At 38.2% G+C, this 72,089-nt stretch overlaps 1 protein-coding gene across 2 annotated transcripts; it reads left to right on the top strand.

Annotated features, from left to right (window-relative positions):
• Positions 1 to 42,515: 42,515 nt before the first annotated feature.
• Positions 42,516 to 62,429, top strand: ZRANB2 (zinc finger RANBP2-type containing 2). 2 transcript variants are annotated; one of them, XM_049879573.1, is made up of 11 exons: positions 42,518 to 42,840; positions 45,229 to 45,281; positions 45,375 to 45,483; positions 47,012 to 47,094; positions 51,170 to 51,246; positions 51,470 to 51,604; positions 52,680 to 52,849; positions 54,364 to 54,450; positions 58,727 to 58,885; positions 59,955 to 60,029; positions 60,578 to 62,429. In XM_049879573.1, exons 1-10 carry the CDS (start codon positions 42,785 to 42,787, stop codon positions 59,986 to 59,988), a joined length of 963 nt encoding a protein of 320 aa, XP_049735530.1. In that variant the 5' UTR covers positions 42,518 to 42,784; the 3' UTR covers positions 59,989 to 60,029; positions 60,578 to 62,429. The 2 variants fall into 2 exon arrangements, with proteins under 2 accessions (XP_049735529.1, XP_049735530.1); XM_049879572.1 differs by lacking the exon at positions 59,955 to 60,029 and having other exon boundaries at positions 42,516 to 42,840.
• The last annotated feature ends 9,660 nt before the right edge of the window (positions 62,430 to 72,089 follow it).

The raw sequence follows: 72,089 nt of genomic DNA, 5'->3' as shown, positions 1-72,089 counted from the left end.
TTTTTTTTTAATTCTTTCTTTACTATCCTCTTGGTAAGCAGCTTAGCCTTCCTTCTTTATCATAACCCTTTTTTACACTTTAGTAAGAGCAACCTAGTAATTACGGAAGCTCTTTAGCAATTTTATAAATTCCATCAATTCCTGGCTAGACATTTTGTTTTCCATCTAGATTTTGTCCTATGCTTCCCTTTTTCTTACTCTGGAGCAGTCTCTCTTAGGAGAAATTTACTCCTGTTTTCCTTAACAAACCTCACCTCATATACTCAATCTATCCTAAATTACTTTAAAAGATTTTGGAAACTGCTTTGAGGGTAATGTTGTATAAAACATAAAAGTCTTTGTCAGAATGAATTCACTTTCATTAACTTCTGGGAATATTAACCAAAAACCCAAGCCCATTGCTGTTGAGTGGATCCCGACTCATAGCTACCCTATAGAACAGAGTAGAACTGCCTCATAGAGTTTCCAAGGAGTGCCTGGTAGATTAAAACTACTGACCTTTTAGTTAGCAGCCATAGCACCTAACCACTATACCACCAGGGTTTTCTCTGGGAATATTTGGAGTATTAATTTACGTAAGTGCTTATTTATCACTATACCAATCAGAATAAAGTTCTTTTAGGAATATTATAATCTAGGGGTAGGAGGTTATTACATTTTCAAGAACCTATCTTCTGCACCTTGTAAAGAATCTTTTAGAGATATGATTTAGAATCATTTTTGTCCTTTTTTCTTTTTTTTTTAGATTTTGTTATACCAACCAAAATAAATAATCTGTCCTTTTTTAGTGCACTTTTCAATTAGACCAATTTATATCAATGTTTCTTAGAGTAGCTACTGAAAGCCCAAATCATAAGACAGACACAAGAAGCAGTTTTTCTTGGGAGAGAAAAGAAATGAGACTTAAGACAGCCTCATGAAAAAGCTGGCAACTGTCAGCCATAGAGTCCAACCTGATACAAGACAGAAGCTCAGACAAAACACTCTAGGTCAGAGGGAAGCCCTCAACAAAACGAGACAGTAAAATCACATATACTCACAAGTTTGTGAGGCCAGCTAAAAAAAAAAAAAAAAAAACAGGCTTAAACACCCAACAGAAAACAAAGCACATAGGGAACCCAGTTCCTCAACAGAAAAATAACTTCTAGATGAAGATTGTTAACTTGTCAGAGTCACAGTTGGAGTGATCTCAGACCCTTTGGCAAAAACGGAGTACCAAACAAAAGTTCCCCCAAAAGGAAAGAAAAGACAATACAAATGGAAACTCATTTCCCCAAAGTGATCACTGAAATTCCAAATTATTTTGAACATGAATCCCAAACTGGCATCCTAGTAGAGGGGAACTCCAAGTTTATTTCTCTTAGATGTTAAGGATCCTATTCCGTTACATTGAAACTTTGGTTTCCTGGAGCCGAATCAGACCTTAGCAGGGAGTCTGCCATGGGGTTTGGTTGGTGTTCCTCTTTACAGTGTATCTCCATTGCACGAGAGTTTTCTTGTGGCTGGTGGGCAGCCTAATGCTCTGGCCCATCTCATGACCCAACTTATCCTGACAGAAGTGTCTTTCTGTTGGTAGTGAGCAAACTAGGGCTCTTAAAGTGCTCAGCTTTGCCCACACATTTTTGCAGCTTAAAAAATTCTGGGATTCTTTTGTAACAACCATATGAAACCTAGTTTCATTCTTTCTGAACCCAGTGCATTCTTTCTGAACCTAATTCATCCTGTCAGCTAAAAACCCAGTCTCTTACAACTGGCAATCAATTTCAACTAAGTAGACTAGCTGCAATGAAACATGGAGCTCAAGACCTAAGAGTTCTTACTACACCCCCAAAGAGACTGGAGAAAAGCAGAAGCAAAAAGGAATACTCTATGGTACGGGCCCAGTTCCTGATTTCCTTCAAGGATTTAGGGACACGGGAAGATGTTTTCAGGGTCCCTTTTTTGTAAAGCAAAAGTTTCACTAAAGAGCTTAAGGTTACTTTCGGTCAGTTTTGAAATAGTGTCTTTCAAAGAGGCTATTTTAGGATGCTGAATATATATGGCAACCTAAGGATACCAATCAAAATAAGCAGCCCATTGCAGTTGTCTGGTTTGGGTGGCATGGTTTACTAATTTAAGCCTTAAACACTCCATAGAGGTCACTGATGTGACAAACTGTCATTAGTGAGTTTAAACCATAAATCCAACTACAAACAAGACCTAGACCCATAGTTCTTGGCCATATAGAGAGTAGGATTTCTGCTAGGAAAATCTGCTGCTTCCTTGGATTTGGCACAATTTTTTTTAGAGCCTGCACAATTTGAGTTCAAAAAACAACTCTGTCACTGTCATGGATTGAATTTCATCCCCTAAAAATATGTGTATCAATTTCACTGGACCACAATTCCCAGTATCACCTGATTGTCCACCATTTTGCCATCTGATGTGATTTCCCTTTGTGTTGGAAATCCTATCTCTATGCTGTTGACGAGATGAGATTAGCGGCAGTTATGTTGATAAGATCTACAAGATTACTTTGTGTTTTGGGCCAATCTTTTTTGAGATATAAAAGAGAGACAGGGGAACCTCATACCACCAAGAAAGAAGCACCAGGAACACAGTGCATCCTCTGGACCTGGGGTCCCTGCTCTGAGAAGCATCTCAACCAGGGAAAGATTAATGACAAGGACCTTCCTCCAGAGCCAACAGAGAGAGAAAGCCTTCCCCTGGAGCTGATGCCCTGAATTCGGACTTCTAGCCTACTAGACTGTGAGAGAATAAACTTCTCTTTGTTAAAGCCATCCACTTGTGGTATTTCTGTTATAGCAGTATAGATGACTAAGACATAGTGCATTCCCTATTTTGATTTAAACCAGTTTGAATTGCATGTTATATCCCTCGCAACAGCAAAATTCATAACTGATGTAGAATTGTGTCGTAAATTGAATTGTGTCCCCCAAAAATATGTGTATCAATTTGGCTAGGCCATGATTCCAGTATTGTATGATTGTCCACCATTTTGCCATCTGATGTGATTTTCCTGTGTTGTAAATCCTATCCCTATGATGTTAATGAGATGCAATTAATGGAGTTCTGATAATGAGGCAGGACTCAATTTATAAGATTAGGTTTTGTCTTAAGTCAATCTCTTTTGAGACATGAAAGAGAGAAGCAAGCAGAGACGGGGACCTCATATCACCAAAGAAGAAGCAGAAGTACCAGAAGCATAGCACATATTTTGAACCCAGGGTCCCTGGGCAAAGAAGCTCCTAGTCCAGGGACAGATTGATTAAAGAACCTTCCTCCAAAGCCAACAGAGAGAGAAAATCTTCCCCTGGAGCTGACACCCTGAATTTGGACTTCTAGGCTATTAAAATGTGAGAAACTAAATGTCTCTTTGTTAAAGCCATTTACTTGTGATGTTTCTATTACAGCAGTGCTAGATGACTGAGATAGAATTTGGTACCGGGAGTGGGGCACTGCTCTAACAGATATCTAAAATGTGGAAGCGCTTGCTTTGAAGAGACTGTTGGTGGAATTATGGACACCAAACAATTATGATGAGAACTCAGAAGGAAGTGAAAAAAGAACCAGCAACAGCAGAGAAAGGGCAGCAGCAGAACCAGAAGACCAGCATGAGAGAGTGTTTGAGCTGACCCATGAAGAGAGAGACCTGAGTGTCCTTGGCAGGGGGCTCCCTGGCAGAGTGAGGTACCTCCAGGCACTTATCGGTGGAGCTAGGCTTGCTGATCCACAGAGCAAGAGCTGAGTGCCTTCTGGCTGAAGTTTACTGGTGGAGTAGGGTGCCTCCAGGCACTTATCAGTGGAGCTACGGTACTTTGGAACACTTGCCCAAGCAGGGTAGATGCAGGCAGTGAGGCCCAAGAGGCCCAGAGGCTATGGAACCTGGAACCAGAAGCTGAAGTGACAAGGAACACAGAAAACAGAGCTGCCTCAGTCTCAAAGGATATGACCATGATTTCTGGGGTCTCAAAGGGTGGAGTCACCCCTCTGATGGACTAGGAGAATGGGACATCCCAAAGCAGAGGGAGCACAGTTGCTGTTCCAGTGGGCCTGGAAGGCGGAGCTGAAGCTCAGGGCTGAGGTGCCTCATTCCAGAATCCGGAGATTGTGGCCAATGCCTAGAGCCTGGAGGACAGGGCTACTGTGTGAATGGTCTCAGAGAACAGAGGATTATTTTCAAGCCTTGAGGGCTAATGTAATGTAGTCTGCTGACTTGCTTGGTGCCTGTTCCACCATTGTACTTTGGAAAGAGATAACTGGTATTCTAGATTTCACAGATGAAGGCAAATTTTTGTATTTGAGGCTTGAAGCTGATTTAAGACTTTTGCTATGATGTGATGGGGTGAATGTGTTTTACATGTGGCAAGGACATGAATTTTGGGGGGCCAAAGGGTAGAATGTCATAGATTGAATTGTGTCCCCCAAAAACATGTGTATCAATTTGGCTATGCCATGATTCCAGTATTGTGTGATTGTCCACCATTTTTCCATCTGATGTGATTTTCCTATCCTGTAAATCCTATCTCTATGATGTTAATGAGATGGGATTAATGGCTGATGGAAACCCTGGTGGTGTAGTGGTTAAGTGCTACAGCTGCTAGCCAATAGGTCGGTGCTTCAAATCCACCAGGCACTCCTTGGAAACTGTGTGGCAGTTCTACTCTGTCTTACAGGGTCACTATGAGTAGGAATCAACTCGACGGCAACAGGTTTGGTTTTTTTGTTTTATGTTAATGAGGCAGGACTCAATCTATGAGATAGATTGTGTTTTAAACTAATCTCTTTTGAGATATAAAAAAAGAGAAGCAAGCAGAGAAACGGGACCTCATACACCAAGAAAGAAGCACCAGAAGCATACCGCATCCTTTGGACTCGGGGTCCCTAGGCACAGAAGCTCCCTGTCCAGGGGAAGATTGAGAATGAGGACCTTCCTCCAGAGCCAACCAAGAAAGAAAGACTTCTCCTAGAGCTGACACTCTGAATTTGGACTTGTAGCCTCCTAGGCTGTGAAAGAATAAATTTATCTTTGTTAGAGCCATTTACTTGTGATGTTTCTGTTATAGCAGCTGTTGTAGGGGAAAAAACATCACAAAGTTTAGTAAAGCAAAAAGAAAGTTTTATTTGGCATATACTCAAAATGACAAAAGTGGGAAACAGACGAGCATACTGCCAGAGCTAATGTCTGCCTGAATCCAAAGATGGTTACAGGATCATCAGTATATATTAGCATCACAAAAATGGGTAGAACTATCGAAAGCTTCACCTTTTCACAGATTGGCTAGAAACTGTGGTCTTACATTTTGAATTGCCTTTCTTAATAATCATTTCGTATAGGTTTCAATAACCCAACAGTCAGGAGGGTCTTCGTTGGTATAGGTTTCAGTAACCTGACACTCAGTGGGTCTTCACTGGTCCAACAAATTTCTATTCACTGAATGTTAATAGAAAAAGATAGGAGGGGAAAGTCTTTTGTGTTCTGTTTGATTAGCTTTAGGTGAAAAGTTCCCTAAAAAATATTTTTCTTCCCTAAAAGATAATTTATAAGATTGTCCCATCTATTGTCTTTATCTCAGGGCCCAGCTGATGTGTCATTGTGAGTCCCTGTGGGTCCAGCTTCAGCTGGGTCACATTCTCTTTGCTTAAGAACAGGGAATAATAATTCCAATATTATATTCTAAATCACAGCACTAGACAAAGATTAAGCACTAGACAATGACAAAGACCCTGGTGGCATAGTGGTTAAGAGCCACAGCTGCTAACCAAAAGGTTGGTAGTTCAAATCCACCAGACGCTCCTTGGAAACCCTCTGGGTCAGTTCTGCTCTGTCCTACAGGGTCGCTATGAGTTGGAATCGACTCAACAGCTGTGGGTTTGGTAATGACTAAGACAAATTGATACCGGAAGTATTGTGCTTTAAGTGAAAGATACTAGAATGTGGAAGTTGGCTGAGTCCAGGTTAAGGGGTAAGGGAGAAGCACTAAATAGAAAATTGAGAGTCCCTGGAACATGGCAGTGTAACATCTGGCTAAATTGTTGCTGTTGTGTCTTGAAGCTTAGACCATGTCCTCACTAAGGAAGATTTGTAAGGCTCGGTAGGAAAAAAAAGATAATAATTTGAATGTACCATCTACATCTTATGTCTTTTATTAAGCTTCTGCAACAAAGACAGACTCAGGCTGGAACTAGTATATCTGAAAACAAAGACAGAAGAAAATATAGCTTTACAAAAACAAGGCCCTTTTGACTAAAGCCTGCTATCCAAGATGACCATGAGTTCCCTTAACCTGAGCCTAGTTATTGTTTGTTGTTAGGTGCCGTCGAGTTGGCTCCAAATCATAGTGACCCTATAGAACAGAGTAGAACTGCTCCATACGGCTTCTAAGGAGCGGCTGGTGGATTCGAACTGCCGAACTTAGGGAGTCCCGCTGGCACAGTGGTTATAAGCTCAACTGCTAAACCAAAAGGTTGGCAGTTTGAATTCACCAGCCACTCCTTGGAAACGCTATGGGGCAGCTCTACTCTGTCCTTTGGGGTTGCTATGAGTCGGAATCCAGGCAATGGGGTTGAGTCTAGTAGGAATGTAAAATTGTATGCTATGCCCCCAAGCTAGGTTTAAAACAAGTGAAGGCAGGAAAAAGAGAACCATAGCAGGACATTACACTGAGCCTGGAAAACCTGTCATTACTCCTCAAACACCTCCCAAGCTCCTGCTGTTATGAATTCCTTATCTGACAAAGGTACAATCACTCCCATTGTGATGATGAAGCTGGAATGCAGCCTTGGGAAGGGGGCTCCACACCCCCCACCCCCACGCTATTATTTCAAAGTGTCTCTTTGCAGAAGTTGAAAAACTGTCTCAGCCAGACTGTTGAAAACTGTTACTAGTCCAAGATTCAAACACTATACCTTGACTAGTTCGCTTCTCATGACTCTCATCATGGAATTTAACAGGAAAAAAAAAGAGAGAGAGAGAGAGCACACTAAAATTCTCAAATAATTATATTTGGAAAAAAAAAAAAAAAAAACCTGCCTGAAATGGCTGTCAACTGTTAATCCACATGCAATTTCAGTCTTTCAAACTCTCACTAACAAGGAGTAGTTCCTAATGAGATACGGTGCTTCTAGAATGGACAAACTCTCTAATGTCCATCTCAGAAGTAGTCAGAAAGAAATGAGGGAAAAACTCCTGAAAGGACAAACAGATGAATTGATTAAAGAATTCTACTGTTAGAGCGGGTGTCCTACATACTCCTGTCCAGTAGAATATGGTACAGCCCAGTGAGTCCAACTCCAGAGCACGGGGGAGAAGGGAGGAATAAAGCGGGTTTTCCGTAGATGGAAGCTGTAAATCTGTTTTCTTGCTACTATTGTATATTTTGTATTCGAGTATGATTAAACCTATTATTTAATCAGTTTTCTGAATGATGAGGGCTATATCTGGACTTGATGGATTGTTGTGGTCTTTGTGAGGTGGCATCGAGTTAGTTCCAACTCATAGCAACCCAATGTTCAACAGAATAAAACACTGCCCAGCCCCACACCACCCTCACAATCATTGTTATGGTTGAGCTCATTGTTGCAGCCACCGTGTCAATCCATCTCGTTGAAGATCTTCCTCTTTTTCAATGGCCCTCTACTTTACCAAGCATGATGTCCTTCTCCAGGCCTTGATCCCTCCTGATAACTTGTCCAAAGTATGTGAGACACAGTCTCACCATCCTTACTTCTAAGGAGCATTCTGGCCGTAATTCTTTCAAGACAGATTTGTTTGTTCTTTTGGCAGTCCATGGTATATTCAATATTCTTCTCCAACACCATAATTCAAAGGCATCAATTCTTCCTCAGTCTTCCTTATTCATTACCCAGCTTCACATGCATATGAGGCAACTGAAAACACTATGGCTTGGGTCAGGCACACCTTAGTCTTCAAGGTGACATTTTTGCTTTTTAACACTTTAAAGAGGTCTTTTGCAGCAGATTTGCCCAATGCGATGTGTCTTTTTGATTTCTTGATGGCTGCTTCCATGAGTGTTGATTGTGGATCCAAGTAAAATGAAATCCCTGACAACTCCAATCTTTTCTCCATTTATCATGATGCCTTTTGGTCCACTCGTGAAGATTTTTGCTTTCTTTATGTTGAGGCATAATCCATACCGAAGGCTGTGATCTTTGATCTTCATCGGTAAGTGCTTCAAGTCCTCACTTTCAGCAAACAATGTTGTGTCATCTGCATATCACAGGTTGTTACTGAGTCTTCCTCCAATCCCAATGCCACGTTCCCATAGTGTCCAGCTTCTCGGATTACTTGCTCAGCATACAGATTGAATAAATAAGGTGAAAAGGTTCATCTCCCTGACTTTAAACTATGCAGTATCCTCTTGTTCTGTTTGAACAACTGCCTTTTGATCTCTGTACAGGTTCCTCATAAGTACAATTAAATGCTCTGGAATTCCCATTCCTCAAAATATTATCCGTAATTTGTTATGATTCACACAGTTGAATGCCTTTGCATAGTCAATAAAACACAAGTAAACATTTTTCTGGTATTGTCTGCTTTCAGCCAGGATCCATCCAGAATATCAGCAATGATGTTCCTGGTTTTAACGTCCTTTTCTAAATCTGGCTTGAATTTCTAACAGTTCCCTGTCAATGTACTGGTGCAACCACTTTTGAATGATCTTCAGCAAAATTTTACTTGCGTGTGATATTGATGATATTGTTTGATAATTTCCTCACTCCATTGGATCCCCTTTCTTGGGAATAGGCATAAACACGGATCTCTTCCAGTCAGTTGGCCAAGTAGCTGTCTTCCAAATTTCTTGGCAAAGATGAGTGAGCACTTATAGCCCTGCATCCGTTTGTTGAAACATCTTAATTGGTATTCAGTCAATTCCTGGAGCCTTGTTTTTCACCAGTGCCTTCAGTGCAGCTTGGACCTCTTCCTTTCGTACCACACATACGCAGAAATCTTTGACTTGTATACGTATACCATAACTGGATGAAATATTGGGTTATCTTATTTGGGGGAGAATGTCAATGCATTTTATCTAAGCACTGGCATTTTTAAAAACTGTAGCATGAAAAGAGGGGTGTTTGTGAACTTGGGGTAGCAAAGGGGTGGATTGTAGCCTATGTTTGTCATTTATCTTTCTGGTACCCCTAGTGTTTCCCCTTCTTTTTTTTTTTTTTTCTGGCAATAGTAACCATAATTTCCAATTGGACATTCAGGTTTCCTCTGTGCTCAGGATTGGGTTTTAGGATGGTTCCCCCCTCCACCTTAACAAGTAGTGGTCCTGATTAGCTTAAGTTAATTGACCTATCCCACCTAGTTGACCTAACTGAAGCCATTGATATGTGAGGAGATGTAAGCTAGGGCTTCTGAGAAAAAGCAAAATGGATTTAATGGTATAAAAACATAATATTTGAGACCAAGGAAAGGGAGCCAGGGGAAACAGGCACGTAACTGATCCTAGTATTGTTTTTTAAGTCAAGGTGTATCAACATCTTTCAAAATATTTTAATTATTTGGGGAAGAACTTCCAAGAAAATTAAAAAGCCCCCAATTTTAACTTATATTAGATAATACTGCAACTTTTAAAACTTCAAAAATTTCAAGAGTTAGGATAATATGTCCTTTACATTAGCTTCAGTAATTTCTCTTAAATGTAACCTCAGTAGTCTTGTCTATAGAATTGTAAAATTTGTAGTATTTACTTGTTTATAAGTGCTCCTAGTCCTAGGGTTTTATAACCACGAAGTTTATTATTAAAAAGTTTTAATTTACCTCAAATACTTTCTATACTATTTGGAAAGGGTATCTAGGAGAAAAATTCACGTAACAAAAGCAAACTCAATTCAACAGAAAGCATGAAAAATTGTTGATGAAGCACTTTGTGTGTGTGTGTGTGTGTGTGCATGTGTGTGTTCGGTCCAAAGGAAGCATCGGACTGGCTACACAAGTAGGACAAAGAGTGAAAAGATGCAATATCTCCTCCTCTATCTGCTTGTATTGGGTAAATGGATCATTTTATTGTCAGGTCGGTTGAGACTGAATGTCAACATTATACTAGAACATCCCAAAGGTATGCAGCAAAGGGAATGCTATTCCAGTTTCCTTCACTTGATGCTATTAAAGGAGCTCACGGTCTAAGATAAAAGTTAGATAAATTGAAGGGCAATAAGTACTTTGTTTTATAGCAGTAGTTTAACTTCAAACTCCTCATAAGTTTATATGTATTTCTATGGAAGGACTGCATCTAAAACAATACTCTAACAAATGAGACTTACCAGAGAAAACAAGTCCTGCGAATTGTTGTACTGATTGGTGGCTTTTTTCTCCCTTTCAATAGCAATAGCACAGCAGTCAATTAGAATGTGTGAACCCTCTAAGCCCTAGCAGATGGTCTATTGAATTTGAAACATCAGAAATACATGCTATGTTTATTTAGAAAAAAATTTTGCTGCATTACACTAAGAAACATTCATCCATTCAATCCACAAAAATTTATTGATTACCTACTATGTGCCAGGAAACCATGTTTCCTACCTTTGTAATCTGTCTAGCATATAAGAAAGCTTTGTTGCTCTAAAAGTTTGTGATGATCATCTGTTAAATGGGAACCACACCTCAAGAGGAATGTGTTACGTATTGAGTTGTGTCCCCTCCCAAATATGTGCTGAAATCCTGTAACTATGACCCTGTTTGGAAATAGGGGTTCTCTTTTGTTATATTAATGAGGTCATACCAGAGTAGGGTGGATTCTAAACCTCATCACTTCTGAGTTACAAAAAAAAACAGATTAGACACTGGACACACATGAGGAAAAGAAGCCATATGAAGAGAGACACACAAGGCAGATGAATCTACAGGTCCAGAAACTCCAAGGATTGATGGTTACTAGAAGTTGAAATAGATAAAGAAGGAGCTCCCCATATAGTCGTGCCCTGAATTTGGACTTCTAGACACTCGCAGTATGTGAAAATAGGTTTCTGTTCTTTAAAACTGCACACTTGTGATTTTTTCTGTTACGGCAGCACTAGGTAACTAAGACAGGTTGTAATAAAAATAATAATCATTTTTAAATAGTGACACAATTTCCAAAGCAGTTTCACATATATATGTGTGTGTGTATGTGTATGTGTGTGTACATGTATATATGTAAATATACATGCATAACCTATTGCCACCAAGTTGATTCCAACTCATAGGAACCCTATACAGGGCAGAGTAGAACTGCCCAGAGAGTTTCCAAGGAGCAGTTGGTGGATTTGAACTGCTGACCTTTTGGTTAGCAGCAGAGCTTTTAACCACTGCACCACCAGGGCTCGTACATATATATATATGCACATAAGTATATATACATATACACATATGTATATGTACTAAATCTAGGGAAGTATTCAACATATTTATGAACTGGAACAGCACCAAAAAATTCCCAAACCAAACCAGTTGCCATCTGAGTCGATTTTGACTCTTGGTGATGCCATGTGTGTCAGAGTACAGTTGTCCTTCATAAGGCTTTCAGAGGCTGATTTTTTAGAAGCAAATCACCAGGCCTTTCTTTCAAGGCACCTCTGGGTGGACTCAAACCTCCAAACTATCAGTTAACAGCTGAGAATGTTAACCATTTGCACCACTCAGGGACATCACCAAAAAAAATGCAGTTACTATTGAGTTGATTCTGACTCATGGCAACCCCACATGTGTGCAGAGTAGAACTCCTCAATAGGGTTTTCAAGTCTGTGATGTTTCAGAAGCAGATCACCAAGTCTTTTTTCCAAGGTGCCTCTGAGTGGATTCAAACTGTCAGCTTTTTGGTTAGTAGTCAAGAGCTTAGCCTTTTGTGGCACCCAAGGATTCCGGAGAAAACACAGGCCCAAACAAATAAAAATGTAAATGGAATGATTTTGAAATAAATTTATGGAGTACAGAATCTCGGTCATTATGTCCATTTGTATGTGTGGTTTAGCAAGTTCCAACTAAGCCGGGGCAGGACCTTAAAAAAATCAAGTTTGTCCCAAAAAGAGATCCTGAGATGGACACGTAGAAATTGGTCATTAATATATATTTATGGCATACATACTAAGCGTCAGAAACTGTGTTTGGCATTCAATCAAGTCTTAAGTTTCAGGCTACCAACGAGTAAAGATACAAATAAGGAAGTATAAGTGGGGTTACAGTGAGAGGATTTTGAAAGCGGAGGAAGTAAGGCTGAGGAAATTTTTAGGATAGAGGAGATTTTTGCATATTTTAACCTGAAGAGAAAGAGTTATGGAGAGAGCTTGACTGAAGAAGCAAGTGAGAAAGGGCATAATTACTAGAGCAAGAACTTGCAGGAGATAGAAATTTTGAGGTCAAGAGCACAGGTGAAGGAAAAGAGGAAGAATAACCCTTTGTGCCAGGAGAGAAGAAGATAAGGAAGGATGAGATATGTAAATCAATTCAGAAGCATACAAGAAGTAAAATAAGTCCAAAGAGGATGAGAGGAACTGAGAAAGAAAGGAAGGGCATGATCTAAAATGAGAAAGCAGGAATAAACTTCAGGAAAGCACGTGAAGGAGGGTTTTTCACAGCTATAACAGCTATTTTCTCTGTGAAGTAGGAAAGGTAATCTGCTAAGGGTAAAGCAGCATTAGGTAGAAAGCTTGAAAAGAGTGGTAAAATATTACCATCATAGGGAATGTGTAAGAATCCATAAAGACTTGTTGGGCAATATTGAGAGTTCAACAGAGGCTGGAAATTATAAATTTATAAGACCGACAACCAACATGGTTACATGCTTTACTCCAGTATTATTCAATGCCTGGCTCTAGGATCAGAGAAAACAGATGGTTAGATTATTCTAGAATTGAGGATTAGGATAATGGTAAGAGAAGAAGGTCATGAGAGTGCTGAAAATTAAGAGTGTTGGTGAAAGAGAGGTTTAATTGAATGATCAGAGCAGAGTAGGATGGAAGAAGTGAAGCCAAATGAGACTTATTGACCAAGAACATACAAAACCGATGAAGTATTAGAAGAATCAATGTGCGTGAAGAGCAGTCACTCCCCTACATAAAACCTTTCCAAGGGCTTTCCGGACCCTGAAAGAGAAAGTGCAGTCTACTTCTTAGATAAAGGCTTTCCAAATTTTGCCATGGTTCATTTCTTAAATGACAAGGCTCATTTCTGGTTCCTTCCCCAAAATGCCTCCAGGCATTCTATGTTTTCTGGAATGTTGAACAACTATGCTGCTTTCTGCCTTCATGTTATTGCTGTTTTTTCTAAAGGGCTCCTCTTTCTCTCTTAAGTCCCCATTCTTCTGATGAACTTCTCAGCCTTCATGACTCATCTCAGGCATTTCTTGCTTTTTAAAGTCTCCTTTGGTGACCTGTCTACAAAATAAATACTAAACAATAATAATGGTTGCCAGAATATCCTCCCATCCCTGTATCCTCACACTAGTCCTTTTACCAAAAGCCCTTGGTTCTACAGCATAGTAGAATGCTGTAGACTTAACATAGTGCCATTCCTGAGCTTAACCCAGGTTCCATGGTATATGGAAGTTCAGGCTATCCTGCCTGGAGCATCAGATACCATGCAAAAAGAAAGTCCACAGAGAGAAGAACCTAGATGCACCAGTCAAGAGACAGCACCTATTCTCCAGGCTTGCGAGTAAACCTTTTTTGGACATTCCTGCCCATTCCAGCAACAACCTGCTTAATGCAGGTGGAGTCCAGTCAACCCACAGGATTTGGGGAAGTTGCTATTATAAGTCACTAAATTTGGGGGGTTTGTTATGCAGCAATATGTAACAGATACATCTCCCCCTTTTCAACTCAAGTACAACTGCACAAACTTTCCACTTATCATGCTACTGCACCTAGAATTACCTCTATTATTTTACTTATCACACTGGGATTACAATTTTTTTTTTTTTTTTTTTTTAGATATCTTCCTATTCTGTGAGATTCTTGAGATCAGGGAAAATGTCTCAGTGTGTGTGTGCGTGTGTGTGTGTGTCTGTGTGTGTGCACATGCACACAGCAGATATTCAATAAATAATTTGAACGAAACTGAACATGAATTAGTTGAAGAGAGGAAGAGTAGGAGATGTTATGCTCGGTCATTGCAATTTCAGGGTTAAATATTTCACAAGTGGAGCAATTCTGGTGTCAACATGAAAATGTGTTGGAGGTGAAGTTGGCTGGAGAATAGTCTCAGAATTGAGATGAGAGTGGATGAGTCTTTAAAGATTTGGAGTTGGCACCCTAAATTTGGACTTCTAGCCGCCTAGACTATGAGAAAATAAATTTCTCTTTGTTAAATCCATCCACTTGTGGTATTTCTGTTATAACAGCACTAGATGACTAAGACAGACGATATACAAACCTGTCACACTACAGTACAGTTGTTAATTTACTTGTCTATCTTCCCAGCTAAAATCTGAGCTCCTCCTCAGAGATAGAGTTAATAAAATATTTATTCTTGCTATACCTGTCCCTTACATAATTCCTGGGACATGCTGGTACATGTGAAGTGCTAGGTAAATGTCCATTGAGAGAATAAATCAATGCATGAACGAATGATGAAACATGAAACCTGGATGGTGCTTGCTACATATTATTTAAACATTAATTAAATCCAAATATTTGGGGTATATTAAAAAATACTTTAAAGTAGGTATTTATTTGAAACAGACTATCTCCAAATATTTTTTCCCAGTTCTAAAATTCTATGATCACATTGGGGCTAACACTTTTATTCAGGCACATAGGATTAGAATCTTGTCTGGGATGGGCTTAAATCTGTAGAATAGGATCTATTGGGTTGTTTGAGGGTGTATTTCCAATTAATTCTATCATATTAATGCTAATAAATGGTATTTGTGAATTTTTTATACTTTTCAATTAAACAAAATTGAATTATGTGTACTAGCTAATCTATCAAAATGGCAACACAGTGAAGAAAGTGTTTTTTTTTTCCTAAAACCTTGTCAGCTTGAGTGACATGTGAGTACCCATCACTAAGCATCTGTTAGGGAAATCTTATTACTCTGTGTCTGTCACTAGAAAATTGGAACAAATGTTGCAAGACCTACACACTTAAAATGTTATGATGTGTTTTTAAAACGGCTTTCCACAGAAGGCCCTTTATTTTATTAGAAAATTATAAGCAAACAAGCCTTGTTTAATGGCTTTCAAAGTATAAGCACATTTCATGTCAAAATTGTATCACTCTCAATTGCTTACTTCTGTGAGAAATCTGTCAGGCCCTGGTGCCCAAGAAAATAGGCTACCACGACTGAAGATTTCTTGCTGAAGGATATAACGCATGCTCAATTAAACCAAAACTGTGTGTGTAATGGTCTGATTCCGTCTTAGGAAGAACCGTCAGCTCTCTGCTTGGGCAACAGAGTTTTCCTAATGCCTGGACTTTTTGATAAATCCCATGTAGCAAGTCCCGCAGTCTTTGAGTTTAAGTCTCAGGGAAGGTTTAATTCTTGTTTCTTCTTCTTTTAACTTTGACAAGTTCTTGGAAATTATACCTTCTCTTTCTTATATCACCTGTGTATCTTTGCTCATTTTCCTTACCTCTTTCAGGGTGTTAAATATTTTAACAAGCAAATAAAGAAAATATCCATAAAATATTAAAATTACAGCCAGATTTTCAGAGGAGCCAATTGTTGTTATATTAGTTGAGAACCATTTCCAAGTTCTTTCTCTCTTCAAATATCAAAAAATGTCTATATGTGCTTCAAAAAGAATGAGATGGTAACAAAATCTGGTGGAAAATCTCTGTAGCAGCCCAATGTCCATCTTATACTCTGTGTTATTGGACAAGTTTATAATAATTCTGCTTCTCTAAGCCAGTAGAGATCAAGTGCAGAAGTGATAAATACTAACTTTTCCCCATAAAAGATGACAATACAGTTATCACTTTTAAAATACATATTTTCCTATATATTCTAGGAAAAGATAACTTCTAAACATGAATTTGCCACCATATAAAATAATATTGTGTGTTACTAAACTGCCACCTACTGTACTAGTTCGCCCAGGACACAGTATCATCTTGTATAGGCTTGCCTTTTCCAATGATACATGATTCTTTTTCAGCTGTTTCGTGACATTATTTCCTTCCCTTATTCTAGCAATACATGCTCCGAGAGACCAGGAAAAAAAAATTGTTTCTACTAATTATAGTTCTACCAAAGCCTTTCACATCATTTAAGACTTAGATTGATTATTCACAGTGCCATGAAGATGTGTCAGTTTGAGACAAGAAGAGGTTTAGAGAGGTTTCCACTTTGCAGAGTGCCACCTGTCTCCAAAGGGCATGTTCATTAAAAAGCTACAGGTGCAAGTTGTGGGAGCAAAACAGCATAATGAAGTCCTTTGCCTCTTTGTGCACCTTTTGATTAATAACACCCTCCTTCGGTTCCAGCAGATTGTACACCGATGTTCACTGTAATAAACCTGAAATACCAACCTAACTTTCTATCCTTCTCTGAAAAGAGTAAGTCACCATTTATCTGTAACCCAAACCAAAAAATATATACAAAAATGGGATCTTTCTGGCACAACCTACTTTTGTAAGAAAAGAACAGCTAATAAGGAAGCAGAATGATATTTACTCAATAAACAATGTTTAATATATATCATTGGTCAAATTCTACCTCATCTTCTTTGCCCTATATCCACATAAGTGGAAGTTCAATTGATATGTATACTGATAATTTGAAAGCACTGCAAAATTCTGAGTTGTCAACCTAATTATAAAAATGAAAAAGAAAACTTGTATTCATCACATACACACTATTTTCTGGACATTTTTGCTGGCATATTGTCCACAAAATAGCTCGGTGAGTTAGATATCATTATCCTTATTTTCACTATTAAATGTGACTGAGGCTCAGAGTGACAATAAGAGCTTGCATTTGTATACTGCTTGCAATTTTCTTGGCTTTTGTGCTTAGTGCTTTACAAGCATTGCCTCAATTAATCCAAAAACCACATTATTGAGTAGACACTACTATTTTATTTTAGTAGAGGTGACTCTGAGAAGTTAAATAACTTGCCCAAGATCACACAAATAATATGTGGTGGAGCCTGGATTTCAACAAGGCAGACTGGTTCCAATATCCCAACTTTATTCTATTTATAGGAGTCCCTGGGTGGTGAAAATGGTTAACACACTAAGCCGCTAACCAAAAAGTCAGAGGTTAGCACTCCAAAGTACCTCAGAAGAAAGTCCTGGCAATCTACTGTTGGAAAACCATACAGAGCACAGTTCTATTCTGACACACATGGGATTGCCATGAGTCAGAATCAACTCCACAGCGAATTGTACAAGTAAATTAATTGAAAGCTACCATGTGTGCTAAATGCACATTACCAATTTTCAAAAACTAAATAATAGTACAGAGCCCTGGTGGTGCAGTGGTTAAGAGCTTGGCTGCTAACCCCACGAAGTCGGCAGTTTGAGTCCACCAGCTGCTTCTTGGAAACCCTACAGAGCAGTTCTACTCTCTTCTATGGGATCACTAGGAACCAGAATTGACTCAACGGCAATGGTTTTAAATAATAACATAATATATTTAACATTTAAGTACACACACAACTCATAAATAGTATGCCAGTATCATTACCTGGCAACCCACTTCTGAAAAACCAGACCTACTCTTTAAAACATGGCGTTGCCATGAGCCAGAATCAGCCCAATGGCAACTGGTAATATTTATTGTATATTTACTCCCAGGCATTTTACGTGCATTATTGCACTTGAAATTCACACACATACACAATATTACTATCCCCATTTTACAACAATAAAACTGAGGTTTAGAGAAAAACAATAATAAGGATAAGAAAGAGAATAATAAGAATAATTGTACATCAAATCAAAGACTTACATGGCACTTACTATATGCTAGGCACTCTTCTAAGAGTTTTAAGTATAGTACTTATTTAATACTGACAACAACAGTATGATGTAAGTAGTATTATTCCTACTATGCAGATGAGAAAACTGAGAGGTAACACCTCCACTGAGGTTGCACTGTCAACAGGCAGTGGAGAAGGGATTCTATTCAAAAAGCCTTTGATTTTTAACTACTACTTTAAGCTGTGGAATAATTTTATTCACTCCTTGTTTATTGCATCAGATGTTAGCAACATGCCTTAGCTATAATAACATTATCCTAATCAAATATTTTGTTGCACACCAAGTAATAAAATTATGCATGTTAGGTAAAAAAAAAAAATGGGGAGAGAATCAAGGCTGTACAATTTCACATTGGTCAAGCTAGTGCACAGTTACAACGATGGTAAAAATAAAAACCTTCCCTTCATTTATTCAACAAACATCGAGCTCTAACTCTTTTCCAGGTGCTGGCATTAAGGAAATATATAAGATTTGTTCCCTATCTATGAGGAACTGGAGATATATAAAATAAATAGGTAATTACAAATAAAGGGATAATTGCTAAAATGCAGTTTTGTTCTCTAAGCCAAACCCAAACCTACAAAAAACTATGTGTTACATGGTCACACAGTCCTAAAAGAACTCACACCCAGGGTGAGGCAGGCAAAAGAAGAAGACAGAAGAACATAAGGTAAAGTGGCCAAAAAATATTGTTGTAATAGTTGTGATCTTATTTAAAATTCCTGTAATGCTGATGTATAGAGATAGACGTTAAAAATAGTATTATAATATGCATTTTTGTCTATCATCAGATTTTTTTTTTAATTTTTATTGCGCTGAAAGTGAAAGATTACAAACCAGGTCAGTCTCTCACACAAAAATTTATATACACCTTGCTGCATACTCCCAATTGCTCTCCCCCTGAGACAGCCTGCTCCCTCTCTCCACTATCTCTTTTTGTGTCCATTTTGCCAGCTTCTAACCCCTTCTACCCTCTCATCTCCCCTCCAGGGAGGAGATGTCAACATAGGCTCAAGTGTCTACCTGATCCAAGAAGCTCGCTCCTCACCAGCATCCCTCTCCAACACATTGTCCAGTCAAATCCCTGTCTGAAGAGTTGGCTTTGGGAAGGGCTCCTGTCCTGGGCCAACAGAAGGACTGGGGACCATGACCACCAGCATCCTTCTAGTTTCAGTCAGACCATTAAGTTCTTTTTACAAGAATTTGGGGTCTGCATCTCACTGCTCTCCTGCGCCCTCAGGGGTTCTCTGTTATGTTCCCTGTCAGGGCAGCCATTACTTGTAGCCAGGCACCATCTAGCTCTTCTGGTCTCAGGCTGATGTAGTCTCTGGTTTATGCGGCCCTTTCTGTCTCTTGGGCTTGTAATTACCTTGTGTCCTTGGTGTTCTTCATTCTCCTTTGATCCAGGTGGATTGAGACCAAATGATGCATCTTAGATGGCCACTTGCTAGGTTTTAAGACCCCAGATGCCACTCTCCCAGGCGGGATGCAGAATGTTTTCTTAATAAATTTTATTATGCCAATTGACTTAGATGTCCCCTGAAACCATGGTCCCCAAGCCCCCGCCCCTGCTACACTGGCCTTCAAAACATTCAGTTTATTCTGGAAACTTCTTTGCTTTTGGTTTAGCCCACTTGTGCTGACCTCGTCTGTATTGTGTGTTGCCTTTCCCGTCACCTAAAGTAGTTCTTATCCAATATCTAATTAGTGAATACCACTCTCCCACCCTACCTCCCTCCCCCTTCTCGTAACCGTCAAAGGATATTTTCTCCCCTGTTTAAACTATTTCTTGAGTTCTTATAATAGTGGTCTTATACAATATTTGTCCTTTTGCAACTAATTTCACTCAGCATGCCTTCCAGTTTCCTCCATGTTATGAAATGTCTCACAGATTCATCACTGTTCTTTATTGATGCGTAGTATTCCATTGTGTGAATATACCATAATTTATTTACCCATTCATCTGTTGATGGGCACCTTGATTGCTTCCATCTTTTTGCTGTTATAAACAATGCTGCAATAAACATGGGTGTGCATATGTCTGTTTGTGTAAAGGCTCTTATTTCTCTAGGATATATTCCAAGGAGTGGGATTGCTGGATCATATGGTGATTCTATTTGTAGCTTTTAAGAAAGCGCCAAATGGATTTCCAAAGTGGTTGTACCATTTGACATTCCCACCAGCAGTGTATAAGTGTTCCAAACTCTCCACAGCCTCTTCAGCATTTAATGTTTTGTATTTTTTGGATTAGTGCCAGCCTTGTTGGAGTGAGATGAAATCTCATTGTAGTTTTGATTTGCAATTCTCTAATGGCTAATGATTGTGAGCATTTCCACATGTATCTCTTAGCTACCTGACTGTCTTCTTTAGTGAAGTGTCTGTTCATATATTTTGCCCATTTTTTAATTGGGTTATTTGTCTTTTTGTAGTTGAGTTTTTGCAGTATCATGTAGATTTTAGAGATCAGGCGCTGATAAGAAATGTCATAGCTAAAAACTTTTTCCCAATCTGTAAGTAATCTTTTTACTCTTTTGGTGAAGTCTTTGAATGAGCATAGGTGTTTGATTTTTAGAAACTCCCAGTTATCTAGTTTTTCTTCTGCACTGTTAGTAATGTTTCATACACTGTCAATGCCATGTATTAGGGCTCCTAAAGTTGTCCCTATTTTTTCTTCCATGATCTTTATCGTTTTAGATTTTATATTTAGGTCTTTGATCCATTTTGAGCTTGTTTTAGTGCATGGAGTGAGGTACGGGTCTTGTTTCATTTTTTTGCAGGTGGATATCCAGTTACGCCAGCATCATTTGTTAAACAGACTGTCTTTTCCCCATTTAACTGTTTTGAGGCCTTTGTCAAATACCAACTGCTCCTATGTGGGTGGATTTATGTCTGGATTCTCAATTCTGTTCCACTGGTTTACGTATCTGTTGTTGTACCACCACCAGGCTGTTTTGACTACTGTGGCAGTATAATAGGTTCTAAAATGAGGTAGATAGACTAAGGCCTCCCATTTTGTTCTTCTTTTTCAGTAATGCTTTACTTATCCAGGGTCTCTTTTCCTTCCATATGAAGTTAGAGATTTCTTCCTCCATCTCATTAAAAAATGTCTTTGGACGTGGGATCGGATATGCATTAAATGTATGGATCGCTTTTGGTAGAACAGATATTTTTATAATGTTAGGCCTCCCTATCCGTGAGCAAGGTATATTTTTCCACTTATGTAGGTCTCTTTTGGTTTCTTGCAGAAGTGTATTCTAGTTTTCTTTGTATAAGTCTTTTACATCTCTGGTAAGATTTATTCCTAAGTATTTTATCTTCTTGGGGGATACTGTAAATGGTATTGATTTGGTGATTTCCTCTTCAATGTTCTTTTTGTTGGTTTAGAGGAATTCAACTGATTTTTGTATGTTTGTCTTGTATCCTGAAACTCTGCTAAACTCTTCTATTAGTTTCAGTAGTTTTCTTGAGGATTCCATAGGGTTTTCTGTGTATAAGATCATGTCATCTGCAAATAGAGATAATTTGACTTCTTCCTTGCCAATTTGGATCCCCTTTATTTCTTTAACTAGCCTAATTGCTCTGGCTAGGACTTCCAGCACAATGTTGAATACGAGCAGTGATAAAGAACATCCTTGTCTGGTTCCTGTTCTCAAGGGAAATGCTTTCAGGCTCTCTCCATTTAAGGTGATGTTGGCTGTTGGCTTTGTATAAATGTTCCTTATTATGTTGAAGAATTTTCCTTCTATTCCTATTTTCCTGAGCGTTTTTATCATGAATGGGTGTTGAACTTTGTCAAATGCTTTTTCTGCATCAATTGATAAAATCATGTGATTCTTGTCTTTTGTTTTATTTATGTGGTGGATTACATGAATTGTTTTTCTAATGTTGAACCATCCCTGCATACCTACTATGAATCCCACTTGGTCGTGGTGAATTATTTTTTTGATATGTTGTTGAATTCTATTGGCTAGAATTTTGTTGAGGATTTTTGCATCTATATTTTTTATTATTCATGAGAGATATAGGTCTGTAATTTTCTTTTTTCGTGGTGTCTTTACCTTTTTTTTGGGGGGGGGGATATGCTGGCATCATAGAATGTGATTGGTAGTATTCCGCCCTTTTCTAAGCTCTGAAATACCTTTAGTAGTAGTGGTGTTAACTCTTCTCTGAAAGTTTGGTAGAACTCTGCAGTGAAGCCATCAAGACCAGGGTTTTTTTTTTTGTTGGGAGTTTTTTGATTACCTTTTCAATCTCTTCTTTTGTTATGGGTCTATTTAGTTGTTCTACCTCTGTTTGTGTTAGTTTAGGTAGGTAGTGTGTTTCTAGGAATTCCTCCCTTTCTTCTAGGTTTTCAAATTGGTTAGAATACAATTTTTCATAGTAATCTGATATGATTCTTTTCATTTCAGTTGGGTCTGTTGTAATATTGCCCCTCTCATTTCTTATTCAGGTTATTTGCTTTCTCTCCTGTTTTTCTTTTGTCAATTTGGCCAATTACTTATTAATTTTGTTGATTTCTTTAAAGAGCCAGCTTTTGGTCTTGTTAATTCTTTCAATTGTTTTTCTGTTTTCTATTTCATTTAGCTCTGCTCTAATTTTTACTTTTTTTTTTCTTCTGGTGCCTGAGGGTTTCTTTTGTTGCTCTCTTTCTATTTGTTCAAGTTATACGGATAATTCTTTGATTTTGGCCCTTTCTTCTTTTTGCACGTGTGCATTTATTGATATAAATTGACCTCTGAGCACTGCTTTCTCTGTTTCTCCAACGTTCTGATAGGAAGTGTTTTCATTCTCACTGGATTCTATGACTTCTTTATTCCATCCTTAATGTCTTCTATAACCCAGTCTTTTTTGGGGCAGGGTATTGTTCAGTTTCCATGTGTTCAATTTCTTTTCCCTGCCTTTTCTGTTATTGATTTCCACTCTTATGGCCTTATGGTCAGAGAAGATGCTTTGTAGTATTTCAGTGTTTTGGATTCTGCTAAGGTTTGCTTTATGACCTAATATGTGGTCTATTCCAGAGAATGTTCCATGTGCACTGGAAAAGAAAGTATAGTTGGTTGTTGTTGGGTGGAGTGTTCTGTATAGGTCTATGAGGTCAAGTTGGTTTATTGTGGCATTTAGATCTTCCATGTCTTTATTGAATTTCTTTCTAGATGTCCTGTCCTTCACCAAAAGTGGTGTGTTGAAGTCTCCTACTATTATTGTGGAACTGTCTATCTCACTTTTCAATGCTGATAGAGTTTGTTTTATGTATCTTGCAGCCCTGTCAATGGGTGCATAAATATTTATCATGGTTATATCTTCTTGGTATATTGTCCGTTTAATCATTATATAGTGTCCTTCCTTATCCTTTATGATGGATTTAACTCTAAAGTCTATTTTGTCAGAAACTAATATTGCTACTCCTGCTTTTTTTTTTTTTAATTGTTGTTTGCTTGATATATTTTTTTCCATCCTTTGAGTTTTAGTTTGTTTGTGTCTCTAAGTCTAAGGTGTGTCTCTTGTAGGCAGCATATAGATGGGTCTTGTTTTTTAATCCATTCTGCCACTCTCTGTCTTTTATTGGTGCATTTAGTCCATTTACATTCAAGGTAATTATGGATAGGTGTGAATTTAGTGCTATCATTTTGATGTCTTTTTTTGTGTGTTGTTGACAGTTTCTTTTTCCCACTTAATTTTATGTGCTGAGTAGATTTTCTTTATATATTGTCCTTTCCTCATATTCGTTGTTGTTGATTTTGTTTCTGCTGAGTCTGTATATTTTTCTTGTATTTTATTTTGATGAGTAGGATAGTTTGTCTCCTTTGTGGTTACCTTATTATTTACCCCTAATTTTCTAAATTTAAACCTAATTTGATATCTTTTTATTGTCATATCTTCCTCTCCATACAGACGATCTATGATTACACTTCTTAGTCTCTCTTTGGAAACTCTGATTGCGTAGTGGTTAAGTGCTATGGCTGCTAACCAAAGGTTCGGCAGTTCAAATCCGCCAGGCGCTCCTTGGAAACTCTATGGGGCAGTTCTACTCTGTCCTATAGGGTCGCTATGAGTCGGAATCGACTCGACGGCAGTGGGTTAGTCCCTCTTTATTGTTTTAATGTTGTCTTCTTTTATATAATAACATCGCTGTTACCCTGTTTAGAGCTTTTTTTTTTTTTAATAATCTTGCTTTGTTTTTTTTTTAATTTCCCTGTCTGGGTTGACTCCTGATTGCTCTGCCCAGTGTTCTAGTCTTGGGTTGATATCTGATATTATTGATTTTCTAACCAAAGAACTCTCTTTAATATTTCTTGTAGTTTTGGTTTGGTTTTTACAAAATCCCTAAACTTCTGTTTATCTGGATATGCCCTAATTTCACCTTTATATTTAAGAGACAGTTTTGCTGGATATATGATTCTTGGCTCCCAATTTTTTTCCTTCAATTTTTTAAATAAGTCATCCCATTGCCTTCTTGCTTGCATGGTTTCTGCCGAGTAGTCCGAGCTCATTCTTATTGGCTCTCCTTTCTAGGTGACTTTTCGTTTATCCCTAGCTGCTCTTAAAATTCTCTCTTTATCTTTGGTTTTGGTAAGTTTGATTATAATATGTCTTGGTGACTTTTTTTTAACATCTACCTTATGTGGAGTTCCATGAACACCTGGGATAGATATCTTCTCATTTTTCACAATATCAGGGAAGTTTTCTGCCAACAAATCTTCAACAATTCTCTCTGTGTTTTCTGTTATCTCTCCCTGTTCTAGTACTCCAATCACTCATAGGTTATTTCTCTTGATAGAGTCCCACGTGATTCTTACTGTTTCTTCATTTTTTTAAATTCTTTTATCTGATTTTTCATCAAATATATTAGTGTCAAGTGATTTATCTTCAAGTTCAGAAATTCTAGCTTCTACTTGCTCAATTTCTGCTCCTCTGACTTTCTATTGAGTTGTCTACTTCTGTAATTTTATTGTTAATCTTCTGAATTTCTGATTGCTGTCTGTCTATGGATTTTTCCAGCTTATTAAGCTTTTCATTATGTTCCTGAATAATCTTTCTAATTTCTTCAATTTCTTTATCTGTATGTTCCTTGGCTTGTTCTGCATATTGCCTCATTTCCTTCCTGATGTCTTGAAGGGTTCTGTATATTAATCTTTAGTATTCTGCATCTGGTAATTGCAGGAATGCACTTTCATCTAGAAGATCCCTGGATTCTTTGTTTTGAGAGCTTGTTGAGGTGATCATGGTTTGTTTCTTTATGTGACTTGATATTGACTGTTGTCTCCAAGCCATCTATAAGTTATTGTATTAGTTTATGCTTGATTACTGTGTTGTAGCTTCTTGCTTTTTTTTTGTTTTTGTTTTGATATGCCCAAATGGATTGCTTGAGTGAGCAAGCTTGATTATTTTTGCCTTTGGAGCTCTGACTTCCTGTCCCCAGATGGCTAGAGCTGTTATCAGGTATTTCAGTCTAGGAGTGCATTCACTTTTCTTGTATGATTTCAGCTCAGGTGTCCAGGTAGCTGATCATCAAGTGTGTGGTACAGGCTCTGTCCTACAGTCTTAGAGGGGCAGAGGAGATTCGTGTATATACCACTATCTGATTGCAGCAGGGGGTCACGCTCTGAACAAGGCAGGGGGCTGAGAGCCAACCCCCGAGATTGTCTCTGAGGAAAGCGAGTCCCTGTTCCCTAGAGCATGTAGATGGGTGGGTTCTGCAGAAGGTCCATGGGCACCCGATGTTTTTGGTTGTAAGGACTGGGAGGTACCAGTTACCCTTGGACCCCTGTTGCAGGTGGCTGGGTGACCTGAGTGGAGCTACCAGTCCTTAGGCCTCTGACGTGAGTTGTGAGGACCCTGTTTAACAGGCAAAGCAATGTCTAACATCAAACACCCAATCTCCACCACACAGCTGAAATGGTTGGGCTCTGCCAACAAGGGCCTATTCTGAAATAGGCCCACACAGGTCCATGCAGAGGGGAAAGATGCTCAAAGTCCATGAACCACTTATGCATGGACAGGAGCCGCTTCTGTCCTGAGCTCCCCTGGTTAGTGGGGCTGGCAAATTATCTTTTCCCTCAATTGCAATTTTTTTCCTTCTCTAAGGCCGGGAGGATGGCTCTAGGTGCTCAACAGTGCCTATCTCAGGCCCAGGGAATTCAGCCACTGAAGCCAGCTTGGGGGTGTGGAGAGCAGTAAAATGTATGCAAGTACTTTGCTTTTGCCAAGAGCGTCGTTCTTCTCAGGTTCTGGAGGTGTGAGTAGGCTGTGTGGCTGGCTGCTTCTCCCTGAGGAAACTGCCACTGAACACTAGTACCAGTCCACCACCACCGCTCGGGGAATGGTGCCTGAGGACTCCCCACAATTCAGGTCCAGTAACTCCTCTCCACTTTTGAACTGTCTTTTTCCTCCGCCCATCTGTTCATTTTCTAAGCTTGCCTTTGATGCTCAGTTCTCCTAGCTTGTCATAAATATACTTGTTTCACTTGTTTTTTCAGGTCTTTGCTGTAAAGGGGGCTCCCTGGAAGTGTCTGTCTATTCTGCTATCTTGGCTCCGTCTCTATCATCAGATTTTTACCTCTAAGAACTGTTCCTGGTGTGCTCGTCTGGTCCTGAGTTTCTGGGCCCTCCCAATCTGGCCCACATAAAATTTCAGCTATGAGATTAGTCAGAATTCCCGGTTGAAAGTGATAGCAACTCAATACAATACAATCTAGGTTGGCTTAATGTTATGTGTTGAATTGTGCCCCCAAAAAATACATGTTTCAGATCCTAACCACTTTGCCAATGGTTATTATCCCATTTGGGAATGGGTTATCTGTGCTATGTTTATGAGGCAGCATTGGCGTAGGGTGTACCTTGAGTCAATCGCTTTACCAAAAAAACCAAACCCATTGCCGTCGAGCCGATTACGACTCATAGTGACCCTACAGGACAGAGTAGAACTGCCCCATAAAGTTTCCAAGGAGCTCCTGGTGGATTTGAACTGCTGACCTTTAGTTTAGCAGCCATAGCACCTAACCACTACACCAACAGGGTTTCCTGAGTCAATCTCTTTAGAGATAGAAAAAAGATTAAACAGGAGAGCAGAGATGGAGGAAGAGAAATGTCGAGCCAGATGAAGATAGCCCAGGGGCAAAAGCTCAAAGAGACTAGGACCTTCCTCCAAAGCCAGCAGAGAGAGAGAAAGCCTTCCTCTAGAGCTTACCCTCATTTCAGACTTGTAGCCTCCTAAACTGTGAGAAAATAAACTTCTGTTTGTTAAAGTCATCCATTTGTGGTATTTCTGTTATAGCAGCACTAGATAACTAAGAAACTTACATAACTGGGAAGTCCAAGTAACACGTATGATTTTAGACAGGGCTAAACCCAGGGACTCCAACACTATACTCCGAGTTCACTCTCTTTCACTATCGCTTTCGTCTCCTCTCTTCACTTCCCTTCATCTATCAGTTCTCCTTATCTCTGTTTGACCTATTTTGTGGGCTCTTGATCTATAGTAGGTCCCAGATTCATATTTGCCAGTTTAGTAACCTCAGTGGAAAGGCAGCGTCTCTCTCCAAGAGTTCCTAAATAAATCCCAGGGAATATTCCAATTGGGCCTTCCTGGTTCACATCATGCTTCAACCAATCACCATGACCAGGTGAGGTAACAGAGGCCTGGTGGTGCAGTGGCTAAAAGCTAGAGCTGCTAACCAAAATGTTGGCAGTTTGAGTCTACCAGCCACTCCTTGGAAAAACACATAGGGTTGGATTATCAAATCAGACTCACACAAGTCAGAGATCTTACCGAGCATCAAGCTTTATTAATAATTTCAAGAATGCAAATAATCAAGAAACAAAGGCAAAGCAGAGAAAGATCTGAGACATAATGTGTGGCTAGTCAGGTCCCTCCCTAACCACATTTTTGACCCAGATTAATAGATGAGGGATCTGTGTAACATTCTGCAGATTATTACCTCACAGAATGGCAAGCATAAAATTTTCAAAACAGCTTTATTTTATACCTCAGAGAGTTGTAATTGTTATTCTCCAGAGAAGCCATATATCATAAATCAATAAACTCCAGGTTTATTTATTATGAGTATGGGGCATTGGTGGTTTAGTACTAGAATTCTCACCTTTCATGCAAGAGACTTAGGTTCAATTTCCAGCCAATGCACCTCAAGTGCAGCCATGACCTCTCTGTCAGTGGGGGCTTGCATATCATTATGAGGCTGAACAGGCTTCAGGAGAGCTTCCAGACTAAGACAGACTAGGAAGAAAGCCCTGGCAATCTACTTCCAAAAAATCAGCCAGTGAAAATCCTATGGATCACAACTGTCCAATTCTGTTGTATACAGGGTAACCATGAGTCAGGAATGACTTGAGAGCAGCTAACAACAATAGTAACAATCCTTACCTTGTAGTCAGAGTAATCATGGAGATTGTGCTAAGAGCATTCCATATATAGGGTCTCTTTTTCCTGTCTAAATCATTGGTCTATCTACCTGGAGGTCAAGTTCACAAGGAGATTAGACCAAGCCATTTGCTTCTATTCCTTCCCCTTGGGTTGTCCCTATAGAAAAGGAAGTAAATGGATTGTAAGCCAGCTTCTTAATTCCTTCTTCTCCACCAGAAGACTAGAACGTTTGATTAGACAGCCTAGGACAAGAATCCAAAGCCGTGCTTGGGGAGTACCATAATTAACAGCCGCTAGAGACATACATAGTATGAGATGGCAATAGGAACGCACATTGAGCAGATATACAGTGTGACTACTCTTGTCCACTACACTGTTCTTATCCAAACAAAAGGCTTTTAAGAGGTCTTGTAGTGATGCTATAGCTTCCCTATTACTAAACGTTGTCTATTTCTCTCTAGCTTCTAGCTGTGAAAAACTCTCCTGGTGTGTCCTGTGACTCACAGAATAACAGGCAAAAGAACAAATAGTGACAGCAAAGAATGGGAACAACTAGGCCAAATCTTTGGGTCTGTAGGAAAAAAAAAAACCAAAGGAATGCTTAAGAAGTCCTCACAAGGAACCCTTATGTGGAGAAAGAAAATCCCAGTAGGTGTTTTTCATTCTTTTATCCTTAGGTTCTCACATGCATTTGCCTACAGAAATCTGAATTCTAACATGGCAGCTGAATTTCTTTAACCTAAGGCAGGGGTGCAAACAACTCTCCTGCTGGCCTAATAACCCAGCAGGCCCATTTTTTTCGGCCCAACAGTATTTATTATTAAGTTTGAATGTCTTTTAATGGTCCATCACAATCTCCCTCACTCCCTACTGTCTTACACGTGCCTGTTTCATTCATTTGGATTACTGCCTGGCCTCTGTAAACATTTGAGATTTTGAGTCATGGTTTAAGACTTGCATCCTGCTAAACTCAAAATCCTTTTATAAGAACATACACTTATTTAAGCTCTATTTAGTTATTTTCACAAAGGCGAATGACTTTCTCATCTGCTTTTCTTTGAAAAGAAGAAAGAAATATTTGAGGACAGTTAGGACTGAAGGGGTAATAAGGCAGAGGCTAGGGTGAGCCAAGGTGCCTAGGCTGCAAAATTTAAGGAGGCACTGCCTCTCAGGTGACACCTTAAAGACAGCACCTCCTTAAATTTCATGCTCACTCTAGTTCCATCCTTCATGGTTTCTGTTACTGGTAATGAAATAACCCTGCTGCATTTCCCTTCCACACACAAGAAGGGGTGGGGGACTTAGTTCCCAGGAATGCCCACAATAATGTCCTCTGATTATGCCTATACTACATTTACAACTCAGTTTTACAACCATCTCTTTACACATTCATATTCTCTAGCACTTTGTGAGCTCCTTGAGGGAAGAGACTGTCATGGTTGTCTTTGTATCCATGATAGCCACCTCTGTGTCTGTTGGTCAAATGAACTAATGAGACTGCCGTTAGCATCAAGCATCCCATTCATCCTGTGGCATGGAACACTTTCCTAACTTTCCTACCCTGTGAAGTCCTGTGTCAGCTAAAATATTCAATATTTGCCATAGATTGGTGACTTTCAATAATTTTTTTATTCTGACTGTCATGATTTTTCCATAAATTTGCATGTTATCATTGTATTGTTCTCCATCCCCCCCCCCTTTTTTTTTTCAGTATATGTCCTCAAGTAAACAGTGCAGTATATTTTCAACTGACACCTTATACATGCTTTGCCTTTCAATCTACAGCAGGGCCAGCCTCCTTGACCTAATTAAACTTCTCTACTCACACATGGCTAGTAAATACTATAATTAATTTATAAAGGGCTCTGAAACACCAGCTGGCAAAATTTCCTAGTAATGGTTTCCACAGAACAAAAAGAGCATTTAAATTACAGGAGTGTTGTGAAGTGTGAATGTGTGTGTGTGTGTATTCACATATTTTAATCTACTGAATTTCCAAGAATGTCAAGTCAAAAATGTTCTAAGTAAACAATGTTTAATAATTTCTTGTCATTTCTTTCACCACATTATTTTACATTGTGTAAAGATATCTGTGTGACAAAATACTTTCAGAGATGTATATTTGGGGTATGTGAGACTTGAATGTCTATGAATATTCACATATATCCCATGTACTATAATAAACTCTGCTGTTCTTTTTTAAAAAATATCAAAAGGAAAAAGGTGGACAGTGTGTTTTAAAGAGGACTTCTCAATGCCTTGAGAAAGAGACAACCACAGTGGCCACGTTTTGGAGTATTCAAGTGGTGGGCAGAATTTTAAGGTGACCCCCATGATTCCCACTCCTTGGTATGCATGCCCAGTATAATCCCATCCCTCGAATGTGGATGGATGTGTTCTGTAAATATGATGGTATATCACTTCCTCAGATAGGTTAGGTTATACAGCAGAGAAGATGGGATAATTTTCCTGGTGATTATGTTACATTATATTAGACTATAGCAGTGGTAGTGAGGGCTGTAGTAGTTCAGTGGTAGAACTCTTGACTTCAGTGCAGGATATCCAATTTGGATTACCAGCCAATGTACTTCAAGTGCAGCCAAAACTTGACTCTCAGTGATGGCTTATGTTTTGCTATGATGCTGAACAGGTTTCAGTGGAGTTTCCAAAATAAGACAAACTAGGAAGAAAAGTCTGGTGATCTACTTCTGAAAATCAGCCACTGAAAATCCTATGGATCACAATGGTCTAATCCTATTGTGCATGGACTCATTACAGGTCAGGGCCAACTCCACGGCAGCCAGCAATAACAACAGTGGTTGTAGTAGTAGCAGCAGCAGCAGAGTGGAGAAAAATTCTCCTGCTGGCTTTGAAGAAATAAACTGCCATGTGCCTAGGACCTGAAGGCAGCTTCTAGGAGCTAAGAGCAACCCACACTGACATCCAGTAAGAAAATGGGGACCTCGGTCCTATAGTTTCAAGGAACTGAATTCTGCCAAGAATCTGAATGAACTTGGAAGAGGACGCTGAGCCTCAGACAAGATTGCGGCCCCAACCATCACTTTGATTGCAGGCTAGTGAGACCCTAAGCAGAGACTCCAACTAAGCCATGCCCAGATTTCTGGCTCAGGGAAACCAAGAGATCCTTTTATCCTTTAGGCTGCTATGTTTATGGTAAGTTGTTATGCAGCAGTAGAAAACTAATAGAAGAGCCAAGTGCTTTTCTTTTCTCTGGGTGCTACTCTTTTCCCGCAGGAGTCTCTCTGAGCTGTTAGGTTTATACATGACACCAACCCCCTCACCACCTGCCAGAGTTGATTGGAGCAGAGGTGCACATCTGACTCAAGCTAAGGCAACTAGACTCTTTATCTGGAAATTTGATATCGGGGTTAAGAGATTCCAGTTGGTAATCTCTTAAATAGGAGAGATGTGAAAACTTGGACAGTTTACTAACACTATATTCTGTCTAGGGCTTCCCCTAAGGTATGCAAGGCTCTTGGAAAATATTTGAGGGGAGGTGGCTGTATATAGTAATAATCTAATATAAAAGTAATTAAAAATTCCATGGGCCCATATGAGGTATAGTGATCTATTGATAACTCTTTAGGGTAGGAAAGAGGTGTGCAATAAATAGATTGGAAGTTTTTGTATACTTTCCAGGAATACCTCTCACACTCTTTATTGTTAAAGACACCATTCCTGGCTAATTTTATATTTACCATTGCAAGGAAAAGGTGGCAACACTATTATTATTCATAATGCCATGGCTCTTTGTAAACTTTTTTTTTTATTGAAACAAAATAGATCTCCATGTCTCTGCAGTTACTGATATCACTGTAGCATTCATTGTACTGAGGGTGGATACTGGCTCCCAATGACTCAAATGTTGTTCCTGTGCTTTGCTGTAGGGTGGATACTGGCTCCCAATGACTCAAATGTTGTTCCTGTGCTTTGCTGATGATAACCACAAATGCAAGTCCTACCCAGAGAATGCAGGAAAATGTGGACAATAATTGGTTTTCTGATCATGTTAAATTTACCGTCTGGAAATTTATAGTATTAATACACATCTTGAACTATCTAGGCCTTAATCACCCCATTCCTAGAATCTGACCCTTTTAATGTTGACAGCAGCCCTGCCTTCCACACAGTCACCCGTAGGGAAGTAGGCCGATGAGCAGACACACTCTGGGACTTAAGACCAACCAAGGAGAGCAGGACATCACTATGTTGATGATAAAAGACAAGAAAAAACATTGAATTGAAGGGCCCATTGACTTTGTGGAGCTATAGTCTGGAAAGCCCTGGGACAATATAAGCACGGCCAAGACAAGGACTGTCTGACATGTGGCATGAAGCTTGATGAGGGTGACCACTCTAGGTGCCAGCAGCAGGGTCAGGGCATGGACTGCAGCCAACCATGCCACCTTCGGGTGCTCTCGATACTAGGCTTCATAGTCTGAGCACCGACAGGGGAGAGCCTACGCATGGGTCGACATGCTCCAGCTCAAGAATCAGTGATGGACAGTTGGTAGCGCAGAGCACTGAACTCTCTCTGTGCCCATTCATAGTGAAAATCACCCCAAACCATCAAACCAACACTATTCTGGCAGCTCAGTCTTGTGCAATGCCATGAAAGCAATACCCCTGGTTGGCTGGAATGATCAGCTCCAGGAACCCGCATGGCCATGGGGCCCCAAGGCCACTCCACAGGCATAAGTCATAGAGCCCCTGGGTACCTGTTGGACCCCACGCGTGTGGACAGGATGGGGGGGAGGTGTCAGGAGGGCCCCAAAGGAGAAAAACAGGAATCGAGGCCAACAACAGCCTCAGTCTACTTCAGAATGCCCCACCCAGAAAGTGTTGCTGACCTGGCCATTCCCTGCCACCAGTGGGTGAGAGAACAATTCAATGCTTCCATTAACCAGGAACCATGTAGGACCAGGTCCCGGCTCAGGGTACCTTGCCTAGTGGTACTGCTGGCCCTAACTGGTCCCAGTCTCCCAGGAGACTTAGAATATTTGCAGGAAGGCTCTCCAAAGCATTGGCCTCTCTAAGGTGTAGGGTCCAGCTGGGAGCTCCTCTTTCCTAGGTGTAAGTAAAAGCAGTACTACTCTTGTATTAAGTAGTGTGGAAAGTTGGTCTGCAGAAAGAAAGAAATAATTACACAGATATGCAGAGAGGTGATGGCAAGAGATGGAGAAAGTGTGATGCTTCGACACAGGATGGCTTTCTGAAACTACTCTGTACTCTTGCCCTGGAATTCTATCAAATTACTTCTTTCTAAACCATCTTTGAGTGTTATTACTTGCAAAAAAAGAGAGCCCTAACTAATATAATATCCAGAGTCAGATTCCTAGCTTTGTAGATTCAGAAACATGACTTTACCATTTCCACCAGAGCTAATTAACTACCTAGGGACAAGTGACTTAAGAGGACCCATAGGAAACTGATATACACATTAATCCACTGTCATCGAGTCGATTCCGACTCATAGCGACTGTATAGGATAGAGTAGAACTGCCCTGTAGAGTTTCCAAGGAGCACCTGGCAGATTTGAACAGCCAACCCCTCGGTTAGGAGCCTAATAGTACTTAACCACTACACCACCAGTGTTACTGATATACACACTAGGATGCCAATTTATAACCTACAAATAGAGCTAAATCTATCAGAATAACAGGGATGAGGACTCACACTGGGCATTTTATCATAGTAGGTAAGTATCCTCAGGAGACAAAATTACCAATCCCAGGGTTGTTTGGTGAGCATATAATTAAAGAGAATGGTAGACTTAAGGAATTTTTCTTTCACGTTAAGATAAAGCCAAACCCACTGCCCTCGAGTCAATTCTGACTCATGCAATCCTACAGGGCAGAGTAGAACTACCCCACAGGGCTTCCAAGCCTGTAAATCTTTACTGAAGTAAACTGTCACGTTTCTCCTGAGGAGCACCTGGTGAGTTCCAACCATTGACCTTTCAGTTAGCAGCCAAGTGCTTTAACCACTGCACCACCAGGGCTCCTAAAGTTAGGATGTTGCTGTTGTTGTTAGGTGCTATTGAGTCAGTTCGGACTCATAATGACCCTATAGGACAGAGAACTGCCCCATGGGGTTTCCAAGGAATGGTTGGTGGATTCGAACTGCCGAACTTTTGGTTAGCAGCTGGGCTCTTAACCACTGCATCACCAGGGATCCTGCAAGTATACAGTGAGTGATTAATAAATGGTAGCTATTATTAAAGGAATTCTTTTAGGAAACTAGATTAAGGTAATAACTGTTCACCTTAATATCACCAATATAAATTAGATGTTAGCATGAGCTAACTTTTTTTTTTTTACAAGCGACTGATACAATCAGTTGTACTAATTCTACCAATCACAACTCCAGAAGATATTACCCCAATTCCAAATTCTATGTGGGTAACTTTTTAGAGTCTATATTCACCCTCCCCACCATCCTACAATGCCTGCATATATTGCACTAAAACTCAGCCACAGCTCCACATATTTCACAGCTTTGCCTAAAGTCTTTGATGTCCTAGCAGCCTAAAAAGAGAATTTCAATTTCCACACACTCGATAATTTAAATTAGGGAGTTATTTAGGTACTAGGAGTAATAAATTCACTGACTATTTTATAAGTAAATTTAGGTTTTTTTTTTTTTCTTATTACTAAAGTTAAAAAGCATGCAAATCCTAAGTGTACAGCTCAATGGATTTTTACAAAGTGAAGATACATGTGTAACCAGAATCCAGAACAAGACAAAGAACATTACCAGAAATCCTTTCAGGCACTCCTTCAGTCCTTCACCCCACTCCCAAGGGTAACCACTGCCTAGAATAGTTTTCCCTGTTTTTAAACTTCATGTAAATAGAATCTTATATTATGTAAGATTTTATGTCCAGCTTTGTTCTATTTGTGAGTGTTATGGATTGAATTGTGTCCCTGAAACATGTGTGTTAACTTGGCTAGGCCACGATTCCCAGTATTGTATGATTGTCCACCATTCTTTCATCTCATGTTATTTTCCTAGGTGTTATAAATCCTACCTCTATGATGTTAATGAGGCAGGATTGGAGGCAGTTATGTTAGTGAGGCAGGACTCTATCTACAAGATTAGATTGTATCTTGAGTCAGTCTTTTTTGAGATATGAGAGAGAAGAGAGCAGGGAGACAGAGGGACCTCATACCACCAAGAAAGCAACTCTGGAAGCAGGGTGCGTACTTTGGACTCAGGGTTCCTGCACTGAGAAGCTCCTAGACCAGGGATTGATGACAAGAGGCTTCCCCCAGAACCGACAGAGAGAAAAATCCTTCCCCTGGAGCTGATGCCCTGAACTCAGACTTCTAGCCTTTTAAACTGTGAGAGAATAAATTTCTCTTGTGGTATTTGTTACAGCAGCACTACGTAACTAAGACAGTGAGTAATATCCATACTGTTCCATGAGATTCCAGGTTTTGTTTTTTTTTTTTTTAATTCTCATCGCTGTGTATGGTATCTCACTGTGTGGATATCCAATAATACATTTACCCAAGCTTATTAAATACATCCTCACCAACACTTAGTATCATCTAAGTTTTTCATTTTAGCCATTCTGATGGATGCATAGGGGTATCACATCATTATTTTAATCTGCATTTTCCTGACTTCAGTGCCAGCCAAGATGGAGTAAGTTCACCACAGGCTGTATTTCTACTGATTACAACTAAAAATTCTGAATAAAATATGAAAAGCAACTACCTGAGGACTCTGAAATGACTAAAGCAGGCAGGTTGGGAAGAAGAATCAAAACCTGGTGGAGTGGCTTTTGTGTTTGTTTGCTTTTCCTATTTTCTCTCATAGTTCTGACCTGAGGCCTGACCTTCAGTGTAGTTATGGTGACAGCACAGGCAGGAAAAACAGAAAGAAACCCCATATTTCTAGCCAGATAAGTATGGAAAAGGAGCCTCTGTGAGCCCAAGAGTGTGTGGGAGAAAACCTGCTTGTTTTCCTCTTGTTTCCCTTTGAGCTTTGAACCAAGGATGAGGGCCTAGGCATGGAGAGCTATAACACCAAGAGAAACGCTGTCTTTCTAGACAAGAGAACAATTTTTTATCTCTTTTCTATTACCATTTTGCCCAGAGAGGGGACCCTAATCAGCAGCTATAGCTGTGACAGGCAACTAATACTCCAAGAGAAACTTCATATTTCTGACAAAAGGGCCAGGAATAGGGGACACTCCAAGAATATTCTATGTATGAGCCAACACAAGTTCTGTGCTAACACCTGAAATGAGTATGTGTGGGATAGACATGTGTTATTAGACTGAAGGGGCATTTTGGGACTTCAGGAATGAAGGAAGAGCAACAGAAATGGCAAATATCTGAGTAAATATGAAAGACTACTTTTTTCCTGTTAAGTTCTTTAAAGTAAGTATGACTGCTGAAAACAAATATTACAAAAGTGTCAAATGAGTTTTCAGTGTATGGAAACGTAATGACAATTATAACATAAAGAAATGAGGGCAAAGGACCATATATTCATATATAGTTGTAAGGCTTCTACATTTTACTTACAGTGGTAAAATATTAACTATAAGTAGACTATGATAGGTGTCTTAGTCATCTAGTGCTGCTATAATACCACAAGTAGATGGCTTTAATGAAGAGGTATTTAAAGTAGGCTAAAAGTTCAAATTCACGGTGTCAGCTCCAGGTGAAGGCTTTCTTTCTCTGTTGGCTCTGGAGGAAGGTCCTTCTTGTCAATCTTTCCCTGGAGTAGGAGCTTCTCTGCGCAGGAACCCTGGGTCCAAAGACATGCTCTGCTCCTGGTGTTTCTTTCCTGGTGCTATGAGGTCCCTAACTCTCTGCTTGATTCCCTTTCCTTTTTATCTCGAGAGATAAAAGGTCGTGCAGGCCACACCCAAGGGAAACTCCCTTTACATTGGGTCAGGAATGTGACCTCGGTAAGGGTGTTACAATCTCACTGCAATTCTCTTTAACATAAAATTACAATCACAAAATGGAGGACAACCACACAATACTGGAAATCATGGCCCAGCCAAATTGATACACACATTTTTGGGGGGGCATAATTCAATCCATGACAACAGGTTAGGTAAGTATATTGTAATCCCCAATCACTGAAACATAAAAACACAAAGGGATATGACTGAAATGCCAATAAGTACATTAAAATAGAATACTAAAAAATTCAAATAATCCAAAAGAAGCCAGGAATAGTGGGAAAGAACAACAACAAAAAAAAAATCAATGAGATTAAACTGAAAATAAATGACAAAATGTTGTTGTTGTCGTTATGTGCTGTCGAGCAGGTTCCAACTCCTAGCAACCCTGTGAAGCACTGGCCAGTCCTGTACCATCCTCACAATTGTTTTTATGCTTCAGCCCATTATTGCAGCCATTGCGTCAGTCCATCTTGTTGAGGGTCTTCCTCTTTTTCACTGACCCTCTACTTTACCAAGCATGATGTCCTTCTCCAGGGACTGATCCTTCCTGATAACATGTCCAGAGTATGTAAAATGTAGTCTTGTCATCCTTGCTTCTAAGGAGCATTCTGGCTGTATTTCTTCCAAAACAGATTTGTTCATTCTGCTAGCTAAACTGGTATATTCAATATTCTTCTCTAACACCATAATTCAACGTTGTCAATTCTTCAGTCTTCCTTATTCATTGACCAGCTTCGCACGCACACGAGGCGATTGAAAACACCATGGCTCGGACCAGGCACACCTTAGTCCTTAAAGCGACATCTTTGCTTTTAAACACTTTTAAGAAGTCTTTTGCAGCAAATTTGCCCAATGCAGTACATCTTTTGATTTCTTGACTGCTACTTCCATGGGTGTTGATTGATTATGGAGCCAAGTAAAATGAAATCCTTGAAAACTTCAATCTTTTCTCCATTTATAATGATTTTGCTTATTGGTCCAGTTGTGAGGATTTTAGTTTTATTCATGTTGAGGTGTGACAAACGAGAAAATGGTAGATCTAAATCCAACCATATCAATAATTACATTAAATTTTTATGCTCTAAAAGCACCAAATAAAAGAGATTGTCAGACTGGACAAAAAACAAGACCCAGTTGTATGCTGTATACAAGGTATCACTTGGATTAATTTCCATGTCCCTGAAGACTAATGAAATTTATGCCTCTTCATATGTTTATTGACGATTTGAATCTCCTCTTTTGTGAAAACCGTGTTATTTATACACTCTGTTCACAAGTCCTTGGTCAGATATACATTTTGCAAATATCTTTTCCTACTCTGTTGTCCTTTCACTCTCTTAATGGTGACTTGATGAACTTAAGTTCCTAATTGTAATGTAGCTAAATTTATCAATTTTTTTTTCTTTAAGGTTCTTGTTGGGGTGTGTGTGTGTGTATGTGTGTTTTATTGAAGAAATCTCTGCCTACTCCACGGGCATAAAGATATTTTACCATGTTTTCTTCTAACATTACTGTTTTTCCTTTCACATTAATGTATCTATACCCCTGGCAATGAGTTTTGTGTATCATGTGAGGTAGGAATCTAGGTATTTTCTTTCCAAATGAATATTTGATTGATATTCATTTATTGAAAAAGATTATGCTATCAGCACACTGTAGTAACACCTTTAACATAAATCAAATGATCATGTATGAAGGGGTTATCTTTGTTAATATTTATCTTGTACATTTGTATAGAATATTTTAGTTTAGAATGTATAATGGAAAAGATAGAACTTTTGGAATTACACAGACTAAGATTTCAATTTACTACTTACTGATTGCTACTTCTGAGTTTCAGTTTCTTTATGTATTAAACGGGAATTAAAAATATTCATCTTACAAGATATAATAATTAAGTAAAATAACATATATATAGCGACTAGCATTATGTCTGACACAAAGAACGAATTCAGTTTCAGTATCCTTTACACCTTTCCCAATATACCCATAAAAACCCAGTGAGAAAATAAAATATCATTTTAATTTTAAATCATAATTGATATTTATAATAAAACATTTGCTTATTCTTTTTCAAATCTCCAATATCTACAGAAAAATATTTAAAAAAAAACTATTTGTCTTAGTTATCTAGTGCTGCTATAACGGAAATGCTACAAGTGGCTGGCTTCAACAAACAGAAGTTTATTCTCTCACAGTCTAGGAGGCTAGAAGTCTGAATTCAGGGCACCAGCTCCTGGGAAAGGATTTCTCTGTCGGCTCTGGGGAAAGGTCGTTGTCATCAATCTCAGTTTCTCAGTGCAGGAACCCTGGGTCCAAAGGACGCACTCTGCTCCTGGCTCTTTATTTTTGGTGGTAGGAGGTCCCTCTCCTCTCTGCTCGATTCTCTCTTTTATATTTCAAAAGAGATTAACTCAAAATACCTCATCCTATAGATCGAGTCATAACTCATTAACGTAATGGCCTCTAATCCTGCCTTCTTAACACCATAGAGGCTAGGATTTACAACACATAGGATAATCACATCAGATCACAAAATGGTGAACAACCACACAATATTGGGAATCATGGCCTAGCCAAGTTGATACATATTTTTTGGGGACATGATTCAATCCAGAAAACTATATGTTCTGCCTATGCACTTTACTATAAGAAATACATTAATGCCTAAAATATTATTATGCAAATATACTCTATACAATTTTACGTCTTTTCTCTTTTATAAAATGATTGGGAACATACGTCAGTAAATTTATAGAAAGTTGGACTATCTTCTTCAAAGGGTTGTCATATGTATTTAACAACCAAATGCTTGTAAAGCATTAAAATGCTGTCCAGTACTCAGGACACATTAAATGAATGCAGCTAACAACATTAGTAATAAATATTACCAATACCAAAATTATATAGTAACGAAATGCTAGTAACTAATATTATTAACACTAGTAGCAAAGCTACAAAATAGTAGTAAACTTCACGAACATTAGTACTAAAATGGAATATATGCACAAAGACTTGTAACTTACAGATAACTACTTTAAAAATAGATTATAGTTATCACATGAGGAAAAACACATTTTACACTCTTTTAAGTTAGTTTTGATTTGGAGAAATATACGAAAGGAAAATCATAGAATTGAGTTCTGTACTTCTTCCCAGGCATTGTTTTAAATGAAATGCCACATATAATTCATCTCAAAAGCATCTCTCTTTGGTCACCTAACACTGAAATTCATTGTGATATGGTAAGATTATGCCACACTTCAATGGAATTATGGTATGGAGTAATAACTGGCCTAGATGTGACAATGAGAAACTGAAGTACATAAAAAGCAATTTCAGTATTCCAGTCTGAGTTTTGACTGGGTATAGATAGTCACACTGCTACTTTTATGATTTGTTTAAATGCTGTTTTTACAGAATAGTCTTTGCAGAATAGAGGGCAACTAAAGCTTTAGCTAGTCTTTGAAGAATAGAGGGCAGCTGAGCATTAGCTGACTACCAGTCCCTAAAAGCCATATTATTCCATACTTGCTACTTCTCGTGGTGGTTAGAAGGTCAACAGCTGACAAGGCTTGACTTTTTATTTTTTGAAACCAGCTTAATCAGGCATAATTTACACACAACGAAATTTGCCAATTTTAAATATACAGCTTGATGATTTTTGACAAGTTTACCTATTAGTGTAACCACTACCATAATCAAGATATTGAATCATTCCAAAAAGTTCTCTCATGCCACTTTTCAGTAATCTTTTCTTTCCAAACCTACTCTGAGGCAATCATTAATCTGTTTTCTATGGCTAGTTCTGTTTTTTCTAGTATTTCATTTTATGTGAATGGAATAAAACAAATGAATATGAAAAAAGATAGACAACCTAACAGAAAAACAAGCAACTTGAACAGCCATCTTACAGAAGAGAAAATACAAATGGTCAATAAGCATTAAGAGATGCTTAATATCTCTGGTAATCAGGGAAATGTAAATTTAAGATCACAATAAGAGACTATTTTACACTACCTGACTTGTAAAAATTAAGAAATCCAACAGTACCCAATGCTGGTAGAACTGGTAACCCTTAAAATGCCACTAATAGGAGTATAAATTGGTACAACCACCTTGTATAGTAGTTTAGCATCCTCTTGTAAAGTTGAATAATCCCTCTCCTAGGTATATGCTCTAAAAAATTACTGCATTTGGTATCAGAAGCTATAATGTATAAGAATGTTCACAGCAGTGTTGTTTGTAATGGCAAAACCTGGGAAACATGAATAAGCTCTCACACAACAAAGTAATGTTACCAGTACACAGCAGTGAAAATAAAGAACTACAGCTACATGCAACTACATGCAACAACCTTGGACGAATCTAGAAGCATCATGTTGAGAGAAAAAGAGAATTGCATAAGATTCTATAATATTCTTACAATGCTCATTTATCAAATTAAATATACATAAACTAGGAAACGCTGGTGGAGTAGTGGTTAAGTGCTACAGCTGCTAACCACAAGGGTCGACAGTTTGAATCCACCAGGCGCTTCTTGGAAACTCTATAGGGCAGTTCTACTCTGTCCTATAGGGTCGCTATGAGTCCGAAGCGACTCAACAGCACTGGGTTTATACATAAACTTAATCTTTAAAAAGCAAAGTTATAAACCCAAAATACAGATGAGTGAGAGGCAAGGGGATGGAATAGGGTAAAAATAGGTATTTTCAACAATATTGGCAATATCTTAGTTAAAAAGCATTGGTCGGTTCCCAGGTGTGCATTGCTTACTTATCTATTAATCTATTTATATAAAACCAAACCCAATGCCGTTGAGTCGATTCGGACACATAGCGACCCTACAGGAGAGAGTAGAACTGCCCCATAGAGTTTCCAAGGAGCGCCTGGCAGATTCGAGCTGCCGACCCTTTGGTTAGCAGCCGTAGCACTTAACCACTACACCACCAGGGTTTTCACAATCTATTTATGTATCTAATAATACATTTTAAACTATATTCTATGAGACTATGAAAGAACAGAATCTTCCTCCTTTATCAAAATAACTGCTCCAAAAAATTGACTAGACCCGGCACCTGACCCCCTCGCAGACAAAGCAGCCCTACGTTCTACGTCTCGACGTCTCTGAGCTGATTACGGTCACTTCCGCCTCCACCTCCCTAGCTCCGCCCACCTAAGCGGAAGAACCTTTCTCTCGGGTCCTCCCGCCTGTAGAGGGCTCTACCAGGCGCCTTGTGCCACGAAGGCCTCCCGCTCGGGCTGTCCCTGCGACGCCTGTTAGTTTAGTCCTGGAAGAGATGTTTGCGTTATAACTCTATCGGCCAGAAAACTGTCGCACAAGATCTTACTCTAGAGAGTAACATTCAGACTCAATCCCGGCCTGGTGCCACCTTTATCAAACCTTGACGCAGTGGTGAGTGAGAGTCAGGCGGCGTGGGGACAGCCTCGGGGTGCGAAAGTCCCTGGCCCGCTTCCTTCAGTGAAGACGTAGCTGCGGGTGGCTGTGGTGTCGGTAGCCAAGATGTCGACTAAGAATTTCCGAGTCAGTGACGGCGATTGGATTTGCCCTGACAAAAAGTAAGTCTTTGAAGGGTCCCGAATTGGGCTGGGGTTTATCGGGGAATGTTTTATCAGGTCGATTCAGCTTGTTCCGTTTTTTCTACCTTCTCTCGTGCGTTAAACCGGATTGAGGCGGCGAATCGTTGGCTCCTGGGCGGGAAAGAGATTCCCGATCTCTTCACTGGCGAGGTCTTTCGGGAGCCTTTGTTTTGGTTATATCGCCACCCTTTTCCCGACGTTATCGCTCCCAGGTGGCCCTTTTTTTAGGAAAGCGAGATCGCCTGCCCTTCCCCCGCCCCCCCCCCCCCCGGGTCTAGGTTTCAGTGATAAGGAAATCTATCTCCCTTGTTGAGGCCGGCTTGGTCTTGGATCTCCCCCACGAGACTTTTTCCTACAGAACTTAGTTTTTGGAAAGCTTTGCTTTCTTCCAATCGACATTTTGCTCATTAAAGTTCAACAGTTGTGTTTTTTGGTTTTTTTGATCATACTTTTCCTCGGTACTTTATCCTTTCTTCACTGTTTGGTTTGGAGTATTAATTTTTCCTCATTGACCTTTAAATTCTTCACAAGAGCTGAGCCTTTCATCTAGTTAGAGCCCAAAGAAAAGAGGCCTGTGTTTTTTTTGTGTTTTTTTTTGCGGCAGAAAAGCACGTGTTTTAGTGGCTTTGCGTTTTTTGATGTTGTTGCTTAAGCCAGCATAGTCTCTTAATTTGTTAACTTTTATAGAAGGATGCACAAATCGGCACACCCTTATGGAAAGTAAATGTCAAAAAGTAATGTATAACTCATGTTCAAATAAAAACTGTTGATAATAATCTTACTGAGTTTAGTGAAGAGCAAAACCTTTGTACCAAACAAACCTGGGTTTAAATCCAGTTCTTCTGCTTACAGATTATGTGTGTGTGTGTTTAACTTTTTAAAAATGGGACTAAAAAAAAAGTGTGCATGTTTAACTTTTTTAAAATGGGACTAGAATAGCATAAATAAAGCAGCAGAGATACAGCCTGTAGTGCAGTTAAATGTATTAAATACTCAATTGATAGGTTTTGGAAATAATCGTTATTAAAAGTTAAGTTATTTAATGTTACTAGAGGTGATTAAGACCACATTGCCCCAGCATTTGAATTCTATCCTCAGGTTAGCAGTTTAAATGAAAACTTTGCCTTTTTGTGTAATAAAGTAATGGTCCTCCGTTACATAACTATTAAGATGACCTGAAGAAACTCAAGTCTAATAAACACAAGTCTTAAGTGATGAATAGCTTTGTTGTGAACGGTAAGCCTATTGATAACAGTAATAAGGCATAGAACAAACTTCTGACTTTTATGTTGTTCATCACGTATGGAAATGTGCTTTTGTCAATGTCCTTAATGATAATATGCCCAAATATTTCAGGTAGGAATCTTACAGCCAAATATTTAAGGTAGGACTCTTATGGGAGTGCCTTTCAACTCAGTTACAAATACATGAATACAATATGTTTATTGGGAGCATAAAGGTATGGTTTTCTTAGCGGGGGGGAATTAACCTAAGAATTACTTGGAATGCTTCACTTAAGCATAGCGTCCATTCTGTGCTTCTCAACTTTAGCATAATATCTTTTAAGAAAGTAATTTTTTTTAATTTATATTTTTTGTGATTTAATTCTTTTTTGTTACCTGTCATTCAGAGCATTTAACATGCTTTTACCAATAGGTATACAGGTGCACTTTTAAAAGCAAGTGAGTCAATCAGTATTACTGCTTTTAATTAAGTTCCTGTTTATGAGCATAAAACCATACTGTGTGTGTATTACTCCATATGTTGAGGGAGCTTGTTGGTTGTGATTGTTGCCTCATTTTTAGCGCTTAGATCTCAGAGGTTTGATGAAACCCCACCCCCCACACAAAAAAAGCCTGTTGCCATCTAGTTGATTCTGACTCATAGTGACTGTCAGGCAGAGCAGAACTACCCCAGAGGGTTTCCGAGGAGCAGCTGGTGTATCCAACTGCCGACCTTTTGATTAACAGCCAGATTCTTAACCACTGTGCCACGAGGGCTGTTTGTAGTACAGTGTTCTTTCTTCTTCTCATCCTGCTTCCTATGTGTAAAAAGTGCTGTTCATCAAGTTCCATGAAACCCTCATTTATCCATTTTCTCCCCCTTGATTCATTGTTACCATTTTGTATTTCTTATAATATTACTTTAAGTGATCTGTCTCATTTTCTAGACTGGGAGTTCCTATATTTTTTGCACTAAATTGTAAATTTTTTTTGTTAACATTGATATTAACATGGCTGAAGTGGAACTAGAAGTTCTGTACTCTAGATACATAATGAGAACATATTAAAAAGTTGTATATAGAATAAAAAATATTTTCAGGATTTAAAAAATATTTATATAAATGCTTTTTTACTTTATTTCCAGATGTGGAAATGTAAATTTTGCTAGAAGAACCAGCTGTAATCGTTGTGGACGGGGTAAGTATTTAAGGAAGATTCTGTTAATATTGTCCATGCAGATGATTTCTGTATTTCCCCAGGATCATATTGCATTATTTTATCTATTTTCAGAGAAAACAACTGAAGCCAAGATGATGAAAGCTGGGGGCACAGAAATAGGAAAGACACTTGCAGAGAAGAGCCGAGGCCTGTTTAGTGCTAACGATTGGCAGTGTAAAACGTATGCGTTTCAAATTAACGTTCACTCTTTCTTCCATAATATGTCCAGCCATTACTCATAAATAGCTTCAACTCTTAATAGTCATATTGTCAGACCAGCGTAACCTTTTGAATCAAGGGTCTGTTGATTGTTAGTCTGTATCTGATATTTTAGTGTTAACCTTTAAAATCTTTTTTACATTTTTTCAAATGGTAATATTACTTGTTATGATGGTGCGTGATTTATGCCAGTAAACAAATGCTTAAAGTGCACTAACAGCCAAAAAAATTGAAGGATTATTTAAAAACACTAAGGCCTACTTTTTTCTCTTAATTGAAAAATCTCAAAAAAATTTTAGTCTGTCATATAATACGAAATAAACCCCAAAATTTGGTTTTCTTATCTTCAAAATAATTTTGATTTTTGAATCGCAAGTTGCTTGTCATAAATTATTCATAATTAGATAGGTCTTTTAATATTTTTAATTTTCAGATTGGGGTTTAATTCTGTATTGGTTTTCCAATTTCCATCTTTTCTGCTATGGAGATGGATCAGATATATGTGAAAGAGACCTACTGCCATCGAGTCAATTCCAACTCATAGTAACCCTGTAGGATAAACACTTTTAGGGTTTCCAAGGCTGTGAGTAATCTTTACAGAAACACACTGCCACATCTTTGTCCCATGGAACGGCTGGTGGGTTTGAACTGCCAACCTTTTCGGTTAGCAGCTAAGTGCTTAACCACTGTGCCACCAGGACACCTTCATATGAAAGAACTGAATCAGAAGGGGGTCTTACATAAATTTTTGATCCTATAGATTTTCCAGCAACAGATTAAGTCATTGTGGGTTTGGTTTGCCGTGAGATTCTGTGATTGAACTGGTGACTCAAAAAAAATAACATTTGGAGCGTATAACCTTACTCTTATTTGCGGTAAATTTAGAGACTGGGAAATTAGTAGATTTTTCATTTAAACTGATTTTTGTCCCCCTAAGGTATCAGAGTCTTTAGACCTAATTTGTTTTTTCTCATAAAACTACAGAGGACAATGTTCATACTATATAGATTCATACTGTATAAATTTTGCTTCTTTGCTTAAATAGTTCAGTCAGTTCCAACTAAAATTCTTTCTCCAGACCAGTGTGCATTTTCTTTGCTTGCAGTGCCACTTAATAAATATTTCTTTATGGTAGTGATTTTATCCTGTTAGGTGTCATTAAGTAAATTTTGGCTTATAGCGATCTCATGTAGCAGAGTAGAACTGCCACATAAGGTTTCTAGGCTGTAATCTTTACAAAAGCAGATCACAAAGTCTTTCTCCCACAGAGCTACTGGGTGGGTTTGAACCACCAACCTTTTGGTTAGCAGCAGAGTGCTTAAGTGTTGCTCCACAATGGCTCCTTATAATTTCATCCTAGAAATTTTTATTTAAAAAAAAATTATTTTTTCATTTTTTAAATTTTATTTTAGAATTCTAGAATGTAAGAATTTAGTATTTTCCTACTTTTGTACTGTAGTCTACTAATTTGGTATTTTTCCCTTCTAAAGTTGCAGTAATGTGAATTGGGCCAGAAGATCAGAGTGTAACATGTGCAATACTCCGAAGTATGCTAAGTTAGAAGAAAGAACAGGTAAGATACAGTCATATTTTAAGAAAACAACCATAAAAGAACTAAAATTTGAAATGATAATTATATCATTTCCTCGTAAGAACTCAGAAGTTGAAGATTTTATTCTCTCCTTATATATTTTATCTAGAATTGTTTTTCCTGCAAAGGGGAGGGTGGAGATCATTCACCTTTTTTTGTTTCACAATTTATAGAATACAGTGTTAAGGAGACCTATCCTAACCAACAATGACACTTAGATACTTATAGAAAAGTTTTTGTTCTCTCCCCACTCCCTGTTAGTATTTGTGATTAGTAATGATAATATAGGAATACCATTTTCCCCTGTTAATTTGATATCCTAGTGTAACAAAAAGGGCAAAGGGTCATGTTTTAAAATAACTTTCCTAAAGCCTAGGCAGTAATTTTCAAACTTTGATACCCATTCACATCATCTTGGTAGCTTTTTAAAAATACACATTCCAAAACACCGAACTGTTGATGCTTTCTGGGGGTGAGTCTCAAATGACGGTTTTGGAAAACCACTTGCCTGAAGAACAGCTTACTTTTGCCTTGGTATCAGTGGTGAGATGAAAATATTTACTTAATAGAATATAGTTTAGTTTCCCATTATCAGCAGCTAGCCCAGCCACATCTGTATACTTCAGATCTGATTTTACCACTCAACTGCTTGTATATCATGTAGTTTAAGACTTGTTTCTATATACAATGTCTCTGCAGAGCTAGATTCTAACGTTAATCACCTCCACGGTCTCTCTTTGGTGGCTCTTGTGATTCAGAGGTCCATTAAAGAATCCTGCACCTAACCCTTCTAAGACTACAACAGAAATTGTATGTTCATCCCCCTTGTTCCTTTCTTTAAACTTTCGTTGTCACGTGTGAGACCATTATAGCCTAATGGCTTAGTTTTTTGGTCATCAAATCCCAGCCCACTTCCTCATTCTCAAGAAGTGATCAAATTAGTGTCCTCGTTTTTGAAGTATACATTGCATTCATCCCTTTTTCTGTCTTCGTTTCTATCACCACAGCCTTCATTCAGGCTGTCAGTTTAAACCTGCATTGATGGTTAACTGGCCCTTGCTCAGCTTTTACATTTTACTGTGAGACAAATGTGGAAATAATATTTTCATAACATTTTTGTTAAAAACCTGCAAAGGTTCTTAATTACTTGTTTCATCTAAATGCCTGTGGTGTTTTAAAGCCTTATAAAGAAACTGAAGTTCCTTTAATGGTAACAAAATTGTGTTTCATATATTCATTCACTGAAGAAATGTTTATCGACTAAGATATGAGCTTGCCTGCTAACCAAAAGGTCGGCAGTTTACAAATCCACCAGCTGCTCTTGGGAAACCCTATGGGGCAGTTCTACTGTGTCCTTTAGGGTCACTGTGAGTCGGAATCAACTCCAGAGCAATGGGTTTGTTTTTGTTTTGATTTACACAAGATACTGGGAATACTTGGGTGAGCCAAACAGGTGTATAAAGTTAAAGATTAATGAAGTCCTCTTTGAGAAAGTGGTAAGTGAGCTAAGAAGTGGAAGATGAGTTACCCAAGCAATGAGTTGAGGGAAGTATGTTGCTAGCAAGGGGAAACAGCTTGTGTGAAGGCCCCTAGACTTGAAAGAGTTTAGCATATTGGATGAACTAAAAGCCCGTGTGAGTGGGGGCCAGTTAGCTCTAGAAGACACTGAAGGAATAGACAGCTCTTGTAAATCATGGTAAGGAGTTTATATCTTATTGTAAATATACTGTGAAGCATCTGAAGGATTTTTAATAAGGGAAGTGATACAATCTAATTTCCTTTAAAAACTACTCTTAGCTGTTTTCTGAAGAAAGAATGGTGGGAGGATGTAAGAATGGAAACAAGAAGACCAGTTTTAACAATACTACTTGAGAAGCTTTAAACCAGTAGAATGAAGGAAACATACAGACAATGCCAGTGATTCCTCTGTTAGTATTATTCAGTGGAAACAAAATAATCAAGGTTTTTTTCATGATAGAGAGCTACTGTGTTTTCCAGGTATAGGGAGATAGTTCCTCAGTTGGCTTTGATGTATGGGTTCATACAACACCGATATCTTTTTGTTGTCAACAGATTATTTAGGTCCTATTCTGTGGCCTGTATGAGAAAATATGAAAATGACTTTTATTTCTGTGGTATTCATTTTAGTTTTACTTGCATACCTATATAAAATTTCCTGTTTGCATTACAGCTCACTTTGTAAATCTTGCTATAATGTGTTCTTTAGCTCTCCTCATATTTTATTACTCACCTACTTCTGTAACTATTTTGAACTTTTAACCTTGATTTTCACTGTTAGTCATCCATTATACTTTGTTGTTTATCAAACTACTTACCTTAATTTCAGTATTTATGTATGTAATATTAAGCATATTGAGGGACAAGATTAAATATAGCTAGGGACAATATTTTGTTGAATTAAAACTTTCTAGTGTTTGTATCCATGATTAACACTGAATATGAGCTAATCTCTTGAGGTGAACATGTACCTATTTGTGCTTTGGATTGTCAATAGCATTTCTTTTTTGTTTCAAGCTATCTTTTTATATTTGATGTTTCAGAGAACTAAAGCAAAGATGTTGCTAAGTAAAAGTTATTATGTATTTAATATACTTTTTACGCACACGTAGTATGTACAGAAACAAAAGGAAATGCTTGTGGATTATAATTAGAGCTTTAGTTGTCTCTGAAACGTGGTAGGAGGGGGAGGAAGGGGATGATATGCGAATATCCCGGGGATAAACACTGATCCATTGCAGTTTACACTGGTGCAAAATAGAATGAAGAAAAACAAGGATGTTGTGAGTTTTTCAGAAAGTTAAATTTATTACAGTATTTTGTTTGAGGGTTACGTCCTCTCTATTTTTTTGTGTGTGATCCTGTTATGAAATGACAGTGAGGTGAACTTTTTTTAATGTCCATGATTAATTTAAAGCTGAAAATCTTTAATATCTTTTAATTACTTTTTGTTTATAAATTTATTTAACATTTTGCTGGCCATAAATCAGGAGTCATTTGCTTTGTGTTCATACTGCTCTGGGATATGTAAGGCACTCATTGTGCTACCCTTAACCACATACCTCTGTTTTTTTCAGTGAGATACTTTTTCAAAATCTTTTAGCTCGTTTTCTCTAAAACTAACTTCCTTATTCCATCGTCTTTTAATCCTAGGTCAGATTACAAACGTTACTTGTGGCATGAAAGAATAATGGCTTGATGATTCAGACTACTTTTCAGTAGATATTTTTTAACTTGGAATTCTAATGGCTACTTCAGAGAACCTGAGTGATTTTTAACTATATAATAATAAAAACATTCCCACTAAAGCCAGTTTAGATGGCCTTTATCATGTCATTACATTTGCCTTTATAATTAGGAATTTTCTAAGCTCTAGCTAATAACCCGCTAGATTTTAGCCTGGCAAGATTTCAGTATATCAAGAGATTTCAGGCAACTATCTGCAACTGGTAAATAGTGAAATTTGATTTTATTGAGTCTACTCTGCCTAGAAGAATTACGATAAACAATGGAGGAAAGTTCTTTTAATACTTAGTTACAGCGAAGATTTGAGGAGATGTTTCTTACCCATATAAGCATGAATTGCCTGCATCCAATTGGACATTTTCAAAATTGAGAAGAAGCACAAAACCATAGGGCTTTTTCAGCTAAGATAAACCAAAAAAAAACCAAACCCATTGCCATTGAGTCGATTTTGACTCACAGTGACCCTAAAGGACAGAGTAGAACTGCCCTATATGGTTTCCAAGGAGCGCCTGGTGGATTTTAAATGCCAGCCTTTTGGTTAGCAGCCGTAGCTCTTAACTACTATGCTACCAGGGTTTCCTCAGGTAAGATGTATAACTTTAAAACAGATTCTCTGTAGTTATTATTATCATTATTTTAATATGTTTTTTGAAGCACTGGTAATTTATTAGATGGCTAGGCAGCTGTCATTGGTAAGATTTTCTTACTCTCTTGCTGGAGATGATTTGGACATAATGTTTTTGTTCTTTAAATAAACTCATCATAGGATAACAATTTAGCCCTCTTTTTTTAGGATATGGTGGTGGTTTTAATGAAAGAGAAAACGTTGAGTATATAGAAAGAGAAGAATCTGATGGTGAATATGATGAGGTAAGTTATATATCAGTGTGCGGGTTGAATACAGATTGGAAAAACATTTAGAAATTATCTTAAATGCAGAGAAAAAGTTTAAATGTAATCTTATTTTCCTAAGTAGAATTTGAGTCTTGCAGCAGTTTACCATTTTGTAGGAAATCATTATAATTGACTTATATAAAAATAATTTCTTGAAAAAATATTTTCTGCTGATAGAAATATTATGAAACTTTTCTAGTTCGGGCGTAAAAAGAAGAAATACAGAGGGAAGGCAGTTGGTCCTGCGTCTATTTTAAAGGAAGTTGAAGATAAAGAATCGGAGGGAGAAGAAGAGGATGAGGATGAAGATCTTTCTAAATATAAATTAGATGAGGTAAACAATTTCCTTTTCCTATTCTCCCTTATTTGAATTATAGCATTTGAATGCTTATGATGATCTTTGGTCTTCTACAAAGATATATTCTCCTTTGTATTAATCCTCACAAGAGTGCCACAGAGTTCCCACTCTGCCTAGTACTATTTTGGTTCTAGAGATAGACTAGTCACGAAGACATAACTTCCTTTCTCTGTGGAACTTAAATTCTATAGGGGGAGAAACATAAATTAGCAAGATAATTTAGATAGCAGTAAATGTTACAACAGATAATTAGAAAAACTACTTTGGTTTTAGTGTAGTAAGTAGAGAATGAAGCCCTTGGGTGGTACAAACAGTATCAGCTGCTAATTGAAACTTTGGAGGTTTGAGCCCTCCTAGAGGTGCCTTAGAAAAAAGGCATGGTGATCTGCTTCCAAAAAATCAGCCTTTGAAAACCCTGTGGAGCACGGTTGTACTCTGACACACATGGTGTCACCAATGACTTAGAGTCAACTCAGACAGCAGCTGGAACTGGAAAGTAGAGAACAAGCCACCAGTATTCAAAAAATCAGACGTAGTTCAGTGTGGTAAGAGCAAAGGAGAGGTTATGATGAGGGAGACAACAACCTCATAACTAAATCCAGTGGTCTCTGAGGCCAGAGTGTATGTTTTATGGGGGGATATGTACATTCAGATTAGGGGTACTTTGGGGTCTGATCATAACAGACCTTTGAATGCAACTAAGTAAATCAATGAGGAACAATTTAAAAAGTTTTTAAGCAATAATTTTGTTAGACTTATGTCTCAGGGTAATGACTAAGGTAGTATATTGAGAAACTAGAGAGGCTCAGTAGATTTCCAGAGTTACAGAGACAATCAAGAAGTTACTATAATAGAAGAGATTAAAAAAAAAATCATGAGGTCTCAACTAAGACTAAAGGAGATGGATTCAAGACTTTTAAGGGAGGTAGAATTGAAAATTGTTGACAGATTAGAGTTATTAGTAGTTTGTCCATATAGAAATTTCTAGTACACAGAACTATCCATGTTAGTAGTTAATACTTAAATATAATGGATTCTGAATTTTTGTTAGGATGAGGATGAAGATGATGCTGATCTCTCAAAATACAATCTTGATGCCAGTGAAGAAGAAGATAGTAATAAAAAGAAATCCAATAGACGAAGTCGCTCAAAGTCTCGATCTTCACATTCACGATCTTCATCACGCTCATCCTCCCCTTCAAGTTCAAGGTCTAGGTCCAGGTAAACGGGTACAGGTCAAGGGTAACACCAGTCAAAATGTCAGTATCTAACTTCTTTATTTATGATTTTTTCCTTGACTGAATAAATTTTCCTTTTTATTTTAAAGATTTCATTCAAGTCACATTTTAGAAGATAATTTTTTCATTTTGTTACCATGGTGTTATTGTCCAGTATTTTCAGGAATGGAATATTCTAATATGAAACGTCCTTAACCCATGTTAGCGCCATGCCTTTTATTAAAATAGATTTTAAATGTTCAATTAAACCATTACATGTAGTGATACTTAGTTTTCTAAATAAGTGATTTATATTTTCACTTATGATAAAGGCTAGTATAGAATTTTTCAAAGCATTAATGAAATCATCTATCGTAAACCGTTTTAGTAATTTACTGTGGCTTCGGTATTCTCCATTAAAGAGCAGATTCAGCTATATTAGTTCTATTAGCATAACTCATAATTTTGAGATGTCCAGGAATAAATAAAATATAAGACTTAATTGGTGGTGTACTTGAATATTTGCTAGTTTAGTATTGTAAATTTTTAATAAATACTTTAAGATTTCATAGTCTACAGTAAAATTTTAGGTGGAAAAAGCAGTGCCTTAAATGATATTCATTAGAAGAAAACCTATTCATGGTTAAATAATACTGTGGGTAATGAATTCTAATGAAACTTAGAGATACTAGCTAATTGAGTTCTTACAGATAATTGTTGAATATTTTCTAGCCTGACAACTTTAAAAAAAAGGGATTATCCATAAAGATAATATTGTTAAGATAAATGTGTAATGATGTTTTTCTACAGGTTATTTTAAGGAACACATTAAAGGAGCGGATTGGGTTAATAAATGAATTTTTATTTCATTTGTGATTTTTTAAGAATAAAAATGAACCACATTTCTCTTTATCCTATAGTTTTCAAAAGTATAATTACCTAAAACAGGATTTTTTACCTAAAAAGGATTTTTATGTATTCTCTTTAATTCCATAAGCTTTGAAGACAAACAAGGATCAAACAAATATACATGTCAACATTTAAGGCTTCATGCTAGCTAGAAACTGAGACATAGAAGGGGTTTACAAGGAAAATTGATAGAGACATTTCAGAGAAGTTAAATGTAAAGTGCAACATTTTAATTTTCCTGGATGTATTAGTTCTAAGTGACTTATATTATTATTTCTGAAAATAAAATATTCCATGTCCTTCTAAATTGATAATGTTGGGTGTTTTTATATTCTGTACAACCTTGAGTGATATTTAGTGTAATTTAATCAAACATGGAAAGTAGTAGTTGATTTTTTTTAATTGCCTTAAGTTCTGAGATAATATTAAAACAGGAAATAAAAAGTTTATTTACTTTAAAGCACTGTCTTTTGAGAATATATTATTACAAATAGTAATCCTTTTACATGAAAATGAACTCTAATGCGTATCTTTCTTTCAGTGTTCATATCACAAACCTCAATTAAGTGGTCCTGGGGGAAAAAAAAAAATCCTTCCATGTTGTTCCAGGTCCCGTTCAAGAAGTTCTTCCAGTTCGCAGTCAAGATCTCGTTCCAGTTCCAGAGAACATTCGAGATCTCGTGGGTCGAAATCAAGGTGAATGAGGTAGCATCTCTCTGTAAAGCAGAGAGAAAAAGTATTAAAGGCTGCAGAAGGCGTTGCTGCTTTTTTTTTCCTTATGTTGCTTCTACTTGTCAATTTTATTTTAGCATTAGGTAACTAATGCACTTGCCTCAGCTTAATTTTCTCACCATGAAATGTTTCCATTGCCAGCAGTGTTGCAAGACATTCCCATGATTGAATTAAGGTGGCTATTTTGGATTATGCAAGGTTTGTTATTTTGGTCTAAGATGTGATGAAGTAGAAAGATGGAGCCAGGTCTTATCCACAAATCTCTAGTCTATTAAGGATATGTTTGTAGTGGTAGATGAAATAAAAGTAGATATGCAAATGAGAACATTTAATCCATTATTAAAAGGAAGGAAAAAAAACCTGCGGCAGAGAGGTTTTGTTTTGCAAGGCAGTTGTTTCAAAATTTACAGGAACAACTTTGCCATTTATATTAGATAAAACTTCTTAGGGAAGACTGTATACATACTTTAATTTCTCTTTAATTTTACACAGAGTATTATGAACAGTATAGGTAGAACAGACAGCCCTCTTAAATTCCACAAACTAAATCAAGTATGGTTGGTTAGCCTAGTATAGAATATGGTCTTAAGTAAGCATTATTGCTCACTTTCAGTGTGCACTTACTCAGATCTATTGTATGCAGTTGAGTCAGTTCTGACTCAGTGACCACATAACAATATAACTGCCCCATAAGGTTTCCTAGGCTGTAATCTTTATGAGAGCAGATCTCCAGGTCTTTTCTCCTGAGGAGCAGCTGGTGGGTTCAAACCCACTGACCTTTTGGATAGCAGCCAAGTCCTTGTCCATTGTGCTGCCAGGACTCCTTAGTCAGACTGAGAGAGGGAATCATAATTTGTAAATGAAGCACTAGTTTTTATTCTCCAGTGAAGTTTTTCTGAACTTAGTCAAAATATGCTGCCTTTGTTTTTAATTTATTGATGCTCTATTAAACACGTCTAACATAAATAAGAAAACTGCTAAAATTCCAATTGCAGAAATTCAAACTGAAATTTATTGGCATCTCTTTTAGTAAAAATAATTTTTTATTGATGGTCTTAGTTATCCAGTGCTGCTATAACAGAAATATTGGCTGTAGCAAACAGATTTATTTTTTCAGTTTAGGAGGCTACAAGTTTGAATTCAGAGTGCTGACTCTATGGGAAGGCTTTCTTTGTAGGCTCTGGAGGAAGGTCCTTGTCTCTCCTGAGCTTCTGCTCCTGGGCCATCTTCCTGTGGCTTGGCACCTATCTTCTCCCATCTCTGCTTCCTTACCTGTTCTCAAATGGGTTTATAACTACAGGTATTGAGGTTAGGATTTACAACATATTTTGGGGGACACAGTTCATTCCATTACATTCCACACTCTGGCCCCCTAAAATTCATGTCCTTGCCACATGTAACACATATTCACCCTATCACATCATCCCCAAAGTCTTAACTCCAAGTCTAAAATCTGACCTTCTGAGTCATCTAATTTAAATATGGGTGAGAGTTGAGGCATATTTCATCCTGAGGTGAAATTCCTCTTCATCTGTGAACCTGTGAAATCTAGACTACGGGTTCTCTGTTTCCAAAGTACAATGGTAGGTCAGACACAAGGTAGACATTTCCTTACAAATGGAAAAAATTGGAGGGAAAGAAGGGATAAACACGCACCTAAGCATGTCTAGGAAACCCTGGTGGCTCCGGCTGCTAACCAAAAGGTCGGCAGTTCAAATCCACCAGATGCTCCTTGGAAACTGGGGCAGTTCTCTGTCCTATAGGGTCGATATGAGTCGAAATTGACTTCACAGCAGCGGGTGGTTAAGCAAGTCCAGAACCCAGTAGAACAATTTGCATTACTTCTCAAGACTTGGAGATAATCCTGTTCTTTGAGACCATCTAGGCAATGGCTACGGCTGCTAACCAAAGGGTTGGCTGTTAGAATCCACCAGGCATTCCTTGGAAACTCTATGGGGCAGTTCTACTCTGTCCTGTAGGGTCGCTATGAGTCGGAATTAACTCGAGGGCACTGGGTTTGGTTTCTTTTTTTTTTAGGCAATGGCCCTGTTTTCCAGGCTCGGTGTGCCAGCCACGCTCTGTGGATTTTGGGTGGAGGCCCTTCAGCCCTGGACTTAAGTTCCACTTTGCAGGCCCACTGGGACAGCAGTGCTGCTCCCTTGGCTTTGGGCAGCCTCATTCTCCTAGTATGAGTGGCACCCTTGGCCCAGGCAGGCCCCATTCTTCTGCCCCTTGGGCATGGTGCCCCTGATCCATCGTCTTTGGGTAATGGCTCCATCTTCTAGGCCAAACTGAATGGTAGCCCTGTACTCTGGAACTGAGTTGTTGAAGATGGTACTCTGAAATCTAGGAGGCTGTGGTCCCACACTTTGAGACTGAGGCAGCTCTGCTTCCGGTACCCCTTTTCAATCCTTTCAACAGTTCTGCTGATCTCCGAGCTGCTCCAGGGATGGATCTTTTCTTGGAGGACAACAGATGTAGCTCCGTCATCCTGTTTCCTGCCTATGGAATTCCAAAAGGCAGGCTACTTCTCTCCCTCTGTTCTTTGTCCCCTTCAGTCTAAACTGATGAGTTTTCTGCTGTGGTAGTTGGTTAGATCCATCAGCCACAGGCGATTATGTAGCCACATCCTTGATGAAAATCCTACGTCACATGTCCTTAGTTTGTACAACAGAATTTTCTAGATCTTTACGTTTATTTTCATTTTGCACAGTTCGTTTTTAAGTCCATCTCTTTCCTCTTGCATTGGCACGTTGTAGGTATTTGTTAGAGCAGTACCCTCATTTCCCAGTACCAAATTCTGTTTTAGTTATCTAGTGCTGCTGTAACAGATACCACAAGTGGATGGTTTTAATAAACAGAAGTTTATTTTCTCACCGTTGAGGAGGCTAGATGTCCAAATTCAGGGCGCAGGCTGTACGGGGAAGGCTTTCTGTCTCTGTAGGCTCTGGAGGAAGGTCCTTGTCTCTTTTGAGCTTCTGCTCCTGCATAATCTTCATGTGGCTCGGCATCTATCTTCTCCCCATCTCTGCTTCTGTAATCTGCTCCTTTTATATCTTATAAGAGATTGACTCAAGATATACTCTACACCAATTCTACCTCATTACCATAACAAATGGGATTAACCGCAGGCAAAGAGGTTAGCGTTTTAGAACACATATTTTTGGGGGACACAATTCAGTGCATAACACTGACTTACTAAAGTCAAATGTCTAGCCTTAGAGGGCAACTGAAATTTAACAACACTAAGGAGAAAGGAGTGATACGCACACTTGTATAAGCTAATACAAAAAAAGAAAGCAAGTAAAGTTATTTTAATGAGGTATTATCAATGTCTTAGTCATTTTATTTTAGTGCTTCTTAGGTAGATGATGGTCCTTAAACTCTAGTATTCCCTTTGGGAAGCACTGTAATTAAGGTTTACAGGAGAGCCATCATACTGTTCCCAAACATTTTTTCATTGCTTATAACTTTCCAAAGAATTCTCCTTTTGGGCTTTCTGATTTTATTTTAAGCCCAAAGGTGAATTTTTTGGGAAGTTTGAGCTAAACTCCGTCAAACAAAATAATGTAAATGAAGAAGAAAAATTTTTGCATTTAAACATTTGCACATTTATTTCTGTCTGAAACATGTGAATGTCAACACTTCATATTTCATGAATAGTGGTTCTTCATAAAAATAAGTATTGTAAATTAAATTTTAAAGTTACTCATTTTGTTTTTCTTTGAATATTTAGCATTTTAGTACAGTTATTCTTTCTGTCTTCTGTCCCCTATCCTTGTTCTTCCTATAGCAACTTAAGTAATGAGTTTCATAATTTCACATGAAATTGTTATGTTTATTTTGCTCAAGAAGTTGTATATAAGATACATATTTTTTCCCAAAGTGAAAACTTTCTAAACAAAGCTCTTGGTTTTTCTATTTGTGTATAAGTTTAAATTAAAGACCTTAAAAAAAAAAATCTTTAAAACTCTATTTTAATACACTACACTGGTTTTCAATTTCACACGATGAAGACTTAGCATTTTAAAAAAGATGAAATTGAAATAATTGTGTTTAAGTAGAATGTTTCTTGGTTGAACCAGAAGTCTTCTGTTGAATAAGCAGTAAGTATTCCTTATAAAATTTTTATGGTAGTTATAAATCCTATTTCAGTATTTTTGGAGCTATCTGTTAACTAAACAATCTGCCTCATTTCTTTTTTTAATGAACTGTTTGATTTGTTTCTCAATCAATGAAGATCCAGCTCCAGGTCCCACAGGGGCTCTTCTTCCCCACGAAAAAGATCTTATTCAAGTTCATCATCTTCTCCTGAGAGGAACAGAAAGAGAAGTCGTTCTAGATCTTCTTCACCTGGTGATCGCAAAAAAAGACGAACAAGATCACGGTCACCCGAAAGGTTTGGGTTTCTGTAGAAATAAGAATGGGTGTTCTTAAGTGTGTTTAGTAGATTAACTAAACTTTCTAGTCAAGGGTTAGATTTTTATTATCTTCTTTGTTCCAGCTCTAAAATGTACTTTTGACCTTTGTACTTCAACAAACAGACTAATTCCTATGTTTATTCTGTGTGCTTTGATGAGGTTGTTTAGAAAAGTTTTAGATCAGGCCACTCTATTCAACTGTCTGAAATTTTGTTTAAGTCCTGATTTCCGTATATAATTATTATAGCCAACTCTCGGTTATTTGTCTTCTAAGATTTTGATTCAGAATCTGTATGTCAGAGTAATTTAGAAGTTGATTTTTATATGTATAAATTGATGCTATTTTTTAAATAATCAGAAACCATAGGAATTCTAGGGCATCTAATACAAATCAAACTATTCAGCATTATTGAGAATCTGTGCTCATTTAGGTATGTGCAAATACATTTCCACAGCATATTATTTAATGCCCTTTATAAGGAAATTGTCCCTTCTGTCTGATACATTTTTCCTCTTGCGGTCCAAAGCTATTTTTCAGATGAAGACCTTTATTAGGCTGCTTTATATGCATTGGCACTTTTAAAATCTCAAGAGTGCACTTGTCATCTGCCAGCCTTCTCTGCAACAGGCTAATTAATTCCTCAGTTTCATTAACTTTTTCATGGTTCTTAATGTATAATTACATAGTCATTTTAATAACTTCATCTGTAATCTTTACAGTTTTTCTATATCCAGTCAGTTTGTGAAAATAAGGACTTGTTAAAGGCTGATTTTGGCCGGGTTCAGTGGTAGGAGAACTTCATGGTTCCTTTTTGTTCAGAACAGTTAGTTTTGTTTCTCCCTTACATTTATTTTGAAACTTAAATACTAAGATACGGCTACTCTTGGTTTTGTGGATTTGTTTTTCTTTGTAAGAATTACTCTGTACTTGAGTGGACTTCATTATGTTGCTTTCTCACAACTTCTACAAATTTTTGTCTTAGCCACATATAATCCCCCCAGTTTGTTGTCATCTAAACTTAATGAACATGTTCTCTATTCCATAAGCCAGGTGATTGGTGAAAACACTAAACAACCCTGAGCCCAGGGCCAACCCCTACGGAACACCACTACTTTACCCAGGTTGATATTGACTTATTCATATTAGCTGCATGAATATAACCCTATAACTAATTGTACAGTCATCTTGTGTGATCTAGATTTTTCATATCTTAATTATTTATTAATATATTTCCAAACACAGAAGCCTTGCTGTATCTACTTTAAACATATAGACTTATCACACTTTTTACAGTGTATCACAGAGATTGGTTTCATCACACTTCCATTACCAAGTTTATATGTCTTTGTGGTACATTATAATTTTATGCATTTTTGCAAGGCCTTCTCCTTCATTACCTTAAATAATTGAGAGGTGGCTATATTTTGAAATGAGAAGATATTTTTAAATTATAGACAATTTTAAGTTATGCTTATATATTACTGGGCTCACACCTGAAGTCTAAGTACCAAATAATTTTATGTGTCTAAGTCTGTATCTTAGTTTTTAGTTATTTCCTTTGCCAGCATCAAGGTGTTTTCGTTTTTTATATTCTCACAGTTTTATGAATGAATACTGAGACCTAGCTCGAGCTTACTACTTTGCATGCTTTCTGCATTGTGTCTTGCAGGCACCACAGGTCATCTTCTGGATCGTCTCATTCTGGTTCCCGTTCAAGTTCAAAAAAGAAATAATGTATTAAAATTTACATCTTAAAAAAAAAATCAGTACAGTGCATGAAGCATATTTTTTAAGAAGTTGATGTCTTACTTGCTAAATCTGCTGGTAGAGGTGCATGCCTTTCATTGCTTTTCAGAACAATACAGCTGTGTTTATTTGTGAAATTAAAAGTAAATAGCATTTTAAGCCATAATGTCCCAAAATTGATGCTATATTTAGCATTTAATTATTTGAAACTATTTGCTTTATTTAAAACCATCTCATCTATAACAAAGTACTTTGTTTCCTAATTTGAACTGTTTCATTTCCAAATATGCCTGGTCTGTTGACTAAGACAAAACTACTAGGCTTGCCTGAACCTTGGGCATGGAGGCAGGGACTGGTATAAACTAGTTGGAAATAGCCTGTTTACATTATCCAGGGAAAAGAGGTTAACCTGTTTATGTTAACTGATGTCTAAGTGGCTTAGAAAAAATGTATGCAAAGTTGCAAAACAGCCAACCAGAAATGTCTCTGTTTTGAAATTCCCTATGTTTAAGGGTTCCTTAGAATCAGTCTTTCTTTTATTCACTTTTACTTTTTGCACCACCACATTTAACGTAAAAGTATCTTGTCAGTTGTAGGAGAGAGTCATTACTCATTTTTCTTACTGACAGTTTTGGACAAGAAAGAAATTCAGTGCAACAGTTCATCTCTTCGTTGTTGATATGGTTGGCTGATGAGGAAAAAAAAAGTTAAAATGTTTATCTTAAAATTTTAAGAAGTTTTGTGTGGTATTCAAAAATCTAGTTGTCACATGTGATGAGGTAAACAAGCTAAATCATAGTTGTTAATGAGGAGCAAATTGAAGAAAGCTGAAATATATTTCTCTTTGGATGAAAAGCCAGCAGAAACATTGTGAATTTTAATGAACGTTTGCCTTAAAATGTTTAACTTCAAATACACTGCATAAATTTTCTTCTGAAGTATAAAATGGATGCTTGTTTCTACATGATGTAAGCAGAAATCATTGTTGTCCTCATTCACTTAGTTACTTATGGCTTAAAATGCTTTCAGAGTTTGTTTTATTTCTTGAAATTAAAATATGGTCACTTGAACTCCATTTTGTCTTCTGGTTTAAAAATGAAAAGGTTTTTCTTAACAGTATCTTCAGTGACAATGCAAGGTAAGTATGTTAAGGGAAATCAACAGTCTGTGCTTGGGGGCTTTTTGTCATGGGATATTGATTTTTTTTTTTTTCCCTAACGCTGATGTCTACTGTAGTTTAAATGAAAATTAAAACATTTTAGGATATCTAGTAGACAGATGAAAATTCTGTTTTTTTATTTTAAAATAAATGTTCTTCTCAACTGATCTAAAGATATAAAAGCATAATACCTTACGTAGAACTATTTTAATAGTATTTTTACAATGAAGTTCCCCAGGTTTTTTTTTATGCCTTATTTTCTTTGCTACGTTTACTGTAGGTTGCACAAGAACTTTTACTCTCTTGTAATTGTGCCTCAGACTTTTTGAAAGTCCACCTTCTAAATCGCCCAGATCAGATGATCTTCTAGATTCTATATGGTTTACTGTTGTGCTTTCTGTATTTAAAACTTTGGCTGTACTAAGCATTTGCAAGGTTATAAATTTAGCTAATAGTAGTTTACAGATAATTCAGATGATTATGACTTCATTTGGTTTAACTAAACTGTACTGGTTCATTTCATAAGGAAACGATGCTGTAGACAAATGTAAATAAAGCCTGTGAGTCAAGCATCAAGTGGTGTTTGTTAAAAATAAACGAGATTTTTAAGCTCTGATCTAATGTTCAAATCACAGTGTTGTTTGTTACTTTTGATTGTGCATTTTGAACAGTTTATATTCACTTACCCTTTATCTAATGTTACTTTATTTCTACATATGAATGCCTGGTTTAAAACACTCCGAAACCATGATCACTGCAAGCGTGGATACTAAAACTTTTGAATTGTGATTTTTTTTTTTTTTAAATAACACAGGAATTGGTTGAATGCTTTTTATCAGAACTTCACATACCTTATTCCATGTGATAAAGTAGCAGCATATCAAAGTGTGCTTCCTGAATTATTTTTTTTTTTTTTAGCTAATGGTCTTTTTTTGTTGTTTTTCTTGAAAATATACCCAGCAAGACATACACCAATTCAGCCATTTCTACATGTACGATTCAGGGACACTGATTACCCTTCTTTGAGTTGTGTGACCATTCTCACCCTGTTTTTCTGAGTTGTTCTTCCATTAATATGAACTCACAGCCCCCTAAGGTTCCTATCTAATCTTTCAAGTTGCTGTTGTTACTTTGATCCCATATAGATAGTTCTTAAAAGAGCATAATGCTTAAGGCAGACATGTTTTACTAGTTAAGCTATTGTTTGACTTTAAGAAGACTTCATGGGATATTTTTGGTTTGAGTTTTAAAGATTGTCTGAGGGCAGTAGTTTCAGGGGCTTATAAAAAGACAAAAGGCAAATGTGTGCTGAGGTGGAGGGAGAGAAGGGGGGTTAACAGTGACACAGCAATGGAAAAATTGCATTGATTAAGGGTAGGATTGCACAGCTGATTATTTTAAGTGCTCTCAATAAGTTGTACAGTGTAAAAAGTTGAACTGGCAAAAGTTGTGTAATAGATAAACTTACAGCAACAGCCCAAAAAAAAAAAAGACTAGCTGCTGAAGCTGCTTATGTACTAGCAAAAACCTCGTGGAATTTGATTTCTTGTTCTGGAGGTTTAGGGTCATGATTTCATGGAACATCCCAGTTAATTAGTGTAATAACATGTTTACTGCTTCTGTTCTACCTCCTAGTTTGATTTGTAGTACCTGGGGTCTTAAGAGGTTGCAAGTGGCCATCCAAGGCAAGACAGTTGGTCTCCATTCACCTGGAGCAACAGATCAGGAAGGAGAATAAGGAATAGGAGGACATGTGTGTGTGATTGCCTCCTGAATTACTTTTAAACTCACTTTAGAGCATTCATCCACTGTCCTTTTAACTAAGATTTCTCAAGTTTACATTTTAAATCCTTTCATCTGAGTGATATCTAGTAATAAATGTCCAGGTTCAGAGCAAGCTCTAAATGCAAGACAATCTCTAGGCAGAATTAGGAAGGTAGAGTGGGTCTTTGTTTCCCATCTCCCCTTCATGCTCTGGCATCCACAGCCAATGTTGTGGGTATTGGTAAGATGGGGAGTTTTTCCATTCTGCCTCTATATCATTGTAAGATTGTTTTTTAAAATAGACATAGCTTTATAACTTAACTGGAAATTGTATTTCTAGAAAATAGGGTACAGTTTTAATTAGAAGACAAGGTTTAAGGTATGCAGTAAGTGATTTATCAAAACCAAATAGGCATTACCTAATTCTCCCAGTCGTTATATATCCCGTTTTACAAAAAAACAAACCAAACCCATTGCCATCAAGTCGATTCTGACTCATAGCAACCCTACAGGATAGAGTAGAACTACCCCATGGAGTTTCTCAGGAGTGCCTGGTATATTCAAACCTTTGTGTTAGCAGCCAGAGCACTTAACCTCTATGGTACTAGGGTTTCCGTTTTACAAAAAGAAGTGTTAAAATTAAGGAAATTTGAAATTTGCCCAAAGGAGCCACAAAAGTATTTAAGTAGGATTTCATCCCTGCACCTCCAGGTCCGATCTCAGTTTCCACTATTACCTCTAATAACAACCAGATAATCTCTTTGAAAAGATAAATATGAAATTGTTAAGCAAAAACAGCTTTTTTTAAATCTAGAAGTTTGCAGGAGGTAGAATTTTAGTTATAGTCAGAGTGACGTGCAGTTTATATGTATATGTGTATATATAAATTTAAACTTATTATGGAAGAATTTTTGATGTTTAGAAGGATTGCAGAGAGTTTACAGAGATTTACCATAGATCCCTCACTCAGTTTACCCTGCAGTTAACTCTAATGCTACCATGGTATTTGTCAAAACTATGAAACCAACATTGATGCATTACTGAACTTGAGATACTATTTGAACTTCGTCAGTTTTTACATTAACACCCACTTTCTGCCCTAGGATCCAGTCCAGGGTACAACATTGTATTTCGTTATCATAGCACCCCAGTCTCCTCTGATCTTTGCAGTCTCATTTTTTCTTTGTTTTTCATCACCTTAACATTCTTGAAGAATACTGGCCAAGAATCCTGTACAGTGTTGTTACATCTGGATTTGTCTGCTTTTCTTATGATTAGACTGAAGATACAGGTTTTGGGAAAGATTGACTACCACAAAGGTGAAGTGTCCTTAATCATGATCCAAAAAAAAAAAAACCAAACCTGATGCTGTCGAGTCAATTCTGATTCATAGCGACCCTGTAGGACAGGGTAGAACTGCCCCATTCGGTTTCCAAAAGGAGCACCTGTTGCGTTCAAACTGCCAACCTTCTGGTTAGCAGCTGTAGCTCTTAACCACTATGCCACCGGGGTTTCCACATCATTATGGGGGGCGGGGGGGCATGATATCCCCATGACATCACTGATGATGATAATGCAGTGTTTGCCTAGGTTCACCACTGTGAAGTAATTTTTTTTCTTTTAACCATAGTTCTTTAAAAACCAGTTATTAAGTGTAGCCCCTTCTCAGGGTGGGGATAGGAAGACTTAAATTCTGCCTCCAATAGTGGGAAGTTATCTTACACATAGTATTTGGATTTCTTTTTTAAGCTAGATTTGTCTGTACCATATGTTAATGTCTCTATGGAGTCCTGTATATTTCTTTCACATTCTTATGGTAATGCCTGGCACATAAGTATACAGCAAATATTGGCTATTTGCACTCTACCTGTGTCTTCAAATATTTCATATACACTAATCTGAGATGTTTATTTCCTACTTATTCTTTCCAGAGCACCAGATCCACATATCTAACTGCGTCATGTGTATTTCCCTTTTAAAGTCAAACAGGCCATTTCTCCATGGCTAAAATTCTCCACTAAAACCAGCATTTCACACTGTTTCACATTGATATATGGCATTATCAGTAACTTTGAAGTCCTTTCAGATTTTCCTTTTACCTCCCCACTTTAAATCTGATTTACCTAAAATTGTTAGTTCTCCATCTTCAAATCCACACAGCTCCATTAACACTGCCACTGCTTTGGTTAATAAAAAAAGCTTTGGTTAATAGGTGAGGATATTGCAGTAGCCTCAGTCGTCACTGCCCTCTAATCTTGTCTGGCATACGGTAGGTTTTCAGAACTATTTGCTAAGAATTTGTTTCTTGAGGCATTGATCCTTTCCTTACCCCATGCCAGAATTGTCTTTAAAAAGCAATTCTACTCACGAATTGCTTAAAATCCTTTCAGTTCCTTCCCATGGCTTTCATATAAAAACTTGATTTTATTCTTTAAGTACTCATTCGACCCCATCCCCTAGGTTTCCTTGCATACATACTTTATACTCTAGCCACGTTAGCCATACTGAGCTGCTTGTGGTAGGTCTTCATCTTTCTACAAGTTTGCTGGAATTACCTGCAGATACCCCACTACATCCCTTTCCTTCCACTCATCCTTCATGACTAGTTCAGAACCCCCATCCCACTGCCACTGAGTCATTCTGATTCAGTGACCCTATAGGACAGGTTAGAACTGCCCCATAGGGTTTACAAGGCTGTAAGTCTTCACTGAAGCAGACTGCCATATCTTTCTCCTGTGGATTAGCCAAATGCTTTAACCACTCCTATTCCTGGCTTCCCTGAGTTTCCATAGGAACTGGATTTCTTGAAAAAGTTTGTTTTCCTAGTATCCCTAGTCCTTAGGACATTGTTGGAGCAAGCTCTCAATGTTTAATGAGGGAGCCCATTAATATCTGTTGAGTTTCTTATGGATTTTTTTTTTTCTTTCTCAGCAGTAGCAGTGCACTTTGTACTATTATAGAGTAAATGCTTATTCTGTAATGAAAAACATTTTTTCATTGCTAAAGGATTTTTATTCTGTAGTTGTATCTTTACAACATAGACCACCATGAAAACTAGTCATTAAATGTGAAAGAAACATTGTTTTCTATTAGAAAAGTTTCATAAGACTACCCCCTCCCTCCTCTCCCCCCGCCCCAAGCTGAAAGAGGTGTAAAGTCAGCCCTATGCTTCAGTGGAATATAGAATCTAAAAGTTGCATGTAAGTAAACTACATTGGTTTCAACTTCCTGTGTTAAAACTATGCCCTTTTTTTTATTGCAAACAATTGAGATAGGATTGGAAACAGGTCAGTTTCACTGGCATCTTACATTCTGGTTAGATTATCACTAATAACAAGCAGTAAGAATTACTAGTCTGGGAGTAAGACCAGCTATTGACTTTATTTCTAACATTTACATGCTTCTCTGCAAAAATATTAACCTGATCAGTTTTGCTATTAACTGTTAAATCGAGTTCCTCCGGAGTGCTTAACCCTTGCACTAAGGGCAGTGGGGTGCATCATTTGCAAAATAAGGAACAAATGAAAAAACAATTTGCCTCACTATTCTAAAGTAGGAGCAAATAATAGAGTTCAAAATGGCTCAGTGTATGTAAAAATACTCTTAAAAATTTATGAGATTTAGAATAGGCAAGATGACAACTTATGTACTATGTACTGTATAACCAAAACTAAGTAAATACAGTTGTTAAAAGGCTTGAAAAGCTTTTTTTTTTTTTTTTTAAACCATAGAATACATTATTTCTTGAGAACTACACCAGTGAGGTAGATTTTATTGGCAAAAATGATTTCAACATTTAACACATTAGCTGTTAGGGGGAAAGTGTGTGATTCTTTGATCAGTAGTGAAGTGAAAAACCTGAAAGTCAAAAATAAAATGCAAATGTTTAGACCTATTGCTTTGGGTACAATAGGTCTGATAAATATAGTCTTTCATTGTATTAATCGACTTAGTGATACTGTTTAATCTACCTGTTGACTGCAAAAAGTGTCCCTTTCTCAGTGATTACTCTGCATTAGAATTTGGGTCAGAAAATAAATCGTTTGCATTCTACTTTGAATAATGTAACTACTTGAGCTTAAGAGTTTTAATGTGACAAGTCAGCATGATCAGCAAACATGAAGTAGTTGCACCTTTATAAATGGATTGATTGGAATGTTAAGATTGCATTGCCTTATATTACATTTAAACTATGTCTTCTATTTGTTGTTACTGATTCATTAGAATAATAAAAGGAAAAGTCAGAAAGTACATAGTTCATTCTCTACTAGAAATCAAGACTGCATCAATACTTCCCAGGCAATATATCCAGTGCTGCAGAACCTGTACTGTACTAAAAGTCCATGATAGAAGAGTGCCAAGAAAGAAGATGGGGACATTTCACATGTAATCATTGTTTTAGGATTTTCCCCAAAGTAATAATGGAAATGGGTTTAAAGCCAAGATTCCCATAAAGCATTCACTATCATAGGGTCTGGAAACCCTGGTGGGTTAGTGGCTACAGCTGCTAACCAAAAAGGTGGGCAGTTCAAATCCACCAGGCACTCCTTGGAAACTCTGTGGGGCAGTTCGATGTTGTCCTGTAGGGTAGCTATGAATGGAAAGGGGCTCAACAGCAGTGGGTTTGGTTTTTGTTATCATAGGGTCTAAGGAAAGTACCTGATCAAGTACATTATGAGGTAAGTGACTAACATGAGAAACATAATATGCTTGATAGCAAACGTCCTACGTTTCTTCTACATTTGAAAGGCTTAGGCAGGAGAAAAAGTAATAAGGGTTTGTGATGAATTTAGATGCAAAAGAAAATCTTCTTAAGGACTCCAAAGATAACTGCAGCATTTGTGTTACCAAAAAAATATAGTACTGGAAATACATGGGTAAATATATTGTAACCAGATGCAACTTGGTTTCTTGTCCTATTAGCAGATTGACTTAAGAGGGACACTGGTCTCAAGGGAGACAAAGTGGCAAGTTTATTGTCTGCGCATAGAAGGAGCACGTGGTGTCTAGTAACCGAAAGGCCACGTCCTCGCTCTCTAAGGGGGCTGGGGAGCTTTTTGTTTCCAATGGCGTCGGGGGTTGGGTTCAGTACCCGGAACTTTCCGTCCTTAACCCTCCCATGCCCATATTTGGGGGTCCAGATGATAAATCATCTGCCGGATGTGCATGTAGTGGGACATCTCGCTTCTAAAACGGAATCGGGTAAAATCGTGGACTGGGAAATACCGTTCCTCCTGGTGACAATCGGGTCCAGGAATGGGGGGGGGGGGGTCGGTTGAAGGATGTGATTTCTTAAACCTGAGCATGCTTCAAGGTGTAGCTTGGGCCAGTTCAGTGGATGGAGCCACTAGCTGCTGTGACTTTCTGAAAAATGCTGCTCAAAACAAGCTTGTGGTTAGCAAGACAAAGAAAGGGGGGAAGGAGTGTTTATTGGGGTTTTCAGTGTATAGCTTGGGCCAGTTCAGTGGATGGAGCCACTACCTGCTGCGACTTCCTGAAAAATGCTGCTCAAAACAAGTTTGTGGTTAGCAAGACAAAGGTGGGAAGGAGTGTTGATTGGGGTTTTCAATCCCTCCTCTAATAGGTTCCTTTTAATCTTAAAAAAAAAAAATGGGGGGGGATTGGGATGGAGGTCTCATCTTCTGTAACTTCTTCATGCTGAAAAGGGGCGATATTAGGGGCCTTGATGGAACCTCTGTGTTGCTTGTTCTCTGGAGATCGGCTAGAACCCTTGAACCGCTACCATTTGGAAATGTAGCTTTTCAAGTCTGGAAGAAACAAACTTTACGAGGCAATTAAAAATGCAAGGGCCAAGTAGAAGAAGGGTGAGGATCATGCAGATCGGGGGAACTAGGGGCCATAACCAGCTAAACAATTGTGAAAACCACCCTCCCTTTAAGTCGCTGGTAATGCCAGGCAGATTGCTGGTGGATATGAGGGTGGTTTGTAGCCTTTTTACCAAGATGCTTGTTCAAGAATGTGAATATTGACCTCTACTTTGGCTGAGTTATTAATATAAGTACAGCAGGAGGTATTAGCCATGGCACACACTCCTCCTCTAGTGGATAAGAAGTCCAGCACCATAAGGTTGTCAATGATCATGTTAACGAGGGTATCTAGGGATTGTTGTTGAAGCTTGATGGAAGTTCCTGTTTCATTAGCAGTGCACTCTAGGGTGTAAGTGAGATTGGCCAGCATGAGCTCATGATTTAAAATGCCTTCCCAGGGCCCTGCCAAGGTTGAATGACTTTATTGCCCAAAAGAATGTTATCTAAAATTCCTCGTTTTTGACAGGGAGATTTTACCATCTCTCTGTTGTTGTTAAAGATAGTATGGGTGGTTGGGTCGTATGTGGGCTACCTCACACTGTCCATTTGTGAGGAAGGGGTTTAGACAGTGGGTGGCTACAACTCAGAGGTCATCTTGACTAGGGATATACAATTGGGGAAGTGAGGATTTCCCACAAATGAAGATGTATCCAGGTGAGGCACAAGTTTGATGAGTATTGAAGGTGATTGATGTATGTTTGGGTATACCAGGAATCAGTACCTACACACCCTGGTAGGAGGCCAGGGGGTCTCCAAGTGGTTCTTAGCTGACATGCAGGCTCCCAGAGTTTCTGGAGGGTCTTATTAGCACAAGTCTGAGACAGCTGGGCCCAGTTTCTGGGTAAAGCCCAAGGACACGGCCCTTGTATTAAGTATTTACAAGGCATTGGTTTAGAGTCATTTCTACAAACATTTCTGCTGTCGTTAAGACAAGCATGAGTTGTATTTGGGGAACATGATACAGAGTTCCAGTCAGATGCCCGTACCCAGGTTTTATCAGTAAAGGTGAAGGGATCAGTAAGCTGGGAGAGTGTATGATGCCAAATTAGGTTTTTAGTGTTCTCACAAGTAGACTGGTTCCCTTGGGTGTAGTTATAAAAGTCAGTTACATTAAAACAAGGATATTGTTGTGGTATGTTAAGAAGGGTCGTGATGAAAATTGGGGTAAGGGTATATATTGAGGCTGTCTCTCCCTCAACTGCTTGGGGTACATTTGACAAATTGGTCACAGGGACAGCAGTGGGTAGGCCATGCCCCGTACTCTGGGGATGTTGATGACAAGCCCAACAATTTTTGAGATTGCCTCCAGTGGTGGCAGCCTGAGAAATTTGAGTAACAGTACTCTCACCCCATGGGGAAAGGAAGGTTTTGAGTTGGGTATTAGGGGAGGCAGTGACAGGTCTCCCACTCCAGGCCAAGACAAAGGTGAGGGTTAAGCTGAGCATCATATCATACCTTTAAGAGTAGTAGAGGCAGTTACATATAACTATTAAACAGGTTATATGGAAGGTCTATGGGGGTGTTTGAAAGAGAGCCTCTCAGGCCAAAAAAAAAAACAAACCTGTTTTCAGTTATCTCTTAAGGGTTATTTTTCTTGAACAGCCATGTCCGGTTTACTGCTTTCTAGGGAGAGTCACAGCGAACTGTTTCTGTGTCTCTAGAAGTTCTGGTCTCAGCGACAGGTGGAGCCTTCTTTATCCGGATGTAATGGACCCAAGGCCTCACTCCCTCTAGTTTTACAGAAGAGTGGGTAGTTAATAAAACAAGATAGGGTCCCCCCCACACTTCCTGTAGGCTACGATCTGTCAGTGTTTAAGGAGAACCCAGTCACCCAGTTGGAAAGAATGGAGAGGGGTATCAGAAGGAAAGGACAGCTTCTTCAGAGTATTGAGTTATTGATGACTGAGCTGCCTGCAAGACTTGTACGTAAGCTCGGATCAAGGCCTTTTGTTCTAAGTGAGGGTCCCAACCTGCCCACCTTAGGAAAGGCCTCCCATATAACATTTCAAAAGGGCTTAATTTAAGCCCGTTTCTAGGAGCAACCTTTATGCTCAAGAGAGCCAGTGGCAGGGCATTTACCCAGGTAGGTGGGTTTCTTGACACAGTTTGGCAATAGTCTTTTTTAAGGTGTGGTTCATCTTTTCTACTTTTCCCGAGGATTGGGGCCTCCAAGCAGCATGTAATTTCCACTTAACTCCCAACACAGAGGAGATGGAGTGTGTTACTTCAGCCATGAAGGCTGGCCCATTGTCTGATTGGCTGGAGGTTGGGGGCCCAAACCGCGGGATGATTTGTTCTAACAAGGCCTTTGCCACTTCTGCAGCTTTCTCTGTCTTGCAGGGGCAAACTTCAACCCAATTTATCTACCAACATTAGTAGGTATCTCAGGCCTCCAGGGGCAGGGAGCATGACTGTGAAGTCTACCTGCCAGTCTTCTCCTGGGTATTGTCCTCTATATTGTTTTCCTTGAATGGGGGGTCGCTGTGTATGTCATGGGCTGCTCTATGCACAAATTTCGCATCTGCGAACTCTTGTGGATGACACTGGTCATTCGAGGTCCTGCCATTACGGAGTAGCTTCTACTCCCCAATGGGTACCTTCGTGGAGAGTTTTGAGGATCATCCACAATTATCCCTTGCGCTCAGGGTTTTTATACCAGTGTCCCTCTTTTTCAGAGAACCCCC

The sequence above is a fragment of the Elephas maximus genome, chromosome 3 (genome assembly GCF_024166365.1).
Source record: "Elephas maximus indicus isolate mEleMax1 chromosome 3, mEleMax1 primary haplotype, whole genome shotgun sequence".
In the NCBI taxonomy this organism is placed as follows: Eukaryota; Metazoa; Chordata; class Mammalia; order Proboscidea; family Elephantidae; genus Elephas; species Elephas maximus.
This window is presented reverse-complemented; position numbering and strand designations above follow the sequence as displayed.

Excerpts from the sequence above, each read along its gene's own strand:
- ZRANB2 (XM_049879572.1), top strand. The coding sequence starts at position 42,785 with ATGTCGACTAAGAATTTCCGAGTCAGTGACGGCGATTGGATTTGCCCT. Across the intron at positions 45,484-47,011 it reads AACGATTGGCAGTGTAAAAC|TTGCAGTAATGTGAATTGGG; the intron begins GTATGCGTTTCA and ends TCCCTTCTAAAG. Across the intron at positions 51,247-51,469 it reads CTGATGGTGAATATGATGAG|TTCGGGCGTAAAAAGAAGAA; the intron begins GTAAGTTATATA and ends AAACTTTTCTAG.